We start from the raw sequence: 72,089 nt of genomic DNA on the forward strand, positions 1-72,089 counted from the left end.
GAGGACAGACAAACAAAATGTCTAGATCACAAACTAAAACGCATAGAGGAGAAAACTGAATGTCAAGAGAGCACAGCGGTACAACAAACGGCAGCAGAGTGAGACCTCTGTGATGGAAACGTCTGTCTGAATCTGTGCCGAGAAAAAGCTTATTCTCCGCTCTCCATCTGTCAAGACGGCGGCGCAGAGCAGTGATTTATTATGTAGGTCAGCCAGTTTCAGAGTCAGCCAGAAGATTACTAAAAAAATCTCATTGGTACGAATGTAAAAGCATAAACTGCTGAACCACTGAAGCTGGAAGGGGATGACTTCTTGGCATTATTATTTGCAGTATTTTTGGAGCCTGCAGGGGGAAAAGTAATAAGTGCGTAAACAAATAAATAATGAATTACATAGCTAGTTCATAAGGACTATTCACTGACACTGAAAACTGCCTCCAGTGTGTCCTGCAGAATATCCACAGTAAGGAGTTATAGTTAATTTTTTTATAAATTAAATTAAACCCAGCACTACAAATTCTTTTAGCTGTGTCTAATAGGCCAACGTTAGCTAATGTTGCTAGCTCGAGAGAGTCAGTGCGAAACCATCACCGGCATGCTAACTTGCTCACAAGTCACCATTGTTTAGCGTTTTCGCCATCTTGGTTTAGCGCATTAGTATGCTAACATATGCTAATTAGCGCTAAACACAAAGTACAGATGTGGCTGATGGGAATGTCCTCATAGCTTTCAGGTATACGGTCATGCACATGTTGGCGAGATGATGTCACTGGATAAAAAAAGTCAATCACCAAACTAATTTCTATACATCCTGAGGGGACCATGACATTCTGACATTTTGTTCTTGATTGGAGAGCAGAAAGTCTGAAACTCTGAAAATGTACAGACTGTGTTTAAGAGCTCACTAATAATAATAATGTAGCGTACAAAGGACAGTGCATTGGCGAAGGCCGTTTACCAGAACACCACTTGATGTTTTGCTAAATGTGTGGACATGTCAACGACAATTCAGAGATCTGTCGTCAGCAAGTCTCCAGAGTTACAGGCGGGCTACATGCTTCTCTATCACCCTTACAAAACTATATCAATAAATAAAAAACACCTCTGCTATCAGCTGTCTCTGTATCTTCAGTTCCTCGTTCAGCTCGTCCTGCCTCTCTTCGAAGGAGACACGGCAGCAGCGTTGGCTGTTTCTGATTCTGACGCCCCAGTAGTTTATCTCCTCCAGGAAGTTGCGGGGACACAGCTCGTCTTTAATGCACAACACTCCAGTTCTGATGGGGAGGACAGAGAGACAGGAGACAGGAGACAGGAGAACGAGGGTCCAGAATTATTCCAAGGAGTCACATGACGAAGGCGGAAAATCCCTTCCTCGTTCCTCTTACAATGCATTTTATTTGAACCTGTAGAAGTTGAAGATGTTGTGGAAGATTTTAGGGTCCCGGTCGAAGAAGAACTCTTTGCTCTGGACGATGTAGTCGTCGCACAGGTCCAACTTCCTGCTGTGGTCTGTGTACGTGGCCAACTGGCCGATCCGTGTCTTCGGATACCTGGCCGCTAACCTGTAGGGCAAGTAGTACACCTGGAGGAGAGGAAAGCAGGAGAGAATCGCGTGAGCTATAGAATAGGTTAAAACATATATGTATAATGGCAAAGAGGAGAATTAGAACTGTTGGACTCACTAGAAGGCTTTAAAAATAGTTGTTGAGGGTAAAAAAAAAACACAAATTGAACATAAAAGTTGCAGATTATAACCGTGTACACTTTCCCAGAGACCACGGTCTTGTCTTCACATTGCTTGTTTTGCCATTTCATTAACAATAGCATAGAACTGAGAAAAGTTGCAGATCTTCACCTTTGAGAGGCTGGAACCAGAAACTGGTTTGATATTTTTTTTGCTTGATACCTTTCAAAGGAAACGGGAGCGATACAAAGATAAAGTGCAGCTGTAACACACATTGCCAGCAGGAGGCACAAGAGTTGAAATTACAGGAGCTATGTCTTTCTTTGCCTGCAGGAGGCGACATCAACATCCGCTGGTTTATATCTGCAGATTCTGTTACTTTACTTTCCTATGCAGGTGGTGCTGGTCAGCAGGTGTAGAACTGACCTGACAGTGACTGAACAGCTCCCCCTGGTGGACAATGTGCAGCCCGCTCAATGCGAATGAGTGACTTTGCGCGTGAGTTACAATAAGAGATCAGTCCGGTTTTCAACATATCCAGCCGAGCAGCATGTTCGTGGTAGAAGTTGAGTAAAGTTACCGTTCCTCCAACGTTGATGTTGAGAGTGAAGTGTTTTTTCGGAGAGAGCAGCAGGCAGGCGGGAGACACCGGGAGTCGATCCTCCTCGTGTTCATACTCGGCATAAAGATCATAGATGTCTCTGCCCAGATCCTTCACAAACAACAAAACAACTCTGGTGGTGGATTCAGCATTTTAAGCTCGCCTACAAGCTGAATTAGACAAAATGAAAAAGAGATCAAAATAAGCAGAATACAACTGAAAGACTGGGCTAAAGATTAGAACATCCATGCGAATAGTTAAGTATGACTCATGAGATAAATCATAATTAAAGAATGAGAAATCGATATAAAAAAGAAAAAAATGATCAACAAAGAAAGATTTTTTAAATAAATAGAAATCCCAGTTCTGTGATCAAAGATGGTATGTTACCTGCAGGCATTTCTTTTTGTCTTTTATAGTTTCTGATTTCTCTCTGCGTCACACTAAATCAATTTTTAATAATTGTTTTATTAATCATCTAAAACCATTAATGAAGCTCCCCGCTTCTCAAATATCTGAATTTGCTGCTTTACTCTGACTTTTCTTGGGCTGTGGAACATTAATCAATAATGAAAATATATATAAGTAGCAGCACTATCTGTCCATTCATACATCAACAATAACCTAGCCTTGCATTTTGAACACTTTGCTCTGCATTTAACTCGACAGAGGGACGTGATTTTCACTCATTTGAAAACAAAATCCTGTAAAGTGAAGAAAATGAGAGCTTTGAGGAAGCACAGAAAGAACAATAAAAAGAAAACATACGGTCATGTGTTCATGACTTTTGGGGACAATACATCGACTTATATTCATTTCCTGGAGACTTACCCATAACAGCTAGCAGCCTAATCCTAACCCTGAGCTACAGCTAACTATAAACCAAGTCTTCACATTTAAATGTAATCATTTATGTTATGAGGATGTGCATTTTGTCCCCGTAAGGAAGGCGAGTCCCCACAATGCGACTATGTAATCAGATTGGCGTCCCCTTAATTGTATAAATAAAGGACATGTCTGACCTGCATGGAGTTCCATGGCTCAACAAAGGTGTTGGTGAAGTCCAGATAGTCGTCCGCTTCTTTCACAGATTGAGTCCGGCTGCCGTGCTTGTAGCCGGAGAACAAACTCCTGCTTCGGGTTCTGAGGTGGGTCAACATGGTTTCCTCCTGAATCTAAAATCAAATTTAAACTGCTGGGAGAGACATGCTTGCAACTCTCAACACCATCTCATACGTACACAGCTGGTACCTTGCACAGGGGCACAAGACCATTATCACACACACAAGACCACAGCAGCAAATAAACGAGTAGGCATGCATGCAAGGATGGGAAACATTTTCACACTAATTCGGAGAGAAATCATGTCAACATACATACAGCTGACACACACGTACACAGTAATAAGGTAGGAAATGACTCTTGTCCTCTAATGCAGCTGACTGAGATGATGTGGGAGCTTATCCTCTTATTCATCTCTTGATCTCCTGCTCTCCTCCCACTTACTCAAACATCTCAGAACTTTACAAATCTGGTTATCGCGGGGCTTGGCGGTGTAGTGGAAGTCAAATACAATGTATTGCAGAGAAGTGACAACATAAGAGTTTACTACATAATACTAGTGAGAATGTGGAGCTTGGAGCTAAGCACTAAGGATGCTCACAAAATGTACGATACATTTGTCATAATATTCCAGTTAAGAATGACAATAAAGGAAATTCATTAATTTTTTAATTGATAAAGTATTCTGAAAGCTGTTAATTCTGGTGAATATTACCGCCAAGATGTAAAGTACCTCATGTGCAGTGGTTGTTATTAAACCGTAGTTAAGAACTAGCTCGTGTGATGAGACCCATTTTAATTAAATCTCCACTGAATGAACACAACAGCTGGTGCAGCTGGCTCCTTTTTTTTCTCACTGGTTACTTTTTGCAGCTGTTCCAACACTTCAAATCATTGAAACATTGAGATATTTCTTACAGCTCAGTTTATAATAAATGATTTAGGTTTTTTTGTACGGAAGCCCTGAAAGGAAAATTAGAAAGTTGCATTTTTTCCCCCGTTCATGACTGAACAGGTAAAAGGTTTTGCCAGAGTAATCTGTTACTCTTTATTTCCATCTGTGAAAACAGGTAAAATAGTTTTGTTGCAATACTCATTTGGGCCACAAGACGCTCAAGTGCATCACTGACTCGTGTTCTAAATGAGACTAAACGCATTCAGGTTCTAATTTCTCTATGCGCTCTAAACACAAGGTAGGCCTACATTTTTATTTGAGTCTCTAAACTGCATTAGTTATGCAAAATCTGCAGGACAAGAATCGGTGTCTGTTCGTAATCCAAGTTGTATTAACCAATCACGTTCGAGCAGGCTGTGGTTGAACGCAGGTTAATAGACCGCGTGGAGCAGAAAAGAGACTAAATGCATGATGGGAACCTTAGAGGCGTATACGACATCTCTGCCTTCATCCAAGTGAGTGTTTGTTTTTTTGTGCCACTAATGACTCAAGCAGTCTCGCAGGTGGAGATTAATCTACTGCAGTTAAACTGGGATAATGAACTCATGGAGCCGGAAAACAAAAAAAATCAAAACTGTTCCAGTCTGGACCGACGCCATAAACACACTCCTCCGGTTCGTCCCCCGGCTGAGTGACGAGTCAAGAATGGTGATTTGGATGCACAGAGGAGCTTTCAGCTGTATTATTACACACGTTTGATACCCAACAGTGGCTTTTGTTGCACGTTTTTCTGGCTCTACCCGCTACTTGGGACAGATTCTTGAGGAGAGCGGTGCAGCTTGAATTTCTCCACTGATTTGACTCTTCCTCATTCACACTTCTTTATAACTCAACGTGTGGTCTCTTATCAAGTCATGTTTCAGATATTCAAGAGTTGTTGGCAGTAGCACTAAGGAGAATTCTCCGTTAAACTTCTCAGATAGTTTAGCTTCTACAATCGTTCAAACTTTAACAAAGTCTTTAAAATGTACACACAGGTTGAGAAGAACTTAAGTTACTTCTCGTCTCTAATCATCTCGGCACCCTTCAGAATTAGAGTTCTGCTGTTGAGACCTGACCCGTAGGTTTTGTACCACTGAACGAAAGCGCTACCGACACAAGTATATCAGTATTAAAGACAGAATCATTCATCAGCACTTTTTGCATAAGAAATACTTTAGATATGAACTTTTTGACAATACTTTGTCACTTAAGTAGGATTTTTAGATCCATTTATTGAGTTAAGGATCCGAGCACATCTTGCACCCATGGGGCATTGTAATGTTGAACACCCTTTGTCATAAATATCACTATTCTGTCAAATTCAGATTTCCCTTCATTGGACCCAACCTACAACTAACCCAGTATGGGGACGCACCTGTCCGTAGTTTCCACACATGCATGATATTAAAGACAGGATACCGTGTTCTGAACAACGTTGTAGATCAAGTTTTAATTCAAGTGATTTTCAAAATCAGTTTCTTCACAGATACAGAGCGTTGACGTTTTAGTATCCCCCCTCACTGTACAAGGCTAGAAAAAGTTCACAGCAACAGCACACAAACATACAAAATAGTTATTTACCAAATTCAGTTGTGTCGTTTTATTCCCAGCCTTTACTCTCGTTAAATACATCTGACCCCGGTACGATGCCCGACTATAGCAAAAAATTTATTTCAAGTCAAATGTATACAATCTTATTTACACAAGGAACATTTGACAAAGTGCATTGGAGAGTCCTGATTGACGGTCATGTCTTTGAGGGATGTCGGGTAAATATATACAAAGTTTACAAATGCTTTAACCATGGCGATCCTTACGCAGCTTCTATAACAATAAGAATTATGAACACTGGCTGAAAAGCTTGTAAGAATGCACTCCATGAGGTAATGTTGGAAAGAAAAAGAAAAACTAAACAAAAAAATTAAATAAAACTTGTCTCTATGATATTACTGACCGTATATAAATAATCACATCTGAGCCTGTTGAGCAGAGGACTCAAGACAGTTTGGATTAAGTTTCCTCAAAATGACCCCTGACCCCTCTACACAGTCACACGTCCCGTCCGATACAGACTGTTCAGATCCAGTTTGAAATACAGTCCAGCAGAGTCGATCCGTTTGCAGAGAAACGCATCGCGTCTTGAACGCAGAGAGCTCAGTCAGACGTGATTAAAGTGTGGGAATTCACCGCGTTACTCTCAACTGTAGTGAAAAGATGCCGTCGGACTCCTTTGAGAGGGCGGGGCAAAAACGAACATAAACCTCAAAGTTATGGACACGTAATTCATTGTAGTATTCACATAATAAATAACATTTACTCCAGTCATCCTCTCCACAGACGATGACATAATTCACTTCAGAAGGCATGTGGTCGGACTGTAAGGGCTGCTGCAGCTACGGACAAACGTCGGCATGAGAACGAGGTGGCGCCATGCAACGCTACATGTTTCCGTGAAAAAAAAATAAAAATAAAAATAGCCCCAAGTCGATCATGATAAATCGTCCTCTGTGCTCACTATCGAAATCTGGACACAGAGAGGGAGGGGGAGGAGACAAAGAATAGGTTTATTCAGATGGTTTTTGGCTGTTTGTGTGACATCAGCTAAGAGTGGAAGCAGCGAGCATGACTGTCCAAAGAGAAAACCACCAACACCTCTAAACGTTCAGCAACATGATTCATCTCGATCGTTCCCTTTGCAGACAAAGAGAACTCTCTGCTGCAGCTGTGAGGGGACTGCAGTAGGTAGGCGAGAGGCCATCCTGTGTGTCTGTCTGGGTTTAGATTAATCTCTCTAATCTGTGTACAGAGAGATGTGCTCTCAATGCACTCAGGATTACCGAGGGCCACACGCTCACAATGAGAGCGTAGAGGTCAGTGACATCGAGTCTCCGTCATCTGTGCCGGGACGACATTATATAAGCTGCCCAGTTTCTTAAACTACCGTAAATGTCAAACTTAAATCTGTCCTTTATGCAAAATACTTCCCTAACTTACGAAGTGCATTTAGGAGCGTTGCATTAAGCCTCTTAAATTGTGTCCTTGCTCAAGTGTTTAGACTAAGGCTGTCACAGTAGCTACTGTCATAATACAACACATGTGCTAGTAAACACTAACGGTGTTAATGTTGCCAATAACTAAAGGCTGTCCATTTGGAGTTTCCCTTTCCTAAAACATATGTCTTTGTATCGCCTGGTCTTCAAATGCCATAAATTCAGCCATTGACTTATGCTCTAAGAATTATTTCGCTTTTAAGAGACTGGTATGGGTTCCTTAAAAAGTTAGAAGGAAAAGAGTTCTTAAGGACTTTCTAGCAACGCATATTGGACGACTCTAGTAGCTACGGACGAATACTTAGGATGTTTAAAGGATTCCCCTCTGATCGCTTAAGGAAATCCTTCCAGGGATTGTATGCTATGCTCATTAGCCTGAGTGGTTTAATGCAACTGGACACATATTATTTTGTTATCAAAACAAAGAGCTCCTGTTATCATTCAGGAAGGCGTGTCATGATTTTAGGGCAAAGGGCTCTAAAGGTGCTGTAACTGATGGGAGTACATCGAGCCTCCGAGAGGTTTCGGACCCTTCTCTACCCATGATGCACTTTGCTCAGAGGTCGCTTACTCACCGCCGGGTAGGTGTGACCCACGTTGGCGCCGTGCCGGGTGATGTCGATGTCGAGGTCTTCTTCTGTGGTCTTCAGGTAGACGGGGTTGTCAAAGTTCATGCTCTTTTGGTTCCTCAGCTGCCAGTTTCTCCACATCAGGTAGGCGCCCCCCGCCGCCATCGCCAGCAGCACTGAGCCGAGGGACAAAGAAACTACGTCAGATAATCCATAATATTCAGTGTCGGGGCTGACAGGCTTGTGGCTCCCACATGTGTATTAAGGTGTGTGGTTGTATGTAGCCTAGTAAATTGCTTGGCAGAGGGGGTGGGGTGTAGTTATAGTACCAGAAGTGCATTTCAAGCTTTGACGCCAGTATTTGACTACAACCCTTACATGGTACATGTGTCACAATAGTCTTGCGAGTGTGTGTATGCATGTGCATATTTGTGCAAGTGTGTGGGATGTGTACGCACAGACTGGCAGTATGGCCCAGGCAGCAGCAGACCCTCTGGCTGTGGAGTCCACCTGGATCGACGTGCTCACGTTTGCCTCTGAGACAAAACAAACCACAGGGCAACACTTTAAACCCAACACACACACTTTCAGGACATAATGTTCAGTTGGACACGTTGAAAAGGAAGGTTTAGTCAGACTGACATATTCTGTGTCAGATGGTTAGTGTGGGCGTGATCAAAAGGCCTGAAGGGAAGGCTGTCTCTATAAGAGACACCGGGGAAACAGGGCCACAATGATCGTGAGCCTTCATGAGGCCACATATCTAAATGCCCTCTTTTTGGAGTCACCATGAACAGTTAAGATATAATTATTTTGAAAAGAATAAAAAAAATTTGAGTAAACTTGTAAAAACCAAGGAAAACTTGTGTAAAAACAAAACATGATCCAGTCGGAGAGTTTTGGTGTCGGCGGCGAGTGAGCGACATGACTGGCAAACAGCTCGGCTGAAAGACTTCAGGACAAAGAGACAAAACACAGGGTTTGTTAACATGTTCTTCCTGCCAGTCGGTCTGCTCTGCTGCCAAATAGCTTGGTGATGTAACCAACATGCCAACTACAAAATGGTAATGCGTGAAAAAAGAAGACTCAGAGCAAAAATGTGTTAAGTCTCTCTCCATACCAACTTCAGCCCATTGGTTCCTGCTGCAAACAAATCTCTACAGCACAGCTCACAGGAAATTACAAAGTCCTTGAAAGAAATCAAACTATACATGTTTAACATTACCAAGCATTACTCGAACAGGGAAACACATTTCATGTGTTGGGGTGGATTTTCAGCAGCGGATTAACACACATTTGGTGCTCTGAGTATTTCCAGCAGCAGGTCGGTGTGCGTGGGATCGAGCCAAATTAAGCTGCATATTGTGTGTATTGTATTAAGGAACATGTCGCCCAATAAAACAGGCTTATTGAAGAGTTATTAAAATGGCGCTCTATGGCACAGAGGAAGAATACATATCAGGCTTTATTACAAACACAATACTGGTTAGTAGGTTCAGTTAATTACTGGTATTTGTTGACAATAAGCAGAAGAGAATAGAAGTCTGCTGATAATCTATTTTGAAGTTAACATGTTTAAGCACCTCTTTAGGTATTTAGTTGTAGAGCCTGCTAATCCAGGGCTGTAACTTGAGTTTCCATGGAAGAATTAAAAAATAAATAGAAAACTATGCAAGTCTGCAAGATCTTTTTGACCCCTGGTGTGGGCATTCATTCTTTGTTCTGTTGCATTACTGCACACAATCAGATTTGAATCCACCTGTAGCCATAGTGGAACTTTCTTTTGGTAGTTTGTTTGTACTTCCTAGTGTCTGCCACTAGGTGCTGCTCGGCTCATGAGCAGTTCTTGCAGTCAAACCTTCGCTAACGGAGTTCAATGCTAAACTGGATTAATATCCAGAATATCTTCCTCACCAGTAACAATGGATCAGAACATAACATGCTCAACACACTGTGCAGATGCACCCTAAGAGCTCTACAGTGTTGCATGTGCAGCAGGGGGAAGAGAGCAGAACACTTTTACCACCTTGAACACAAAAACGGTCAAACTAACTGAATTAAAGTCACGAGAAGCGCTGTAATCTGAAACAAACAAGAACTCAGTCAACCGTGTGTTGCTGATTAGGGCCCCGTTTCTTGTGAAAGTCAATCACCAACTGCATTTTTCATAGGATTAGGAGAGAGGTAGTGAGCAAACACTTCATTCTAGCACAAGTTCACATTTTAAAACTTGCGAGTCTGAAATATTTGCAGGACTGAGCACTCAGGCTAACATCAGCTGTATGTAGATTTAGCCAAACATACATAGGTTGTGTCTAAACTTAACCGAACACCATGAAACAATCCATCATTAACGTGACAATGGGAGCCGCCTCCCTGATTAGATTCTGGTCTCACAACAGGGACAAACATAACTGACCTGAAACGTTTTGATTCACCAGCTGAGAGACAGAGCTGTACTCTCATCATGGCACACAGCCTGTGTTAATTTGATCTTTGAATAGATTACACAGGAATTGTGATAAAACTCAGAGAAAAACATGACACATTTTTGCAGCGAAAAAGAAAAATCTGAGACAGAAAAAAGGGAAAACGTAGCCCGAGCAGAAATACGAGTAAGAAGGTCGCACTCTGTTATTGGAAACCAGAAGAGCACACTAGCAAGGACACAGCCACAGGTTGTCAACGGTTAAATCAAAGCTAGACGCAAGGCTGAATACAGTTTGTGCTGGAACTCAGTTTACTGCTCACTATAGACTCGAGTTATGGCTCACAACTGTCAGACTTGACTTTGAATAATAGACCAGAGGACAGTTTGAATAGAACGACCCCTTCAATACCAAGTTACAAGTTCAGAATAAGACTTGAATTATTTATCTGAAAAGCACCAAGGCCCACAACACTTCTGAATGTGAGTCATAACCCAACACACAAAGCACAGGCAGAAGCAGTCATTCTGGATATGCTAGACTCAGAATATTAAAAATCTCAGCAGCACTGTGGAAAGAACTTAAATTTCGGCATTATGGCTGATTCGAGAGCAGACGTGGCAAATGCACTGCAACTAAGGCTGCAGCCAAAAACAATTCAAAATGACAGACGTCCAGTTTAACAAATAAAATGGGAAACACCACCCGATTCCACAGTAAGGAAGGAGAAGCGCAACGTGATTCATTTTTGAACACAGCATTCTTTAAAGCCAGTTAGCAGTTAGCTTTGGCAGCAGAGCAGGCGACAGCTGACGGTTTTACCTGGGGGTGGCTGTACCAGAGCTTTCCCATCATCCTTTGAAAGAATGGTGTCAGAGAGCCAAGAGTCACGCTTTTGACAACAAAACAGGCTACAGAAGTTGCTCTATTTTGAAACTGTGCGCGCACACACACACACACACAAAGTAGGCCTTTGAAAATAGACCAGATCTCAGGAGACTAAACTCGTAAATAAACGCGGGATCCATTTTTTGTTCAGCGAGAAAGCAGCAATCACCAAGATAAGACAAGCGCCACATTCCTCACACCACGGACGATATGCACAAACAGAAGCAGCTTTACAGACTGATATGGAGGCAATCCTCAGACACAAACAAAAGCTGGAAAGTGAGCAGCCGACATGCAGAAGGAATCTAACGGGTCTAAAGCCACATCGCACAGTAAACCGCATTGATCACAGCGTCTTTATCAGCAGCTCTACAATCAGGACAGCCAGCTGCAGCAACAATAAAATCCTTGCAGGCGAATCAATGCAGCCTTGATTAGCAGAGTGTTGCTTTGGTTACTGTAAATCCACAGGGCCGTTAGGTCTGCCGTGTAGGAGGTGGAAATGAATGCAGTCATTTTACTGCCAAACTTACAACAGTAAGCACAGTCGAACTCTGACGAAAACGGTTTGCAAAGCCTTTATCGACAGGAAACAGTGCTCAATCAAGTGATCAGTAAGGTGATCAACAAAAGTTTTTTTGTTGATCACCTTCGAGACTGCTGGAAGTTTAATAAGAGATTGGAAAGGACTTTTATTTGATTAGCATGTTTGATTCAGAATAGAGCTTTGATAAAATATTGAAAGAGTGTAAAACCCTTAATCTAAAACGACGGTTCGACTAATGCTGAATAATATCTTAGGAAACAAAGTGTGGAACTAAGTGGAGTCCCAACATCCTCTATTTGATCCTGAGTTTGTTCAGCCTGAAGGAAAGCTCTCTCCAGTTACCTCTAAAGGCTGTTTTTTCAATCCCTCAATGGTAGTTTCAGGATCAACTCCTGAACTGAAGAGCATTGCTTTTTACTTTCTTTCACCAACTGGATTAGAGCCGGCCAAAGCTGCGACCGCACAATGCTCCACAGTTCCTATTCGCTTCAGCTGCAAAATGGGATAAATATGTCAGCTGGCGGTTTAGCAAAGAGCTGCGAGGATTTTGGCTCCGGCCCAACTAGGGAGCAAAGTGGAGGAGCATTCAGCCAGTGACAGGAATCCCTCTTTAACTCCTCCCACACCAGTCTCACATTCAAACAGTATCAGAGATACAGACAGGCGTGTAGACACAGCTGTAGAAACACTCAAAAACTTGCAGAAGTGCCCACGCTCAAGACACTCTCGCTTGGGGAAAAAAAAGAAAAAAATAGTTTGCATGAATCAACATGCTCACAAAGACACCCTAGAGCTGAATGCATGCACTCTCGCACACAGCTCGATTTTATACAGCATGAGAGAGTCTTTATTCCTGCAGAGAAGAGAAACACAGGATGGGTGGTACATTCCGTTATCACAGCAGCGGTAAAAAGCCTGGAGGCAGCTCAGGATTCCCAAACAGCCCATGCGGAGGCGAAGCCAGGCTGCAGGGACCTTCACTACACCAAGACCATTACATCTGTGTAGAGCAGGCAGGCTGCGAAACCTGCTACAGAGCTGGCAAATTGTTATTTGTGCAGAGAGTTCGTCCGTCCCTACCGTACCATATTAATAATTTATTTATAGAGCGCTTTTCACAGACATAAAATCACAAAGTGCTTAACAGAGCAGAAATGTAAAAGCATAAAAAACACAATGTGACCATAGGGTGACTATATTCTGGTGTCATACCTCTATTCCCCTTCTGTTTAAAAAAATTTAAAAAACAAAAACTAGAAATTAGGTCTGGTGTTGTGGTAAAACACATACAATAATGAACTATGGGTGTCTGTATGCCTCAACACAAGTGCTTGTTGAACGGCGTCTGAAACGCCCCTGCACCCGATCATTTCTGAAGCAGACAGACAACCCACTTCACGCTGAGGTGAGAACGCAAGCATGGCGTCAACTTTTCTCTCCAGATCTCTTTTCATGTCACACAACATGTCACTAAGTCTACACTCGACAACTCCATGAAACGTCTTCGAGGAGAGACGGTCTTATATGTGGAATCATCCCCACACTCGTCACCTGTGAGGGAGGCCGTTCAGAAACGAACACAGACTCGCTGTACAAACGGGGTCACTTCAAGCATACAGACACCTTCATTCTGGTTGTAGGCTGAAGTAAACTAAATATGTTGTAAATAGTCCCTGAAATGCCAAGGTAATATGTTGTTGATTCATAAACAAACTAGTAATCCCAGCTAGGGTTTGAAGGAAACTTCCAGTATATTGTCCTATAATTGTGGCCAGTCAGATTATGGGTCATGATACATTCGCATCCCATCTATGTTGTGATAGCTTTCCAAATTAACTTAGTCTCCAAGTCAAAAGTAAACATTTACTTTTGAGCCATGCAAGTAAAGAGACACCTGGGAATTCTACTTATTTAACCAATATACAGCATGGATCTGAGAAACATTTGAGGTAGATATAACTGGAGAAAGATAGCGGTGGACAGGCTGCACAAACTGTCAAGAAACTCTGGAAACAGAGTCTCAGTTCTCACTGGGAAGAAAGTAAAGAAGAGAAGTCTTAAAGGAAACTCTACATGCCAACTAGGCAAACTCATTCAGGCGGGCAGGAGGGACGCAGTCCTTCGTCTATGCCAGTGTCTCGCTCTGCAGTTTGAGTCCAATTAGGAGAGTATGTGCACTGAATTCAGCAAACAGGTTCCCATCAGACGCTGCTTCAGTATGAAGAGGCTAATCTTTGGGCGTGCAGCAAGGAGCCAGCCGTTTAAAGACTGAAAACAACTGGAGCAGAGTAGACAACGTTTCCCAGCAAAGAAAAAGACTGCTGGAGGGCGGGGCTACAGTTTGAGTTTCATTTTTAAAAAAGCAAAAAAAAAAAAAGCTGATTTGATCATATTGAACGCAACATTGAAAGTCATATGAAAACAAGTACTGAAAAGAACTTGAATGCTCAGGTCAAAAGTGACAAACATTTAGTATTAAGCCCAGTCACAAAATCTCGTGGAACAGTGGAGAACGTTCTAGCAGCAGAAGAATTGGTTTTTCGAATGACTTGTTCAGCAGTCACATCCCACTCATGAGTCCAGAGAAGTGTCACGCAAAGACACTTCCAAACAAGAGCTGAGGAGACAGCGCTGCAGCAGAGATGTGGACGCACAGACTTCCCCAAGAAGAAGAAGAAAAAAAAAAAACTGGATCACAACCATCAGCTCAACAGTAGCTAATGCAGACAGACAGCTGGGTTTGTGGCTGGCATGGATACAGAGAGAAGACTTTCAGAGAAACACTCCAGAGAAACATGCTTGAGTGGATGGAAAACAGAGGGAAAAGGGGAGGAGTGAGAAGAAGTCTCCTTTGTTGCATCAAAGCCAGTTTAACCCGAAGAATTAGACTCAAGTAATTCTGTTTCTTACAAATGATCGGTGTTTTGGGGGGGATGAGATCTACAAAAGGCTAAAGGGAGATGCTCCCTTTAGCCTTTTGTTTTTAAATCAATTCTTTAAGAAGCAGCACATTTGAGAGGAGCAGCACAGCAAAGGGAAGACGAAGCAGAGAGGAATGTACAGGAATTGAAATAATGCACATTAGAACGTTGAGCAGCTACGGGTTTATAGTGCGTTTGGTGGTTTAACCTCTCCCAAACATAATCAGCAAAGTCTTCCCATGATGCCATTCACACGGTCCTAAAGGCATCAAAAGGCAAACTAAAAGATCGGTCAGATCGATTATTGGTTAACGGTTTCTATTTAAAACACTCTTCCTTTTCTTGAAACATTTCCTAATGTAACGTTGCAAGTTGTAGCTTGCAACGCTGTGGTCCTGGTTCAGGTGTAAACGTGACATCAATAGGCATATAAAACGTCTTTCACCGGCGAGGTGCCGTGACTCACCAGGTCTGCAGCGATGGCCGTCAGCAGCCAGCTCCTGTCCCTCCGGACACACACAGGTGTATCTGGGCGAGTGTTTGTTGATTTGCGGTGCAGGCAGACACATGTAGCTACAGCCTCCGTTCTCACCTCTCTCTGCGCACCAGTTAGTGCCTGCACACAAGGGTCAACAGCTCCGATGACAGAAATATATGACAAAATCTGTCATTCAACGCATACGATTAAGCCAGTGCTGGAGTTGGCCGATATCTCACACGTATGCATGATAGCGTCGTCACTAAGCTCTTCTGCTACGTTTGTCACATCACAAAGTCTTTTGCTCAGTTATTACGGAACTGTAAATGTTCAAACTTTCCCATTTTTCGGAGTAAATATCAGACTTTTCAAACGCTGATGACCATGTGATAGCAAGTACGCACACAAGACTGTTTCGTCACAAAGCAAAAACCCACTGGTTCCTTCCATAAACCAGTGGCTAGTAGTCAATAATGGCTGCGTGATGCCGACTATTATGATAACAGTTGGTGCTGAATGTACTTTTGTCATGTGGAATTACAGTAATTTATGATTTACTTTCCCTTCATTAAATCACAGCAGAAAAATGAATTTGCTCTGGTGTCTGATTCTGCAGGACTCTAATGATAAGATTTTACAGCTCAATAATCATTCATGTCCATCCTCTCAGCAGGTTCTTACCAGACAGCTGGATCAGCTCGTGGTACACTATGATGTCCTGGGGGTCATTCAGGTTGCTGGCCAGCGTCACCACGTCAGCGCCCGTGAACTTGTTTGCGCCGTAGATGGCTTTATTCTCGCCATCTGTCCAGAAGACTCTATCCTGGAGAGACAGGAAGCGAAAGCACATTGTCATCAAGTTGACGAGCGAGAGTTCCGCCCCGGAAACTTCTAGCCATATGCCGTTAGCAACAAGTTGCTGTGGTAAGGACAGCAAGCTGATTTGGCGGGCAAGTCGGTTTTCCAGGAGATTGAGAAGAAGTTGAGCGGTAGTCTTTTTAAAAATTCCCTTTCAAAATATGACGTTTACATGTTTATACCCCAAAACAAAAAAGACAGGTTAGAAGTTGGACCACATTTATATTAGGTGGAAATAGAAAGCAAAACATGGTTTTAATAAAACTATAGCCAGGCGTTAACCAGCAGACATCATTGTTAGTGGGGCTGTCCTTAACATTCGGCCATTAGAGTTTTCAGATACACGGTGTGATCCACCAAGGGCAGCTGATTTCAAGACGTTTTTAAACATGCTTTATAGCTGAATAAAATCATTAAAGGTTTGCTGTTTGGCGTAAAGTGGTCATAAAACAGTCCCGAGTTGCTTTAAGTCTCTCATCTTGACATTAAGATAAAATCAAACATTTGTTTGATAAAATAAGTTTTAGTCTTGTAAATAGTGAAGCTGCAACATCCCTATTTTTTGCAGTTTCAGACTTTTCAAAGTCATCTAGAACAGAGGTTCCCAAACTTTTGAGAATATGTCCCACTACGTACCAAACCAATGTCCCCAAGTACCAGCTTGTACTGTCGATACCAACAATGTAACAACCTCTCCTTTGCCGTTCCTCTGGCCCTGTGACGGTAAATCAGATTGATGTAGCAATGTAGTTAGCGCCGTCAGTTTTCTAGAAGTGGCGCCGCACCACTCGTCTACAGCGCCAACAGGTTTATGTGTCACTCTGAACCGTCGGGCCAGCGTCGTCACCCGCCTCTCCACTGCTCTATGGACCTTGTAACTATTTCAAAATGCAACATTCTGCTTTTATTAACGAATCTCACTGAGATTAGATACCGCCAACGTTACTAGCTCATGCCATGTCAGAGGTCATGTCCAACCAAATTTTATTTCTGACGTATTTTAATGATTAACGAATTTTCACATAATTGTAGTGTTATTTGTTTAAATAACTTGTCCATGAAATTAAACAATTTATGAGTTTTAATTTCAGGAAATGGGCCAGTTGGAGAGAGAATGTTTGGGAATCACTGCTCTAGTGTACGGCAGGCAGTAAATTGAGCTGTGATTCTGCATTAAAATCTCACGACACTTCATTGTTTGCACAGCCCTGACTCAGGATTGTCAAGACGGCCCTTTGTGCATAGCATGATGGTCCGGCGTGTGAGAGGGAACAGCGCAGCAGTACCTCAAACACAGTGAGAGCGAAGGGATGCGCCAGGTATTCTGGAGACTGGAGTACTTTCTTCCTGTTGTCTCCGTTCAGGTCGACGCTACAGAGCATGTGGAGCTTCGAGTCGACCCAGTACAACCTGCCTTTGATCAGATCTGGGAGGAAGACGAAGCGTAAAAAGAAATGGGAGAGGAGAGCGTCAGAGAAGGCAAGATGTGAAAGATGGAGATTGACGAAATAACAGAAGGGTGGATTGTAAATGGGAAACAGGGGAGTGGAAAAAACGACAGGGCAGAAAAAGAGTGACAGAATAATTACACATGGTAGGAAAGAAAGGAGCGATATAAGGGATGAAGCCCAGATGAACATTGAATATAAGTGTTGACAAGAAATGAGAGCAGGGAGTGGAAGAATAGAGGGATGAAGGAACACAGAAAGAAGATGCGGCATGGCGGGTAGAGATAAGGAAGAAAGAAAAGAGGGAGAGAAAATCTAAATCAATACAACATTTCATTAGAGAGGACAAATCGATGGCTTTTCTACAGCGACAACGCACGGAGAGGAAGAAAAAGAGACTCAACAAAAGGAGCATTGTGACATTGGATGTATGGATACAATGTAAATACTGAAGTTGAAGTCCAACAGTTTCTTAATTTGAATCACCGCAAGTATAAGCACTGCAATAAACTAAAGCAGCAGTTGAAACAAGGTGGTGAACTAAATTGAAGGGGAAGATACAATTTAAACACCAAGGAGTGCACATTTAGGATGCAGTGTAACTGCTGAGAACAAGTGTATAAACTAGCTGAATAAGCAGCTCCAAGAGGACGACGCGACATAATGAATTTAACTATAGCTGCTGTTTAACAGCCCATTATGTTGAATATTATTGTTCTTCTGATGGAACAGCAGGGAAGAAAAAATATGTGCCGTGATGGTAGAAGCATACGTCTGGATGAGTCATTGGTTCCTACCCAGGGTGATGCCATTAGGCCACTGGATGTCCGTCGCCACCAGAACCTGTCTGCCCACTCCGTTCATACCAGACTTTTCAATCTTGGCTGGCTCGCCCCAGTCAGACCAGTACAGAAACCTACAGCACCAACACAAACGGAGCTGTAAATTTACAGATGACCGTTAAACGGTTTTCACCCGACGGCAAAACACAAACTTTGTCACCCACCCAGACAGCGGATCCACAGCGATCGATGCCGGTTCTTTGAGGCCACTGTTGAACAGAACTTTCTGCTTGGTGCCGTTGAAGTTTGCTACAGAAATGGTTTTGGTGCCGAGATCAGACCAGTACAAGTTTTTGTAGATCCAGTCCACGGCGATTCCCACGGGAGTCTGGACGTTGTCGATCACTTTGTTGTGGGTGCCGACGTCCCCTCGTTTGTCCAGCACAGTGCTGTGAGCAAGACGTTCAGTTTAATCATCACGTGGCACTAAGTCACGGGATCACCAAAGTGTTTAAGATTCATCCTGAGGGGGCATGCATGCGTGTACCACATTTAATAGGAAGCAGTCTAAAATATGTTGCGCTATGGACCAACTAACTAAACTGCTATTTGCAGAGCCACACCACGTGTCTGTAATCTACCTATACACGGCCCTCTGGCCCAGGTCGGCCCAGAAGAGCATCTGCTGATTGAAGTCTGCATCCAGAGCCACCGTGTTCCTCTGCTGCTCCACAATCTGAGTGTACTCCTTCCTCTCCAGACCCAGACGGCGGATGTCACGGCGGTTGGTGAAGATCAGGCAGGGCTCCTTACCTGAGGAGGGAGAACGAGGTTAAATAAGAGAGAACGTCAACCCGTCTTCACAATGCAACTCAGGTTGCACCGTTTCACTGGCTGACGCTGGACACAGTCACAACTTTTAGACCCGATGAATCTTTGATTGAAAAGGTCTTTAGTGGAATCAAAGGTTTTAAATCATGTTAGTGTGTGAGCTCATTCTTTTCTAGCCTTTCATGTTATCCAGAATCAGTTTGAACAGATTTGTTGGCCACATATAACCAGGATATCATTTTAGAAACAATAAATACACATTAGTGTCATTTCTGATGGAGATCATGCAGATGTTTGATAGAAGAGTAACTATTATAAATAAGAGTTCATAGGATTAGATGACAAGTAATTTGGAAAACAAAGAACCATCAGACTGAAAGACAGTGATGTCTTTGTCAACAGGCAACACAATTGTCCTGTTACTGCAGAAATGACCAAACAGCATGTGATCACACGAGAGGCTGACATCTACATCAGTAGGACAACTCCAGAGCCTTCTTTGAGGACATGAGTTTTTGTTATTTTCTTAAATCAATTAAAGACACTCTTACTTGATATTTTAGGTTCATTTCTACTTTTATCATGTACTTGCCCACATTTTCAAAGCTGCTTTTAAGATTTAAACTATTAATCCTCAGTTTAAATACAGACTTCTTTGTGTATGAAGCCGGTGGTTCTCAATCAGGTGGGCAAAACTATACATCTAAAATAAGAATATTTCTACCAAACAAACGTATGATTTGCAATTTTCTCCATTAGGTTTTAATACGATTCTAATAATTTTGCTTATGCAGGTCTCCTTATTTTAATAACCAGGAAACAGTTTCAGGCAGCAACGGTGTATTCTGAGCCATTGACTCACCGACGGCCTTGCAGACTCCGGTGGTCGGATCCATCTGGTAGCCGTTATGGCATTCACACTTGTAACCGCCCTTCAGGTTGATGCAGATCTGACTACAGATTCCGGGGTTCAAACACTCATTGATGTCTGCAAACAGAGAGAAACGAGAAGATGGAGGGATGAGGAAGAGAACACAAGAGGGAATACAGCTGGTATCTGAAGTGTTTAATAATCAAGTCTGCTGAATGCTTAAATTTGGGAAATCAGACATTTGCACACTGCCTGCTGCAACCCAAACACTATTTAAAACATCCCCATGATTCCTATTGCATGAGATTGTGAACTGGGGTAGACAAAGTGACAATCCTACCCAACTATAAATGTTGGTTTTCCCAGAACGCTCTTTAGCAGCAAGCTGCTCTCAGAATTAAAAGTAAATTTACACATTTGGGGAGTTTATACCTGGGAGCAGATTAAGCGCTTGTGCAACCAGTGGGATTCATTCCTGATGAGATTACACACATTCCCAATATCCAAAGCAGTGCTTGAGGCCAAGATTTGCTCAATAAAAAGTGTGAGTTAAGTGCCTCCATAACAGAAGATTTCTATTTTTGAAAAAAACCAAACAGAAAAATCACATTACAAGCTGAGGCCAGAATAGCACTACCAGCCAGAAGTGAACAACACCAGTCTACAGTATGTGTGGCATGTCACTGAGCAACAATGAGCTGTGGTATTCTTTTCCCTGGAAAAGAAAAATATGAGTCAAGAAAATGTTTTACACATCTGACTAGGGCTGTAGAAACTGTGCGTTGTCTTTTACCTTTTAAGTTTCCATTTAGTTTTCAAATAAGCTTTGAAAGTCTGTCATCAATACTTTGAGGATTTATTTCATTAATAAAATAAATGTTAACTGAAGATATCCTAGTTTGGGTAAAGTGATTCATCAGACTAAGTGATTTGGTCCTTAATTCAACTTCAATGAAGATAACGTGTCTGTGCGTGCCGCAAGCGGGCGAGCAAACAGTTGTTGGACCAGAGTCAAAATGTTTTTTAAACTGCAAAAAAATATGGATTGAAGCACAATATATTTTCAGATAAAACTATGTCCATTTTGGAAATCATTACATCCACCTTCCCCCCCCCCCATACACTGTCTGTTGGACTTCACAACTAGGGTTGGGTACCGAAACTCTGTGCCAATATGGAACCGGTTCCTATACGTCCAGTATCTACCGGACCGAAACGTAACGCAGATTTCGGTGCTTGAGCCGATTGAAATACTTTTTTTACACTACTCTGATAACTGTCCTGGCAGCAGGACTCGGTCCTCCGCTCCTCACTCATAGTATTACTACAACTGGGTACTTAGCGCTGCCGCTCATAAGCACAACACAGGCACGCGAAAGCTTCTTCTTCTCCTCCTTTGAGGCGATAGTGACGACGAATTGCCGCATTACCGCCACCAACTGGTAAAATAAAATAAGTCAATAGACGTGTCGTATTTTGCCAGAGAAGGAAAATATGCTCATATTGCTGCAAAATAATTGCTGAAGTTTGTAGTTTTAGTGTGTGTACAGAGTGTGTGTTTTGTATTTTATATTTATTTAAGTATACTGTAAACTGTTAACAGTTAAAATATTGTTCAATTTGAAGAAAAGTATCGGTTCAGGCACCGGTATCGGAAAAAACCCAAACGATACCCAACCCTATTCACAACGCTCTGCAGCTATTGGAAATGTAGGGATCACATGAGTCAGAAACAATTCTATGCAGCCACCACAGGAATATAAACCAAATCTCCCAACACGTCTGAAAATTAGATATAGAGGTGAAGTAACAGTGTATCGCATGTCGTGGACAAAGCAAACTTACACAATTTGAGAACCAACTTGGGATGCGAAAAAGGCAGGAACACAAGCCTGTCACGTCCTTGTCGGGGACACGTCACAACACATAACGTTACCATTATAAGGTGTGTGGTCAACTGCGTCCCAGACCAGCTCGACAAGTGGTTTGAGTGAACGAATAATGCGTCTTTGTGGTCGTTCACAGCTGTCCACTTGTGATCCGATCACCCAAGATGCATTTTAAAACAAAGTATAAACAGTTGATGTGTCTGGTGCCCAATTGGATCCAAGTGGGCCCTCCATCAGCTCTGAACAAATGCTGCTTCATAAACACCAGAGAAGGCTTTGATGATTTTTTTTTAATGCAAACAAATCTCTGTAGGGTGCTTTCCATAATGTCAGACGCAATAATCCAAGCCTGTCAAAAACTAGCTCTTAGTGGACGTGCATTGACTGGTGAGAGTTTCCTTGAGCGCTTACACTACTAATACCCTTCTAATTCCCTTCAGACATGAATGCAATGTAAAGGTTACCTACCGCCACAGGTCTTGTAGTCTATGAGCTGAAGTCCAGGTGTGCAGTCACACTCAAAGCTAATCACCATGTCCTTGCAGATGTGAGAGCAGCCGCCGTTGTTCAGGAGACACTCGTTTAGATCTGAAGCACATGAAGGAAACGGGGCTTTGTTGTAGCTTTAAGAAGACAGTTATGACAACAAGAGACAACTATCTGAAAGAGTCATCCTGTCAGTCAATTAACAGCTCTAACGCTACAACTGATTTTTGGTATTATTCAGGCATCGACAGTTGAGACAAGAACAGAGCGATGATACAACGAACAGACGGTGGATTCAAACCGATAGTACAAGGACGTTGCAGTATGGTCCAATATGCATACTTTGACCATTAAATACTAAAATAAGTTGACATTTTGTGATGCTATTTTGTGTGCCTGATTGAGTCTGTAAGGTCAAGGTCTGTACCATTTTACTCTGTCCCCTTTAACAGAAACTGGGGGGGTGGGGGGGGAGGCAGCGCACAAATAGATGGGAAATTCAGCTCATCACTAACTGTACAACATTACACTTTTTAAATTTTAGTTATTTGATCTATTGAAATTGTTAATTTACATAAAATGCCAATCTTTCTCTCCGATTGAGTGGCAGTACGATTTAGACTCCGGCGTTCAGTATTCTCACTGTGGAAAGCATCACCACTTTTGGCCGAGTTCTTTGATCCATGAAGGAGAATTATTTAGAAGTACCAGTCGTTCTCACACTGAAGTGCAGGAGGCATTTTTATTTTAAAAATCCACATACTATCAGCACAAAGCAATGTGCAATAGAGAGGAATGTCATGTAGGTTTACCCCATTTGCCCTCATTCAGGTATGGACACTTTCCTGCCCACAGAAAAGGACATCTGAACTAATTAGAAAGGAATTGGTCTCGGTATCAGTGGCCCGTCTTCTTTCTTGGCTTTGGTGTAAAGCACCAAAGTACAGAATCAGCGTTCTGGGATTTCAACCTCAGATATTTCTAGTTCAAACTGTGTCATGTTGCTGACATTTAGAGCTGCCAGCTTTTTTAAACAAGTGACATTTGCAGCTTACAGTAGACAAACACTGCGGGTTGATCACAGCTCAAACTACAAGACCGTTCACGATTACAGACCCAGATTTTTGTATATTTATATTCTATTTGCATCAAACATGTCGACCAGTCAATATTTGTTCTGCTAGTTAGTTGGGAGGGTTGTGAAAATATTCCAATAACCATCTGCAACAGTTCGTCTTAAAACAAAGCTTTCCTGTGGAAGCACACCACTCTGCATCTCTTCAGTTAGTAGTCGCTCACGTAGGCTCGACTTAACAAAACCTAAAACCTCAGTGACAACAAGTCCCCAGGAAGCTTCACACAGTTTGCCTAAACGCATGTAGAAGGCAAATCTCAAACATCTTTGAGTTGTGTGATTCTGAGGCTGCAATGTTGGTAAAAAAGCTGAATATCAATCAAACATCCAGAACATTGACAAAACAGCTGAAAAATACATTTGCCGCCTCCTTTGTATGCTTCTGCCAACCATTTAAGTTGCAGGTTACATCAACGTCGATCGAAAAATGTCATTAGCATATAAATACTTCAGTTATTGCCAAGACCTTTTAACCACTGAAGTCTGATCAGTTCATATGGATGTTTGTGCCAGATTTGCTTTTTCTACTCACTGCATTCCTTGATGGGTTCGTCGCTCCAGTCAGGACAGTCTCGGGCCTTGTTGCACACTTTGCTCATTTCGATACACTCCCCACTGCGACACTTGAACTTCTCTGGTCCGTTGCACTGGGTCACTGTGGAGAGACTCAACAAGCTTTATTACAATGCAACATTGTAATCCTTAAACACAAAACTATCCTTCCTAATCTCAAGTAAAGGGCTTCTAATGCGTCACTGGAAATCAGGACAGAACTAATTTTACAGCTGCTCTGCTGTCTGTGTAGGACCAAGAAAGCGGTTTGCATCCAGTCTTTAGTCTAATCGACCAACAGATCCACTGAGTGCAGTATTGATTGCACGAAAGAAAATCATTTCTTTTGAGTGAGATGAGAAGATCAATGCATTTTCAAAAATGTCCATTCCTTTAGGGTTCACATATTCATTAAAGCACCAAACTTTTCAACCTTCTGTGAACTTTAGCACGTGAGACAGCAGATGCTTCAATGTGTGAAAAGATATATTGTAAGTTAGATATACCTCATCATGTTTTGAGCATTGCCAACAAACATGCAAGCGTCTGAGTGAGAATCTGCAACAAACTTGTAACTCTTTAAAGTCAGTTTCCAAAACAAAGATTTATGCTCCCGGAGCAAGAATGAACAAACTCGGACACAAAATAACCAGGCGGGTTTTTGGTACATCTTTCTGAAAGAGCACAGAATAGACAAAAACAGAAGAAAAAAAAAAAAACACAGCAATGGATTCTTGGAAAGAGCCTTCCCGACATCAAACAGTGAACTGACACTCTGCTTTTGTACCCGAGCACAAGCTGAGGTGGATTGTGATGTTTTTTTTTTTCTTTGGTCTACACATCTTTACTCTTGCAGCATCTACAGTACACGAAACACACACACTGAGCTTCTGAACCTCAGGACAGCCTGAGGTAGAATGTATAAAAAGAAACTCTTCCAAAGAGAAGAAACAATGTTTCTGAAATTTCTGCATTTCTGCATTGTCTTGGTTCGCTGACTCCTTTACCAACTCTGTTTGGCAGAGTGGATGCAGGCTGTGTGAGACAAGTTCACTAAATCCTTCTGACTAATTTCTTAACACGCCGATGGACTGGATTCTTAGAGGTAAGACTCTTCTGAGCCATCTAGTCTATTTGTGACCTTGTTGTCTTGGGTAGAACTAGACAGGCAAGCTACTCCATACCACCAGTATTGTACTGGTACTAGTATTTTAAACCGATGATTAATGAGCACCTGACAATGCCCTGATAATTAAAACAGAAACTGCATTTGCAAAGCTACACACAGCACTTACTGTTCTTGCAGTTGACTTCGTCTGATCCATCGGCGCAGTCTCTGAAGCCGTTGCACTGTCTGTTGCCCAGGATACAGTTCCCATCTTCACATTTGAACTGATCCGTTCCACAAGTGCGTACAGCTGCAAAGGACAAACACCAGAGTTACACATGAAAGTAGTGCATTATTCATTTGTTCATTCAAATCATGCATCAAACAACTATTGTAATATCGTCATTTATCAATAAAAGAAAGCCAAACATTGTGAGGATGTGTGCTTTTCTTACATCTACGTTTTGGTAGACGTAAGAAAAGCTGTTGGTCGGACATCAAACTCTTAGAAACTCTGGGTTCTATGACATTGACAGCTGTCCCGTCTTCCCAGCATGGAATAATTTAGAGATAACTGGACAGAAATATAATTGAAGATGGCTTGAGAGTGATCCATTATGTGCTGCACTTCCATTCCATCCATTTGACATTACTCGATATCAGCTTTTTCATAACGGCTGAATTTCTTCAGTTTTAATTGAAACCCTTCAAATGAACCCCCAATACTGATCTTTCGCTTGACAATATAAGCAATTCTAAACATTTCAGCTGATTTACACAGATTACGTACACTGTACAAATCTGGAAACTTGCTTGTGACCGATACAGAATTAAATCCCCTTTTTCTACGTTAATTAAAAGCATCTTTGATTTCAGGCCCACGTCACATCCAAACACATGAATCCCCGACTCACTTATCTGGCAAGCTTAAGTATATCCCTGAAAGGAAGCTCAACACATACAAACAGACAAACTCAACTCAATCACGCTGCCGTGGTAACACAAATTAAAGTGGTTAAGACCTGAAATGCGGCATTTTTAGTGCGACAGCAGGTCTGTACATACGACAGTTGGCTTCGTCGCTGCCGTCCTTGCAGTCGGGGTCTCCATCACACCTCCACTTCTTGTGAATACACTCTCCTGAGCGGCACTGCATCTCACTGGACGAACACTTGGCCGGCGGCGTCGGGTGACGGCCGCAACGAGCCGGAGACTCGTCCGACTGGTCCTGCAGGGGACAGACGCAAGAACGTGATCAGATTTAACCTGAAACACCAAGTTATTTGGAATTGTAAAGATAATATAATCATGTTAATGAGTTTGTCGGCATGCTCCAATGTGTTTTAGTCTTTTGTCTTAAGACCAGAGAACGATTCTGTGCACCGGTCTGATCTTTGGCTTAATATCAAGCTTTACAATATTAGATTGTGACGAGTTTCCAGGATTTGCACAGTTATCAGATACCGAAGGAAAGAGCCAACGCCATTAACAGAGAAGTCAAACAATGCGGTCGACCCATGTTTGATTGCCAGGTAATCTGGAGGATGTGCAGGGCCGAAATGAGAGCTTTTAGGACTCAGATATCACACTCTTACCAATTTAATTGGAATCAAAACTCTGCCATCAGATCAAATGGGATTAAGAGGAGCAGCAGGAGGAGTTACTCACACTTTCATCATCGCATAAAGTCACTGACTCATGTGGGAGCAGAGTTGTGCGTGAGAATGCGTTTGTGTCTGAACGGTTAACACTGACGCAGGACTGTGACCGTCACATTACAACACAGCGGTCGAAATATTTGTGTGCGCAAGCATTTGCGTCAGTTTTTTTCCCTCATTGTCCTGCGAGGCCGTCAGTGATAACCACACAGCCAATTAACAGGCACCGGGCAAACTGCAGACTCAGTGGAACTTGTTGTGCCGCGTGTGAAAACGTGATGGGAGTGTCAAAGTCAATGAATGCGCGTGTGTGTAAGGCAGGTCAATAAACAGGGTGTTGTAAAAATTCCACTTGCAGAACTGGTATGTGTGCCCAGGGATAGCATACAGGACAGTTTGTTATGGTGAGGCGAAATCTACTCTAAAAATAAGTGCTGCCACATTATTATTATTATTTTATCACAAAATAATGTAGCAACAGTCCAGAAAGCGATGAAATATGAAAACATATTTCTAATGCAAGTTCAAAAAGGACATGTTTGGAAATGCATTATACTCAACTGTATGATTTTGTATTTTAAAACGTATATACCATTATCTTTGACAATCATTGTATTCTTTAAGTACAACTTGGGCTTTTACTCTGCATATTGCTTTCCATTTACATAGATTGAAACCGCTGAAATAAAACTCAAACTAGAATTAACGCCTCGCGGTTACATGCCAACCAGTCGAGTTTACGCCCTTTTTCAGAGAGCGCTGCTAAGAAGAGGACAATAGCCAGAGCAATAGGCTTTGTCACACATAAATAAAAACAATGAGTTTGCTTTGGTAAGACGAAGGGCACTAGAGACTACTGTCAAGCCGTTTCCCCTGATCCATGCACCTTGCCAGTGGGGGAACATTGTGCCAGATGCAGCTGCTCTTCTGCCACACTAGTCACCCCAGGTTAAAGGTCCGAGTGAGGACAGTTGGAGCCAAACCTTAATTTAACCTTCAGCAACACTAATCCCCATGACAACATATTGCTCTTGCAGAAGTCTTGAGTCCAGGCTTGAGACTAGGAGATGGACCCCGAGGCCCTGAAAAAGACTTGCTCGACGAAATTAGGCTGGCTGAGGACACATCCACTCCCACATCTTCTTGTCATGCCACTCTAGTGCATCAGTGATAATTATCAACCATTCAATCAGGCTTCTCAGTCCAAATCTGCCGCCATTAATAACTGCATGACTGAAATAAAGGGCATCGCTACAATTCACAATGACTATTATCCAGGACAGGTAAATGAAATTCCTTCTTCCGTCCTCGATAATGAAAGAATGTCTTAATAACTTTGGAAAAATGGATTTACAAGTCGTGGACCAGAGTGTGTGTATGTTTGTCATTTTGTGGTACCTCCTCTTACCTGGCAGTCAACATCGTCATCACACACCCAGCTGGCCGGGATGCACGATGAGTTTCCACACTGGAACTCACTGGGACCGCAGGAGGATGGCGCGCACTCCACCTCGTCGGAGCCGTCGCCACAGTCGTCCTCGCCGTTACACACAAAGTTACGGGAGATGCAGCGCCCGCTGGCGCACGTGAACTCGTTCGGGGCACAGGTGATGTTGCCTGGAGGCAGTGGGGGGGGGGGGGGAGCACCGTGTGAGAGTTAAGAGCTCAGTCCAAAATATATGTACACACACCATTTTTTTACAGCAAGCTCAAGGTCAGTCTGATGTCTGATTGTTTAACAATTTACCAGGACTCATTACATTTTTAAAGCAGTTTTACCGTTTTGTCACTTTCCAAATTGTATTCAAGTCATCTCTAAAGATGAGCTTTTTGCTGCTGCAGTAATAGGACATAAGAGTTGTATGGCTGGGTGGCCAAAGGTATATGGACACTGTAATAAGTGGGTTCCATGCAACTTCATTGAAAAATACTTTCAGCAAACAACGTCTTACTGAAGCTCTGATATGATGTCATGGGATGCCATTATTCAAATAAGTCAGTTTGTCTAATTTCTGCCTGACTTGATTTGCTCAGTCAAGCAAAAGTGCTTTTAGTAGCCGTGTAGGCCTCACAAAGCAAGGCTGCAGAGTACTGAAGCAAGTAAAAATCACATTATGTCGCGGTTGGAACAGTAAATAGTTCCAAACAGCCCGAACAAAAACAAACATCTTTGTCAGAAGCTTCATGTCACGCGTTTGCATGGACTAGCAGCAGCACACAAGCTTGCGATTACCATGCATAGTTCGAAGGTTGCGTAATGCTACGCGTACTCTGGTTGGATGGTGACGCAGTGGAAGAGCACTCACCACTTGGCATCGGCAGATGCCAGGACAACACTACATGTCTGAATAGTGCCAGCTGTAAATATTGGTAGAGAAGGAATAATGGCCGGGGGCAGTTTATTATAGTTTGAGCTCAATAGTTCCAATGAAGAGAAATCAAATGCTACAGAATACAATGATATTTAGATAGTGTGCTTCCTATGTGTGTTTGACCCATTTCTGTTTCGACATAATAAATCCCCTGTGCACAAAACCAGGTCGATAAACGGTTTTCCCAGTTTGGTGTGTGAGAACCCGACTGCTCTGCACATCCAAAACCTTTTGTATGACCGGGAACACCAACTACGAGCTAGGCCTTTTCACTCAACTGTGATGTGCCACGTTTGCACTTCGCTGCCAAAAAACACGCACTACACTAAAAGATCCTGGTACAGAGATTTGATGTCAACAACGAGACCGCAATTAAATGTCTCCTCATACTATGCAGCTGATTACACCGATTAGCATCTTCAGCGAGAGAAGATATTAATCAGCATCTCTTACTGCTGTAGTATTAAAATCTACATAGAGATGATTCACAAACACCATATACAGCACTGGCTTCAGTCCTGATACAACTCCTTGTACTAACTCAACATTGGCATATTACAGATGGAACGTCCTATTCATTGACGCAATAACATCTTCCATCTACAGCAGTAATGGCAACCCAATGTTGTCATTAATCATTACCAATTATCTGCCAAGTAAAATTGTCCTTTTTGTTTTTAATTCTATGTGTATAAACTATTTTTTCTTCTTTTGAAGTTCATATTTCTCCTCTGGAGGGAGGTGATGGGAAAATGTTGCCGGACCGCCTTACTAAGAAATTGGATGGACGTCGACAATTTACCAGCATGCTACAGGCTGCTGTCATCCAATTATTGTAGTTTACAGTTCGTCCAGGCAGAGCTCTGCGCAAAAGGCTGTCAGTGTGTTTATGCTGCACAGTGTTTAGGATAAACAGCTAGAGGACGAGAAGTAATTGATTCACACGTCCATAAACTGTTTCAGTGCTTTAGTATTTTGATCACCTCTGGAAGAAAAGTCATTGCACTGCTCCAAGCTTGTGTTTCTTTGCAAAAGGTTGTCTGTTCCTTCGACAATACGAATCAGACAGAAGGGTAAACAGCACGGCTGCCGCTTTAAAGAGGCTATAATTGGACTCCAGAATGATTTAATCTGAATGTCATTAAGTGAACAACTTCTTTCTGCATTCTAAAACAGAGGCCTCGCCCTATAAACAAAGGCATCACAGCAACAGTTACATTTCAAAGTTTTGTCCAAATGCAGCAACTATAATTATGTAGCATTTTTTTGCAGCTCTCATCCCATTATCTATGGTGCCAATAGGCCGGTCAATTGTTTGAAGGGATGTTCAGGCAATCTGCTTTAACTAAAGGTCACTAAAGTGTCATGTGACCGCATCGTAGGTCATCGCATGCCTTTGCCTTCTAGTCCCATGTTAATGTGTGCTTGTCCACCTACCACAGTTGACCTCGTCCTCGCCGTTGTCACAGTCCTTCTCTCCGTCACATTTCCAGAAGACGGGGATACACTGAGTGGAGCCCGCGCCGCAGCTAAACTCGTTCACACGACACGTCCTCATGTCTGCACGGACAAAAACACAAAACAACGCATGTATACCAAAAGGAAAGCATTTAAGAGAAGCAATGTTATGCAGATCTAAAAAACAAAACAAAAAAAAACTGGCTACTAGGGTCGGACATTTTCAGAGTGTATTTTGTTTATTCATGACTAAAAACTCTAAGAGCTTGTGGACTATAGCCAGCTCTCCGCTCAAACACATCTCTCAGCTGACACTACACTGCTTGTTGGGCTGGCTGTACAAAAAGCTTCTTCATACTTCTCTAAGCAGAGTTTAAAGTACAAACTTAATAACGTCAGATAGAAAATGACTGCTAGATTCTAACAGATATCGATAGATTCTAGGCCAAAGTGAACCGACTGCAGCTGTATCAAATTCAGTTTAAATAAGAATCATACCCGAGAGGTTAAATGTGTGCAGAGCTGTTAAAATAAATAAAATGAAGCAACATGTTCAAGCAGCATCATATATATATGGCGTCGTCGCACAGCTGCAGTGGCTCTACTTGTTGCCTATCGAGTGCATTTCCTCCCATGATAGCAGTGCCAAAAATAAGACAGAACAAGGACACAGCATGTGAGACTTTTGGAAAAAGTTGGAAATAACAAGTAGCCTTTGGCAGATTAATGGTGATGTTCAGCTACGAGTTACCCGTCACACAGAAAGAGATGGAGAACATAAAGTCCTCACTTCTGTTAACTCAATATTCAGACAACCAGAACTGCAAGCTGTTACATATCCAGTTTGCTGGAGCATCAACAGATGAGGTTGAGAAAATCATATTTATACAACGATGTCTCTCTCCAGTAAATGGTATTAAAGATAGTATGTTTGTTAATGAAAAAGGTAAAAAGGATTTTCTGTCCAGATAAGGGACATAATATCCATGTTTAATATAAGTCACCTGGAGGTCTTCCTGCATCATTAGCAAACATTTTATCTGAGCATACATATTCATCCCACAGTGCTTGTTTCCATAAAGTTTCAGCTTCCAGACCCGGGTTGCCTCTTATCCCAGCAATCGTACACAGTGGAGGGAGATAACGAGCAGCGAGCCACAGAACATCGGACGGCACCGTGATAAGAGCGGCTCAATTGAGCGCCACATGAAGGGGAATACAAAAGCAGAATTATTGACTACGAGGATGTAGTCGTTGATAACAGCCAGGTAACAATAGGCTGCCATATTTCTGAATCCAGTTTGGTTCAGTACTTACAATCAAGTCACTGTAGGACACTAGATACTGCATCACACCCATCTCGTCTAACTGGACCAGTTTACTGATCTATTCTAGATACATGCTACTTGATGAAATCAAGGTCACACTTATCGGATGTTTCATTTTTTTCTTCATCAAACTATAAAAGCAAGAAATTGAAATAGTAAGTTTCTGTAGTCAGAAAAGGACTTTCTGATTTATGTATTGAATATATGATCAAAGTATAAGCAAAAAAAATAAAATGAGACTTCACATTTGTTAATACTAAATACCATGGTTGGTATTTTGGTAGCTTTTCTTCTCACAAAAGAGATGTAAACAGTGTGAGACTGTAAACAAACAGATGGTCAGCTAAAACCCAGGTTTAAACTAGAGTTCATGGCGGCCTGAAATCCTGCTTGTATTTCTATGGAGGACTAAGTGAACAGAAGCTGAGGCTCACTTCTGTTCATTCAACACCGACGCAAGACAACTGACGTGAACACGACCACGCCACAAACTGCCTGGAGACACACTTTAGATTCCATTCCCAGCTGCCAAGTCATGTGCAACAGCTGATCAAACACTACGGTGATATAACAGCTATAGTAGCTGGGTTGACCTGCACGTACACTACTGCAGCTATGGCTGGAACTTAACAACCTCTTAAAATACACACCCACAGTAGACTACAAACTGGAATGCTGGTGATGACCTTTAGTTAACCCACACACACACACTTCCAAGTGCATGTGGAAACACAGGTTGTATTATTTAATCTAAACAAGCACAGACTTATGTCAGAAAGTCAACACCTCTAAAGAGGGAAAGGTCAAATGGCAGGCCACTTCATTATCGTAGAATAACGTACATGCATGACATTAACCCAGAAACAAAAGTGAAAATGGTAAACTCGGGGAAAGTTGGAGGAAAAGATTATCAGGAGAAGCCATAATAAGCTGATAAAGGCTAGTATTGTTTGTCCGTTTGAACTGGGATGAATTTGATTTAAACTTTAGATTACAACTTTTTAAAAGCATTTTGAGAACTATTTAGGTTCTACATCTCATGGCCATTTAACGGCAATATGAACTGGAAAAGCCTCGTTTGTAGTGAATAAACATTGCTCTGAGGTATTGGGAGATCACAAGGTCACTTATTGCATTTGTGCTGCTGGCGAAGGCACGCACATGTTGAACGAATAAATTAGCCCCGACTCAAAGAAAACGCGTTCTCTTTTCTGCCAGGGGGTAGAAAAGTTATTTTTGCTTTGTTTTCAAGTTTGTGCACCTGTTGGTGACACTGCAGCACAAACCAAAGAGGACTGCTCTGTGAAAAACAGCTGGAGTACAACCATGTCACACGCACATATCTGCACCCCCAGGAAATTTCAGTTCACAAACACTGAGATGAAGTGTGGATAACTCAGGTTCTACTTTATATTTCATGTCTGGCTCAAGAATTGGTTGCATTATCTTTGCATTTGTTCTCATTCTCTCCCAACTGAAAAGGCATCTTAGATTTCACGCTAGCTGAGACAACACTAAAGAGGAGGAGTTAGGACACTGCAGACCAGTGACCATCCTACACAAACAAGCAGTTTTTAAATAGCCAAGATACCGTCAGTCTCCACCGCAATCTATTCATTCACTTCACCCAGATTTTAAAAAAAAAATGGCTCTGGTGCCAAAAGTGAGTTGAGATTGACCCAAAGCACAAATAGGCAATGGTCACCAGTTGATCTCCTTGTACGCACTCAGTCACTTGTTAAATTAAATGCCTGATGCCCCACAAAGTAACACTACTGAAATAGTCTTTAAAGAAAGCTGCTGGCAGCTTGTCTTTTCTACTGCTAAGATGTATGGAATAAAAAATAAAAAAAACACACATCTCATCAACCCATCTTCTTTTTTCTCCACTGGTACCGGTTTCATCATGAGCTTTATTTACTTACAGTACCTTTAGTATGCTTAAAAAATGTTTTAAGCATCGAGGAAGACATCATGAGGCATGAATATCAAACAAACATGCGTTTTATGAAGCGCTTTCATTTTCCCTGATGTTTGTCTTTGTACCCGAGGAGACGCCATAGTCTATTTCTTCACAACACAGGCGAGAGATTCTCATTAAAACAGACTTCAGTGAACACTTTCTATCATCTCTCATCAGATTCCTACAATCACCCCAGCAAGTACCTCACATCACAGCGAGAACATTTAAAGCTCAGCAGCTCTCCTTAGGTCCGTTCAAACCACTTGCAGTATACATATACTGTGTGGGCAGCTCACAGGAGACCCAACATGACCACTTTTAAGTGGCTCTCTGAATTTTGGATGTAAAATCTTAATCTGCAAGTAACTAATAACTACAGCGGTCAGATAAATGTCTGAGTTTAAAAGCTGCATTTAGTGTGAAATGTACAATATTTTCCTATGAAATGTAGTGGAACTACACTATAAAATGATGGTATAAATACCTAAAATCTAGGTGTGTGATGCAGCAATAGCATTGAAGTTACATGCTTTTACACACGTGTGTGTGTATATATCTATATATACATACAGCGGGCCAGCCATGCGAGCTTGCCTCACTGGTTAGCTCAGTCACCACTGTTACTGATTGCACCATTAGCTGTGAGCCGTCACCATGTTGAGCCGCGTGGCGGGAAAAGATGTGCAGACAATATTTTATTCGCCACCATTAAAATCAGCAAAAAGAGGCCATATATTCAACCTGCTGCTGATGACATTTGCATATTTGCAGGAAGCCATTGCTTTCAGTTCACACCTACTGTATGAGGTATGAAAAATTATTGCAAAATACAATTTTGAGGGGGAAAAAAAAGAAATTTGTTTTAGCATTATAGTTTAAGGCCGGATTTAATAAAGGATAAGGACTTTAACCAAGATTAAGTATATTTGCAAAAGTCTCAAGCAAGCCTCCCACAAGTGGATTGACAGTGTACTGAAATGAATAAAACTCAAAGACTGCCAGAAAAATAAATGCAAAACTCAAGTTCCCAAGTTCATCTTGGAAAGCAGTAATGTACATTTAGTGATGGGAAAAATATTCAAGCATGATATATAAATTAAGACTTTGTGGCAAACAGGTTTCCATCATAAACTCTGAACAAAATCTGTAATGAAACACGAGGCTTTCACAAGAGGAAACGTCTACTCACGGCAGATTTCTACGCTCTCGTCGGACCCATCCTCGCAGTCTGGCTCCCCATCACAGTGCCACCGTTTCGGGACACATTGGCCGTTGCGACACACAAAGTCCGCCTCCGCACATGTCTTTCTCACTGGATTGGGAGAGAAACGAGATAGATTCATTAAAATGGCGAAGAGGAGACAGACATGTTCTTCAATAAAACATTGTCACATCAAAGAAACAAACTCATGAATAATAGGAAGAGAAGGGGGAAAAGACCAAAGCTATACTCTCCACACCTCATGAATAGCACTACACCCAGCCAGAGCCTCCATCAGGTGAAAAGGTCACGAGTTTAGAATCTGATTAAGGAGAGCCCAAGCACCACATTTGCAATCAAAATGCATTCAAAACTGTCCTCTGGAGATTTGATTGCTGTATGAATTTTCCATCAAAAAGGAGGAAGATCATTGAAAACACATGCAACATATAAAGTGACAAAAAGAAACTCAGTCTTGACTATAAGGTAGATTATGTTTGGATTTTTTTTTCTGTTTTCATATCTTGTTCAACATAACTCTACTGAAGCAGCTTAAGCGAACGTTAAAGTTAGCTTCACAATGCGTCAAAGTAAATTGGAGAGTTTGACAACTCTGTTTTACTGTTGGCCATCAGGCTCAACTATTGAACTTCCTGTTGTACATCAACGGCCGACAGTTTTTTGTTCAGCCAACTCGCAAAATGAACTACAAGTAAATAGGTCTGCAACAGCATATATGGAGCTGCAAACATAATGGCAAACAACCAAACCCTCTACCTCCTGCAGCTTAAAGACAAACGTGGACAACTTGAAATCTCACAACACAAGTGAATCCCCTCTACACTGGGTTTTGGTGTCTCCTCTCCTTCCCTCAGTCTCTGACCAGAATACAAACATAAGAAACGACCAACTCCCAATTTGCGCCACCAGCAAGTCGCAGCGGGCCTCATTAACAACCTTTTGTGAATTCATTTTGGATGCTTATCTTTCACACGTCTCAGTTGAAAGTCAAAGCATCTCTGCTCTCCCACTGAGCGAATAGCAGACAAGACCCAAACGCAGCAGTATGTCTGTGGCTGTGAGAGTGAAACTGATTATGGGCAGAGACGGCCACAATCTGTTTTAATCCATCACTACGGTCATTGGAAAAGTAATTTGATTGGCTTTTGGCGCAAACTCACCACCCTCCACGTTTACGTCTTGATAAATTTAGTAAGATAAGATGTTCATTTCAACATCACTAATTACGCTAACTTTGCACACGCTTGTTGGGCTTCATTAACATCAGGAACTGCTGTGGAAACTTTACATTAATTTCCTGACGGAAATCCTGTATCAGAGGGGGGGGGGGGGGTCTTCTGCTTATCAGGATCTTCCCTCCTTCAGCCCTGCAGTACGATAAGCTGTTTTTTCTCCCCCTCCACTCCTTGCTTTCTTCCTTTATCCTCACTCACTTCACTTGTTCTTCCTCCTTCCCAGTCTCATATGACCCAGATAGATTAGGGACAAAAGAAAATAGAGAAAGATCTGAAATCTATTGGACACACAACTCTGTCATATCTATATTTAGCTCTGCTCCATCTGCTACCTTCCCACCACCAGGTCATTCTGTCCCAAAGGATGCTGGGAAGTCTCCTGATGGGGCCAAGCTAACATGGTGGGTTCTCAGACTGAATATCAGCCGACATCTGTATGGACTTTTTAATGTTTCTAAACGATGACTTAAATAAATGTACAGTTTGGTATTGAAAGTATGGCCGAGTGCAACAGCTTGTCAAACTATGCAAGGGCATTAGCCACCAAACATCAAGAATGCACCCTGAAGTCCCAGCATTAGTGGCCAGATCTCTACATGCATTTGGTGGAGAAATCTACCGTGTACAATTACACCAGTGAGAAATAACGAGCAGACAAGTCACTAGATGCTTCCAACTACATTATCTGTGGTCATAAACAGAACGTTAAATACCATGACAGACTCTTGAGTTTGAAGTTAGTTTAAAAACGGGAGATACAGGCCTTTGTTGCTGCTGGTGGTAAGAAGAGGCTTAAAGACTTAGACCCTATGCTGCGCCAATAACTCGAGGGAGAAGAGAAAAAAAATAAAAAAAAATAAAAAAAATAAATAAAAAAGACTCCTTGCATCAGTCTTACCGATGGAAAAACTTAATCTGGCACCCTGTGAGTCAGACACTATTTCCAACTTAATTTCCATCGTTCCCTTTGGCAACCACGCTCAATGGGAACCAAGATGGATTGTCATCAATTCGCCCACATGAACTGTGTTAATACGATACATTTCCAGCCCACATACAGCAGCAATGGAAAGGGCAACTGATCCACAAAAAGACCCGCACAAACTGAAACATGCCAACATTCATGAATTGTCACAACTTTAAGAGGCAAATAAGTAAAAAGAGGCATGAACGATAATTAAAAAGGATGCGTTCAATTTTTATGATTGTCAAAAACTCCCAAGAAATGAACAAAACTAAAAATGTGTAAGTCCTCCTGTCGGAACATAGCAGGCGGTGCATGTGTGAGCGGAGCGTGTTTAGCATCTCACCGCAGGAGTTCTCGTCACTGCCATCGGTGCAGTCCTCGTCTCCGTCACACTGCCAGACGGACGGGATGCAGCGACCGTTCCCACACTGAAACTGGCTGGCCTCGCATTCTGTCCTCGTCCCTGCAGAGGAAGACGCACACAGAGGGGGTATGAGGAAAACTCAAGTGATTATAGTGCAAAATGTATTCAGAATTTACCATTTGTTTCAAGTAATTTGCTTTTTGTTTAGTCCTGGAAAGATTCCCTGCAGTGCTGTAGCTAAAAACAAACTGCTTTTAAAAGTACACTTCTGTTAACAACCACCTTGACAATCAAGAATTGTGGTGAAACAACCACCATCCAGCTCCACTTTCATCATACTGGCTGAAACATCTCTTTATAAACAATGCACAGCAGAGAGCCAGCATCCTCCTATTGTGTTACAGCACTTAGAAACACACTGCTGATGTCTGAACACTCCCCTGTGTTTGCAACTGAAGACGATGTGACATCCATATTTAATGGAGAGCTAAAGATCAGTGTCCTGAAAATGTCTACTGGCCAACATCTGTTCAACTGTCTGAACAATATTCAAGGAGGGAGAAAGAAAACAGCTATCGTCGATCTCAGTCACAGCACCAATTGATCGTCTGGTAAATACAAAAGAGTGAAATTACAGTAGAAACTAAATAGTGACAAGATTTAATTCTCCTTCAACAAGAAAGAAGGTAGTTTTTGTAGTGCAGCATGCAGCCTTAACATATCACCGTCTGACCTCGACAGTCGTGTTAGTCTGTCCAGGTGGGTAAATGAAGCACACTGATAATAACATCCCAGGAGAGTTTGCAGATGCAGCTGAATCACTGAAGAGGTCACATGTTGCCTGTCAAAACGTTTTGGCTGCAAGGAGACACAAAAATGATTTGGGGGCCAAAGGGAGTAAAGGTACTAAACAGAGATTGTTAGTCAGGATGGAAAAAGCTTTTAAAATGCATTTAGTCTCTGAAACGCCGTTATGAAGGAAACAGTTTTAAGTGGGTCAGCAGTTCCTTTAGGGAGAGAAACATTCCCTCTTGATTAGATTTGAACCTGAGGCGCCTCGGGCCTTTAACTGAGCCAGCAACACAACTGAAGTCCTGCATTAATTAAATGGTGCCCAAGTTATACAATCTATGGTTCTGCTGACTGTAGCTGGTGCCACTTTGGAACCTCTAGTCATAGAATGTGGTTTCAGCTTCACAAACACCACTGTACAGAGACCATGTTTGGGTTTAGGACTGTTGGCTGGTACAAGTCCACTTACTTCACAGCACAGGAGGTAGATAGAGAGCCAACAGCCTGCAGACTTCCATTCAACCAAGACTACACCAGCTGTAGACCAGTCATGTTACAGAGGAGTGTGCCGACCTTTCATCCACATTGACCATTTCAAGCGCCACAATCAAAGCATTATGCATCACAGCATACCTACCAGCATTTTAAAATCCAGACTAAATGAGACACCAAACTTGTCGATTACCTCCACAGGTGAGGAAATCCTTCCTCAGTAAGAGTTCATCCTGCTCACCATGTGACTAGTAAATAAACTCAATAGCAAAGAGTGCTGCAGCTAAATATGGCTGACCGGCTGCAACAGATGCTGGTTCTCATTATTCCAACATGTCAGGAGATAAAATATGAAGAGTTGACTATAAATTCCTGGAGCGCAGAGAGCCATCTTTCAAGTTAAAAAGCCAAAAATAAATAGTTTTGAGAGATAAGAATTAAAGGCTCAAGTTTGAGTCATTGTGTACACAGACATATTTGCAATACACAACATGAGGGTTTGGGTAAAATTGCAACAATATAAGAGCCTGGGTTCTGCAAAACAATGAAACAGAGCAGTCAGCAATTATCAGAGACCAAAACGTTGGGGCAGAGGGAACTACAGGGCCTAACTAGTTAAAACAGAATGGAGGATTGTGTGGAAGATTTTACTACTTCTTTTTCTCATTTCATACCGACATGTAATATCCTCGCATTAACCACTGGATCATTGGAATTATCCTCATTTTAATACATTTCAGTTAGTCATTGCCAAGCGCATCTCCCTTCGTTGTGGCCAGCAAGTCGGTCCTAACATCCATACAGCACAACTGTGTTAGTGTTAGAAGATCTGCTACAGATACGATTACCCATAAGCCAAAAAATAGAGTTATCCAACTACTCCTTCTAAAATCTATTTACATTATGTTTTGTAAAAGACAGAATTATCTGACCAAGACCTTTCCATGTAAAGAGGAAACCGACAAATGAGTCAAAGCACACAGAGAAACTTCCTTTATTTTTAAAACTAAAAAGACAACACTAATTAAATAAAGTGCTTCGAGAGGCTCTCTGCCATTCGTGCAGTGGGTTGAGCTCAGAGGTGCTCTGGGATTTCACTGAAATGTTTGAAAAGCATTGCCAAATAAAAATGTTACAGTAATTGAACTGAAGTACAGTTTTGCAAGCTTTTGATCAGAGTATCCCACTGTTAATGTAAGCTGGGCCTCCACATGACGCAAATAAGCCAGAAACAAACTACAAACTGAGGGAAAGGACCACCGACATCAGTTATGCTGCAAAAAGCACAAACGTGCACATATTAGACAAGCCAGGCGCAAACAAACTAGTCATCGTCACGAGTTGTTACAGAAGGGAAATATTTCACTTAAACCATAAAAGTCCTGACTCATCTCATCAGCTTGACCGGCTGACGCACAGATAATGATCATATAAAGAGCCTCAAGCGCCCAGTGACTGCTTAGACCTGCGCTGATCAAAAACAAATCACCGTGTGAACTACAGAAGTATCGTAAAGGGTAAAGCAGGCTCTTTCAGATGGAACAAGGTACATTTTTTAGCCGTTAAATTTGCTGAGTCGATATTCACCCTGGTTTTTATAGTTTACAACGACAGCAATTTGAGCTGGGCTAAACCTTTTCGGCATTTAACTAAAGCCAGTTCTCAAAAATGTCTAAACCAAGCAGCCATTTAGGAAAGAGGTTTCCTAAATAACATACACTCTAAGCTTTGCTACTTGAACGTTGATAGTTTGAGTGTCAGTACACAATAAATCTGACAATGAATGAAAGCTTTCAATACTTGGATTTTTAAAATTAACAATTAGTTTGATCAAAAATGTCAAAACATGGAAACATTTTGACTTGCATTTGTGGAAGTTTAAACAGTCATCATTACAAGACAGCAGAGTTTAGTGAGCAGACATTCAGGGATTCTGAAATACACTAAAGGGGATGCATTACACACTCAAATCTTGTTGAATTAGCACCTGTTCTGGTTCACTGATATTACAATTACTACTTAATAATAAACAAGGTGCAACATGCAAAGCCACTGTAACAGAGAACCCAATTCTGCAAAGAACTGTATAGGTTACCCTGTTTCTTTAAGGGTGTATTCTCTGGGGTTACCATCTTAGCGTCTCAAAAGAAACTCATTGACTTGCTGTCTGGAAAACTGCACACCCTGCACTTTGAGCCAGTCAGCAAAATAACAGACTTCAATAGTAACTTGAAGTAGGCTATATAAACCTGTACAATAGTATTCTCCTTCTCCCTGCAGTGTCACTCAATTGTTGGCTGAACTTTCAAACTGATCCCACACAAGGACTGAGGAAGCTTTCAGCCCTTTGTCTTGCAAAAGAATGCTGAACGGCATTGCTGCTATGCCTTCAATTTCTCTTTTTTGTTGTGGGTTTGCATACATTATTGCAAGATTAGGTCATGATGTGCTGGCTCTAGTTGTGTTCTAACACTATTTCTCCTGTGGCTGCAGACTACCATTTGCAAAGTTGAAACTTCAAAAATGTGATTTAAAAACATATTTAGAGAACAGGTATAGTGCATGGGTGGCTGTTTGGGTCCATTTTTCAGGTTATGCACTTTGTCAGATCGCAACAATATCAGAATCACTATATGTATGCTGGCATTTGTTGAAATATTAAAAAAAAAATGTTCCCGCAATGTTATGACTTCTTAAAACTAAAACATTCTCATTATGACTCAAAATTAAATAATCTTCTTGCCGACAGTGACCCTAGAACACTCACTGGTGCATGAAAGTAAATGTTGATAAAAAAGGTTTACATTAACCTCAAAGGCCAATTATCTTGAGACAGGAAGGTATGACTTTAAAATCAGATTATTTCAAAAGATACCATTTCCGCTGCTAATACTCTGTTTCAACAGGCGTGGAGCTGCAATGAACAGTATCTCCCAAAATAGTAGATCAATGCGCGCTATAGAAATGCTGTCACACTGGAGGTCATGGTAATGCAATTTTCCCCAGTAACAGAAATGGTTGCCGTATCCTCCTCCTCCTCCCTCCGCCCCCCCCCCCCCTGTGTGTGTCCACCACTCCGCCCACTTCAAAAACCAAGCTGCACACCCCCCCCCCCCCTTTTGGCTTAGGATTTGAGTCTCTCATCGTATCACAGTAACTGTGGAGGAAAATACATCTATTTTAATCAGGCCAGCGTTGCTGCTGCTATCGCTATCTAATTTGTGTTACGTCTTGTTCAAATAGGCTCACACAATCTTAGTCTGTGTGCATGTGGTTTGGAGCGGAGACGAGGTGGTGGGTGTATGCTACGAGGAGAGTGTTTACATTACAAGCACTACAATTTTGATTCTGTGTCATCTGACTTTTTCTACAGTAGGAATTGAAAAGCCTGAAATCTCTGCAAGACACAAGTAGCCCAACACAGCTCTCTGCCTCTGAGCAGTTTCATAATGTAGCCTGCCTGCAAACTACTGCTGAAATTATTATTAACTGCAGCAATAGAACTGTGCCAATGTTTTGTACAGAGCCCATGTATTGGGGGCCAGAAAGGAACCTCCACAATGTGAGCAATCAGGCCTGAGCAAGGGCCATCATACTACATATCACAGTCCTGCAATTCTATCTCCAAGAACTCAGACATTTAGTTTAACGGCTCATAAAATCTGCTACACTACTACCAAACTCAATAGACTGGACAATATTTGTGGCATAAGCTAGGGTGAAACACACATTATAGGCAAGTGCAAGCTAACTAAAAATCATGATTTAACGACATATAGACCCAGAAAGATCTTTTATATATATATATATCTTTTTTTACTAAGCGATAAACAGTCCTGGAGCAGGGTTAGTTAGCAAAACGACATGACTGCTACTTAAACTTTACTCTCCTTATATTAAGGATGTGAAGTGGTTCTGAAACAGTCAATTAATCAAGTTTAAAAAAAAAACAAAAAAAAAAAAACAACTGTTTAATCAAGCGAAAACAAGAACATTTTTTGCTTCCAGGTTGGACTTCTGAAGGGCTGCGCCAACAACTAGTCAGTATAGTTTATTAGTCATCAGAAGTCACTGCTGCAAACTGCTCTTCAAGCACAGCCAGCTGGCAATACTTATATTAACCTTGGTCACTTAATTAGGCCCTCATTGAGATCACCTGCGGCCAGTAATTGGCCGCGCGGCAACTCCTCGCCCTCCATGCCCCCAACTGACGCTACACTACCGGGACTGCGGTGCTCCAACCTACCCCTGTTTCATAGCGCTATGTCAAGCCACTGTAACACCCCCCCCCCCCCCCCCCCTCTTTCCTTTTCCCTGCCATCCCTCTGTCGGCTTCCACTTCAGGAATAAATTGGCAGCCTCGCTGGGGGTGGTGAAGGCAGTAGACAATCCCACAGTGTAAGTGAATGAGAAATCAGGACATGCTACAGAAGCTAAGACTGCACAAGAAGCATGAGTTTATTCGTAAGGGCTGCGTGTCTGTTTCAGGGTGAAATGAATTAGCCACAGGGCTAATTGAGCATAGATGAGTGGCGACAAGCACGAACGTCAGATATACAGCAGGCGACAGAAACCACACGGGCCTCTCCATCCCCCCTTTTCCCTTTCATTTCCAGAGAGAGCAAAAAACTCGAGCATAATACATTACTAATTTAAAAAGACTAATACATTCATTTGAAATACATTGTAAGCTCACAAAGCAGAACAAGTCTCATTTTAGCCCCCAAAAGAAGTTATTTGGGAGTTTCTTTGCTAAGGAAGAGGCGCAAGGTTGCCTAGCCCAAGGTGTAGCCAAGCACGGTCATTCCGTCAAGGAGCAGCCAAGACAGGTGTACAAGCTGGGCAATGTTAGCCAACCTCACAGGAGACATGGTGCGTGTTTCCCAGCGCCTTGAGTCTCAAACGCGCAAATACGCACGCATAAGCGCACAAATAGAGATGCATAAGGGGACAAATACACAAACATACGAGGACTCGAGACTTACCGTGGACGTCAATGCAGTGCTGGAGACATATTAGCATCGGCAGCAGAAGGATCCCCGGTGCGAACGTAACCATTTCTCGCAGCGTAACGTGCGGGTTGCTAGCTGAGCGCTCGCGGGCTGCCTGCCTGCCTTTCTTTCTTTCTTGCTGGCTCGCGCTGGCCTGCTTTCGTCTTTGAGTCGGTCAGTTCACGCGCAAACCACACATGCAGAAGAGAACCGCCGCTCCTGCAGACACAACCCGACCGATCAGCAACACGCAGTGAGACTGAAACAGAGATACGGCTGCCGCGCAGACCACGCGCCTTTTGATCTCGCTCTACAACCACGCGCCGTGGGGGCCGTCCGAGCTCCCGGTCACTCCTCTCAAGCTGAAACCCATTCCCTTAAATTGACGTTGACGAGCGGACCCGGTAACCGGTTTGTTAGTGGTGCAACACAGAGCCCGTCACAGCTGAGGACGGTTTTATTTTTCCTCCTTCAGTAGGCTACGTCTTGGAACATTGTTAACCCTTCACTGTCCGCATGAAATAATAAAATAATAAAGTAGACTACTCACATACAGATAGGGGAACATCTTAAAGGAAGTGTATGTAAACAATGACATCGTTTAGCAATCAAATCTATTCTGACATTGAAATAGATAGATTCAATTTTGTTAATTTATCAATTACTCAGGAACAGATGCAATACACAGGGCGTGATTAAACTGCTTCTACCCAAAGGGACTTCTTTTATTTCCTGATTTGCATACTAATAACATTGCATCACCTTCAGCCACAAAGGTGCACTTACTTGTGGTGGAAATCTGTAAACGTCCACACAGCAGCGATATACTGTACTGTAATTGCACACGAAAGCTCCACCGGGACAGCATTAGTTTCCCATAAACATTTCCTTCTCATTTGATGACTTTAGTTCCTTTCTAAACTAAAATATCCACAAACATGAACAGAAGTAACCACAATTAAGTGAGCCCTATGTTTTGCTAAACAGTGGCCACTGTGACCAGAAGTGTTGATTGAAGGACAAGGTCATATGAAATCCACATTCCCCAAGATTCTCTGACGTTCCTGTCAAACAGGACTTGTGGGCGTACACTCACTCACACTTGGCACACTTTGTGTGAGGAGGCTCAGGCTGTTGCCGGGCGGTAAAGCTAAAGACCTTGGATGTACAGCATCTTCATATAAGGATGAGAACAATTGGTCCAGGCCGTCAGAGACACTGTGTCTTCAAGGCTTATAGGTGTAAGAAATTTGAGCAAAAAACTGTAGTTAGTAGATATAATAAAAGTGTTTAATAATTCATAATTAATAATTCATAATTAGTCATAATCATAAGGGTTTTGGGAATGCATAATTAAGATAAACATAAAGTGATGTAGGAATAGTAGCTAAAAGACATGAAGCTGCTGCCAAGTTGCAGAAGTTTAACTTTCACACTGAAGGATTATTATAGAAGGGATTAAAACGTAACTGACGGTCATTGAATGTGTTAGTAAACTCAGGGACAGAAAGGCAGACAGGCGAATACACTCCTGGAAGTTAGCCAATAGGAATCGGGATAAACGGAAGAGGAGGTGTTTCGAACAGATGTGGGTGGTTTAATTTCAAGTCTTTTTCTCGCTCCCGAAAATGCTCGCAGAGGACAGACGTGTTTTATACCTGAGGAGCTGAGTAGAGTTTTTTGCAAATGGGGTTTTATTGTTTTAATATTTCATAGGAGTATGTACTCCAATGTTTAACTGTAATCGTACTTGCATCAGTGGAATTAAATCCTTTTAACTGTAAATCAGTTTCGGTAACGTTTTTAGCGCCGTGTGACTGAAAAGCTATCAGTCCACGTGTGCTGGCCTGCTCCACTTTCATTGTGAGGAGATTTTTCCCTCCACATAGGTATAAAGTTGAAACAAGTGGAAGATGAATTTAACTGTTTTGGTGGAGACAGTATCAATGTGTGCTCTCCATACTGAAGACTTCTGTGACAGTCAGATTTATGTTGTTGAAATAAACATATGATACAGTAAGGACAACTGAGGCTGATTGAGTTTTACTCTATTATTCATCAAAAGCGAAGACTGAAAATTGAAGAAGATCAAGTTATCATTTTGGCAACTATAGAATTAAAGTGTCTATAACAGTTCAAAAGCGTGTGTTTAGTTTTGATTTTATTTTATTTTTCAAAGAGTGAAAATCCCGTAACCAAACTCAGCTCTAACATGTTCTTCCCTCTGTTTGTCTGATGCCATTTCTCCACATTTTGATCACCAGGCCTTTTGGATTTTCCAGAGGGCTGCGTGCTGCCAGGTTTCATAGGCTCGCATCAGTTCTTATCAGAGGATTGAGCCTCATCTTCAGTGATGGCTGATGCCTGCTGATACACCCCAAGGCTCATTCTGTCCCAGATTTTTACATCCCCCCCCCAAAAACACACACACACACAAACTGCTGTAAAATTCTCTATGAGGAAGAGTCTCCGTCTCCCTGTGACTGTCAGTATCTCTTTCTTGCAGTCACCTCAACACACACACACACACACACACCGATGGCAGATCTAACGGTTTGAAATCCAGTCTCTTATAAAATACAACTGTGGAAAATCATTATTTGCAAGCTCACTGTCAGGGACCTGAACAGTGAGGACGACTCCAGAAATCTAAACCCAACCGCTCTTCTTATTTCACTTGATAATCAGCTCTGTAACTGCTGGGAAGAACAAGCGCATTGCAGAAACAAGAGTGTTTTTAATTTCCCATGGAAAACAATGGTCACAATATATCTGCAGGGGAGATGCGGTTGTTGATCAGTAAAACATACCAGAATTGTGTTAGTTTGAAGGCCTGCCATAACCAAAAACACTACAAACATTTTTTGAAACATTTTGGATATTGTAATGTTTCACCCTCGGTTAAACGCTGTTAGCTCTGTCAGCACTGTTTTCAGCACCGATAGCTGCCAGCTCAGCCGTCGCCACATTGATAGCTGTGTGAAGGCGATAGATTTCTTCTGAATTTATCACCTTTAGAAAATGCTTTCAAATAAAAAGAAAAAAAAACGGAGCATGCCACTGTGATAACCAGTCGGTGGATTGGTTGCTTTAGAGAAGCTAATGAGTTTGTGCGCTGTCAAAAACCTCTAAATAAACATGGCAGCTAGATGTCACACCATAGTATCAACCTGCACTCAACCCAAGGTGAACATGTACAGTACCAGATGGCTCCATTTAAGCCACTTTTCCTCCCACATGCATGTTTGAACTGTAATTGTAGTGTCAGTGTCGTGTGGGAACACAGCAAGAATAATTTGGTTTTCTATGTAAGACATCCCAGTTATTTGCTAGATGACAATGTTCCTTTAATAGGACTACAGTCACCAAGGTGATTCTGTCTTTGCAAAGGACCAGTGCAACATACATTAGCTTCAAGGCTTTACACGTAATTACTTGGAAACAGTTGATTTTCTAATGCCTGTCCCTGCAGAGTGGCTCACAGCTGGACAACGGAGAAGAATGTCGAGTAAGCGTCCAGCAGTGCAATGAAACAGCAGCTGTATGGTTGGTTATATTAAAAAGAAACAAGCTAAAACAGAGAGTCATCGCTTACAAAAGGGGGGGAAAAACGAAGGAACTCAGCTTCAGATGGATTATAAAACAAGGCCCGGCAGGGTTTTAGCTTTTCATTTTCATCTCATCATGTTAAAATCCAGCAGTGAAGCAACACTTTTAAGGCAGAGAAGTGCACACAGCCCACAGATATCAACACGTCCTCAGACCAAACAGCTTTATCCTCGTCTCACCAGGAGGCAGCGGGGGCTCTAACCACTGGCTGCAAGCAGATACACCCTCAGATCAGGGCCATGTTTCTGAAGACGTTTGTGGGAGCTTCTTTATCTCCCTGTGGGGGAGGGCTGGTAGTCCACTTTTTATTTTCTCTAGCCCTGCGAGACGGCAGAAGGAAGAGGAGGTAATGCTGAGACTTAATACCACACTAGACTGATTCATCGTGTGCAAAATGAGCCGCAACCTTGTAAAAAACGAGTAGGCCTACAATGATTGGTACCACAACATTGAAATATATAAAGTAATGTCTTTCACTTAAATGATAAGTAGATAACAAAAAAGAGTATACTGTATAGAGCACAGTGATGGTGGAATAAAACAGAAACACATGGGAAATGTCAAAAAAAAGAATGCACAGTTGCTTATATATCCATGAAGTTTAATTCATGGATGGGTGGACCATATTTAGATTGCATTGATTTCACGAGTGATCAGTTTGGAAACGTGCTGTGGTCTCTGTGTGGCCTCGTAAGTGCTGTTCAGCACCACAGACAGCGACACTCAAAGCTGGTTACGCTCATCTGGAAATTTAGCATCTTCTCGGGTTGTTGCTACCTCCTAATGAAGCAAGCAGCAAGGAACTGAAGTTGTGTGCATGTATACAGCTGCCCTTACAAAGTATGTACTGTTGCATGCAGTATGCATTCAATTTCGACAAACTACTTCGTCACAACGTGGCACCTTGAACTTTGACCCTCTTGCTTATATATCCGCTGTGCAGAGGATTGTGGATCAGATGCAAGGCATGCTGGCTTGTATACTGCAAACTGCGACCGGATGTGGTCGGACATCCTGGTGTATTTGGCATACTGCATTTCCATTCTAAAGCACAGTATGCACGTGTTAGAAAAATTCACTCGAGACTGGTGTAAAAATCATTCATCAATGGACATTTATTCTTTGCAAAGAAGGAGACAGGGTTGATTCACATACAGAATGTACATCAAGACCGCTCGAAGATCTGTCTCCGAGTCTCTGATATTTATACTCAGTAAACAACATGCAGTGGGCTGGCACAAGGTAACACACACACATTTCGCGTTTCACACAGGCGTCTACGTATCTGGATACTTTAACTATTTGTTCTAGTACAAAGGTTACTTTGTCGTAGATCATGGTCGCAAATCAGCCCTGCGTAAGTATTGACGCTTTCTGCACGTTTGTTATCATTCTTATTCAGGACAAACAGCTGAAGTGTTCTTTCGGCAATCAACTGTTTCTTAATAGATTCAACATTTGCTGAAGACCTAGTGTCAGTGAAAGTTCTCACAAGGACACAGGCCTTAAACACTACAGAGGAGATGAGCTTCTGTTAAATCACATTCTTTAATCATTGAAACGCATACTAATTAGTCATTTAGATTTTTCCCAACAGTACGATTCTTTATTATCATGCTTTATTGTCAGTATCGTTTAACACTATGTTTTGGTTTTGTAAGAGGAAATGAGAAGGAAAAAGCAATTTGTTCGCATCCTGTTTGTCTTCACCCTAAAATTTCACATGTACAGTTGAACAAGTATTCAGAGTATTATTTGACCCCGGCTCATCGACGGACCAATAACCACCTGCCACGGATCGAGACCTGAAGTGCAAGGCCATATCGTGAGCCTGCTTCCCATAACCACTTTGCAACAGCAGTGTATCGACTTCAAAGACCGTTACCAGTCCCACTGGGAGGACATCTGAGGCCAGCTGAGGACCCCAAAATTCACGAGGGCAATACTCAATGTAAAAAGTAGTCACATTCGCTACACTGTCTTCTTTCCTACACAGGTTTGGTTTTGCAAGAAATATATGAAAATAAGCAACGCACTTTACTGGTTTGGTTTCATCCCCTTAAGTGAGGATTGTAAATCGAATATCTTTGGGCTTGGAGAATCTTTTTGAAGTGCTGACATATAACGGAGTAAATAAACAATTGATTAATAAAATAATTATTAAATAGAATACTTTTTAAAAACTAATAAATAAATAATAATCTATCATTCAACAAGTTATTAGTGGTCTTACTCAAGATCAGTCCGCAGTCTATGTACATTATGAAGCTCAAACCTGTGACACTCAGGAAGCTGCAACCTTTTTAGATACACAAATTTAAAAAAGACCAAACAGAAGGCTCCGAGTAATCCTTTATACACTCTCAACATATATTTCTGTAGAAAACAATATATTTACATTTTTTTTACAGTACTTACAGATAAATATATAGTGATGTACAACATTAAAGTCAGTGCTGTGCAAACTGTATTTGCAGAATGTCAACGTTTTAGCAGTTGAGAATGAATTTCTTCATGATCAATCTGACAATTTGCACCCTTACAGTCTGGTTTCATTTCTTGTTAATAGGTGAGATGTTTTCTACCCTCCAAGGACTTTGCAAGAGAAAAGCACAACATATCGAAGCGTTACAAGCCCCTGAAATCGCAATTACAGTTTTTGGACTTGGTGCATGTGTAAATAAATACGTGTTGCCCATTGATCACACAGAGACAACTGAAGTCTGGACGACAGACTTGTTTTACATTTGTGAAACATAATGACGTTGCCATCCTCTCATAACAGTCCCATACCGGTCCAGCTGTTGGCAGTAGCACCCACAAGTCAGTTTTAGGTCTGCTCACAATAAAATAAAAAAAAAGTTCTTTATGACACGTTGGATTGAGCCTGAACATTATTCTTGTCTGAATGAATGATCCAGCTAACGTAAGCATCCTCTGCATTATACTCTGATAGTCAGAGATGACCTTCCTCTAGAACAATCTACTCCTTTCTTGACGGTCATTCCAGATTGTAACTACAAGTGTGCACAGTGCGCACAATGTAACGTCACTTTTAAAATCTCATTAATTTACTCATCCGGGTTCCGGTAAAAACATTCAATATCAACAGTATCATTACTTGTAATCATTACTTATTTCAACCTCTCTTTTCAATTGCTATCTTTTTTTTGGTTGAGTAATATATTACTATGTTCTATTATTCTACTTTTGTGTCACATCAACTCGCTTTTGGGAGTTGATATACGTCACGCGATCAGGGACTTGTGTGGGCACACCGGGACAGACCCAAAGGAACCACAGGTAAACCCACATCCCACATGAAGCTGGGGGATTTTCTTTTTGCCACATGGTGTCGCAGCGCCCCATTGAGGACAAATTACATCACACTGGCTCATGTATTGTGCTTCAGCGCTACCATTACACGCTTCCCCGATGACACTGAATGGGCTTGCATAAAGCAGCAGGAATGCTTCAGAAACAGAGCAGTTACAGTAACTGATGTTTTCAGTGCACAGAAGAGGATTAGGATGGCTTGCTGTGTGTAAATAATGTTCCATTAACTGTAAGGTTACTGTGGTTGCTGTTAAACATGAAGCGTGATGGCATATTCTGGTGCAACAGCAGGTCTTCTCCCCTGAACACTGTGAGGGATGATGTGTTCTGATTTACTGTGACAGTTATTTCATCCGTGCGAGTGACTTTATCTCCACGCGCCGTTGCTCGACGGAGATGGATTTCACTTGCAGAGAAGGCCCCGACTCGCCGCTACTCTTCGGTTTGACTGCGTTGATCAGAAGCTCAGCGTCTTTGTGTAGGGCTTCTGCAGGCAGAGCGAGCCGTGGTGAGGAAGCGGGTGGCTGTAGTAGTGTTCGATCACAGCAGACAGAGTGGGGAAGGTGACGTCGTTGTCCAGAAACATACGGTCCACCTGGCAAAAACACCAACAGCGAACCAAAGGACTTCAATATTGCAAATGATACGCAGTCGTTCTGCCTAATCTCTGCACATAAATTATTAGAATTGTATGAATACAGCGGCGAGCTTCTCACCTCTTCAAACAGTCGGTAGTTCCGGGCTTTGCCTATACTGACATCCCACACCACCAACACCTGGCAAACACACCAGAAAGATTATATTAGTCGTCAGGATCAGGTGATGTTTTGACTCAAATGTCCTATTAGTAACACAGACTTTAGTTATTAAGATATCAGAACATAAGATTTCCCGTTTCTGTTAACCTGTAATGACTTTCATATAAACTGTATGACTACAACAAACATTTGATTATCGCATAATACTCATTTTGTCTTACACCTGCATTCCCCTGCATTAGTAGACTACTCTAAATAAATAAATAAATATAAATATATCCCACATAGGGTACTTGGTTGAAAAGTCCTAGCTTGTGACTTATCATATTATTTTCATTTGAATACAATAAGACAAGTTAACTTATATTGTATTTGTTATTATAACATTACCCTTGATGTTTTGGTTCCTGAGTTTCGGATGCAGTACAGTCCGTCCTGTGGAGGGATGGGGCTCTCTCCGAACAACCTGCGGGTACAAACATCATCTCAGGTTATTAATAGAGACACTTACTGTCAACATCATCGCTATGAACGGTGGTGAACTAATACCGCAAATGACTAACGACTGAACAATGTAGAGACTAATGTTACGGCAGATCTGCTTCATAAATAAAGACCTATGATAAAATAATAATAATAAAATGAAACGAAGCACTAGATGGCAGGAATGCTCTGCAAAGCAGCAGGGCTGTGGCCTGCTGAAGGGACATTTCAGGTTCAACTTCTGCATTACAAGGAAACGTGTATCCGTCTTACTTTTCTATGAAGCTGGTTTCGGTCGTATCAATGAACACGGAGTCTGGCAGCTGCACCTGCAGATAGAAACACCAGGTTAAACACACTGCGTTTATTGGAGCGCTGATGTTAGTGATCGTGTTGTAATCAGTACGCCTGGTCAGTTATGTTGTTTGTGCGCCCTCACGTCAACAAAATAAAGTGTCTTGTGGTGTGAGCAGCACTTCAACTCTCTTCAAGTCTTGTAGTCTGCAGGAGGCTTAACGCATCTATATGCGCAGCGGTTGTGCGGCCTGCAGCTCAATATCAGTTGTGACATCACTTACGTTCTCGTAGTCGTCGTCAGACTCCTCTCCGCTGCAGTGTTTGTCCGAGTCTCGCTTCCTCTTGAACTCTGCGGGCACCTCGTCTCCCGACGAACGGAAGCTCTGGCCGTCTGGAGATGCTCTTCTGGGGGGGAAAATGCACCTTAGTGTGGTAGCTTCAACCTGATTGACCTTTTGTTTTTCTACATGATTGCTCTCTAAAGAATTCTGTGTCGAGTGTTTTGTGCGTTTGAGTCCAACTTACTGCAGCGGGGTTCCCGGCGGCTTGGACTTGGCTGAAGGCAGCGGGGGTTTGACTGTGGGCGAAGGAGGTTTGGGCGGCACTGGCTTGTTGTGAAGTCCAGGTTTAAGTAGAGGAGAGAGCGGAGGGTGGCCAGGCAGCGGTGGGTGACTGCAGGACGTCTTGCTGAGGGACGGGGAGTCTGACGTCACAGGCCTGAGGGAGGACCCTCCGATGTTATACTGAGGAGGTAGGCTCGGCTTGCTGCGGGGGTTGCCCACTGATTTGATACCTCCAGCAATAGGGGAGCAGTGGGCGGGACTATTTAAGACCATCCTGGTCTCTAATTGGTCACAGATGAGCAGAGTGGCGGGGGACTGGACCGACACGGCCGGCATAGGCCTCCAGTCTCTCTCGTCGTTCCCAGGCCCCCCAACAGACGTCACCCTGCACTGGGGGGCTCTCTTTACGTTGGGGGGAGGAGGAGTCGGGGGGGTGGGCGACAAGGACTTGTGCAGGTGGGGGGCGAAGGGGAGTGGAGGAGGCGGGCCTTTGTGAGAGTCCTTCAGTAAGGAGGGAGGGGGGAAACAGGGCGGGGGCTTTCTGGGGAGCGGGCTGGTTGGGATTCTGTGGAGCAGCGGGATGGGAGGAGGTGGGGCTTTGTGGAAACCTGGACTGGAGTCTTGACGGAGATTAAATGAAACCGGCACCGGGGGAGGGGGGTAGGAGGGGGGCGGCCCCGTAGGTCGACCTAAAAATGTTTAAAAAAAAAGAAAAAAAAAAAAAAAAAGAAGAGAAAGGAATCAGGCTGGTTTCTTAGTTTTGGATTTCTTTCCATATACCTTTATCGAACAGTACATCCTGATAGGTATAGTTTTTTTTCCACGTAGCATTTTTTCTTTACTAATTATTTTGTATTGACATAAACCCCATTAACTTCCTGGATGCGTTTAAAAGAAACACACACACAGGAAATTACAAACTCCACTATTAATGTACTTCTAGTAGTATTTCCCACTATTGTCCTCGCTTCCTTCAACACAGTTGTTTGTCACTTTCACCTCAGCTTGTATAAAATTTTCAAGAACTCCACGTTCGTATGATAAGTAACAAAAACACTGTGGGGTCTCGGTGTCCGGATGTGACCTTTGACCTCATTACTATCAGTTCTGATGTCACCGATGTAACAGTCGAAGTTCAGTGTGCCGTTTCCTCCATCGTAACGGACTGTATACGTACGAGTCAGCTAGAGGGGGGTGTGTGTGGGTGTGCGTCTCACCTGTCGATGTTGACGAACAGTCGCTGTCTGGCTCCAGATAGTCGTCCTCATCGTCGTCATCATCATCTCCATATTCTACACACAGAAAGACCAGATACCACAGTGTAATGACACACGAGTACAACGTGTGAGTCACTGCATGTACGGCAGTCATTTACATGGTCTCACCATCTGCCGCGTTATCGACGTGGTGTTTGATATCCATGGGCTCCTCAATCGTGCCATAGAAATTATCGGCGTCTGAATCGGAGTCACTATGACAACAAAGAAAAGGTTCTCGTGAAAACGTGATATTCAGAAAAAGGTTTGAACAGCCAGTTCAAGTTGATTTGATTGGCTGTAGGTTCATGACATTGAATAAATAAATGCCAACACTCGCCCATCTGCTCCTTCAAACTAGCCGTCATTGCTAAAAGCTAGTTTTCGAGGTAGCTTCAAACATTACGATGATCATCTAGTTCTTTTTGTAACTTAAATGTTTCTTTTGTTATTCATTATGTCATTTACATTATGCCAGTTTGCAAGCTCGCCAAAAGCTCACATGTCATCCAAAAACATTTATGCTTCTTTTTTGTTTTCAGTCATGTTGAACTACTTTATGAGATGCAGTCATGAATGCTGCAGGCTATTATAAAATGCAAAGAAGTTGGCATCATATCTCATAAAAATATGTTTTCTTCAACCACAAAAACAAATCAGGCTCCCTGAGCAGCACAGGCACTCAATATAATGAAAAGCTATTAAATGTCCCTGATATCGATATGTGTTATGAATTAAAAACGTTCTGTATATCACAGTGTGACACTTAGAGTATACAGTGTGCATTACCTCGGAATGTGGGACTCTTTTCTCTCGTTATAGTGATCTATCTCCCGCCGCAGGAATCGCATCCATTTCTGTAAAAGCAATAACAATACAGAGTGTAAAGATTTTTAGCAGATGAGAGGACAGGTACACTCGGTGAGCCAATAATTGTCTATCCGACACTTAAATAGCTCAAGGCATAAAAGCTACTCTGGCAGTTTAAAAGTATTCTCACAAGGTGTCAATACATATATTTGGAAATGTGCAGAGTACGCGCGTGGTTGCTCTCACCCTCCTCTCGTCCTCGCTGGCCGCAGAGAAAAGCCACGTCCTGTGTTTCTTACTGAAGTGGACGATCTTGAAGGGAAACACATTGCTGGACGTCGTCTCCTCTGCTGCCCTCATCACTCTGTGGAAGAGGATGAATGCGTTACGCACGGACACATTTGTAAAGCGCTTCAGGATAGAAGCCCTGCGTGCAAATGCTTTACATTTAAATGCAAACACACCCACAAGCTCACGCCTGGAACTCAAGCCAAGTTCATTGAATATGAGTTCAATGTAAGCATGTACATTCACATAAAACAAACAAAAAAAAAGGATATTTTGGGTATTGATGAAGTGCAGACTTGTATACAGCGGTAACCACTTACACAGGTGGTTAACAAACTGGGAGTCTGGAAGTATGCTGAAAAACATGACTGAATGTGGACTCATCAGATGCACTGACCTGTTGTAGCCGTTGAGCGAGAACGCCCCCTGCGGTGCAGGAGAGGTACTGCTCTTAAAGTAGTACACGCAGCCCTTGTGGATGATGATGTACCTCAGCGGCCCTGTAAAGCAGGCAATAGGTATTGAGATAATCTGGGGTTAAAACACAGTCTCGGACATGCTCATTCTGTCCACCCACACTTGATCGTGTTGTTGTGAACTCACATTTCATGAGGCTGAACTGGCTGCCTCCCTTCTTGTGGAGGTATCCCGAAGTGGAAACTCCCCCGGGCATGGTGAGGAGGTTCTGAGCCCCGATGGCCGGCATCGGCAGCGGCCAGCACATCTCTGGAGACGACATGGTTCTGCCAGAGAGGAAAAGAGAGGAGCGTTCGTTATTATTGTTGAATCGCTGCGTGACAGATCTACCAGTTGGCTCAGGTGTCGCATAAAATCTTCAGGATAAAATAAGAAAAACAAGACATTTGAAGATCCAGAGAGGATTCAAACTCACAACCTCTCTGTTGTTGTCACAGCTCTGCCACTACTATGCTGTCACTCTATGTCTCACTCACCTAATCAGCCCATTCAGTGCACCTGCTAGTCACACCCACCTCATCAGCTCATCACGCTCACCTGCCCACTCTGCTGCACCTATTAGACCCCAGTCTCACACACACACTCACTGCCAGATCGTTCTCCGCTTCCATGCAAGACCTTCCAGCAAATACCCGTGGACTGATTCCCCGTTGCCGACCCTGCCTGTTTTGGGCTACCCCGCCTTGCCTCTGCCCCGGTAACTCACTCTGCCTTCTGTCCTCGACCACGAGATCCTGCCGCTGTTTCCCTGTGATTTTCTACCTGTTGTGTCCAGAGGAAAATAAAGCGTTGATTCAAACTATCCCTGGTGTTTGTCGTTCTGCTCCTGGGTCCTTACTGTACCCGTTACAGTTGTGGGTTTAAATCTGCTTCCAGCTAACCTACATTATTTATTCAAATAAGCGCAGTAGTTCATGAGAAAGAAGTAAAAACCTTAAAGCCTTACAATTGTTGTTTCCAATCAATTGTCAAGTGAGCAAACTTTTGAAATGTTGCAAAAAAATAAATGGAAGTTAGCCTTACCATCAACTGGTATTGGGGGAGTAAACAAGGCTGCGCACTTTCTGGAGAAGTTTGCGGTACATGCTCCGTTTTACGCATGGCTGTAATCCGCCAGTAAACCAGTAGAAGAAGAGGTTGCGAATTGAAAACAATTAGGTTTGTATTGCTCTGTCATGTCCGCTAGAATTGGCCATGTTTCATGAATACAATATAAATAAATAGCGGGGAACACGCAAACAGCGCAAACAGCTGATCGGTCACGTAGTCCAATGTTCGCTAACGATGGAACTTATTTGGCAAGTCGTTTCCATGATCCATTTATCTCATCCACTCTTTTTCGATAAAGTCGAAAACAAACTCAAATAGAAACGTGACATTGGTAAAGTGGTTTCAACACACCGATGATATGACGCTATAAATGGCAACATCCTTACAGGCCCCTTGTACACCGTCATGTTGGGCTGTCCCACATGGGAGATTGAAAGTGGGTGAAACCTCTGGTTGTAAAATCTAAATCCCCAGACCTTAGATCACATCCAAACACAAACTGCTGTGACGTTTAGGACCAAATTCTCACAATGCTACGACCGTGTCCAGATACTGTCTCTCACGACACAAAAAAAATCTGAACTGACTTTGTTTTCATTCTTATGTTTAGATAAAATGTGAGATGTCAGAAATCCAGCATGCATGATTCACCCATCAGGTGTGTGTTACTGTATGTTGAGTGCATTCATAAATGCTTATGGAAAGCAGGAGCTTTTCTATAATCCAATTTTAACAATGGCTGGTGCTATGAACAGTTACCTTATATATATATATATATATATATATATATATATATATATATATATACACACACTGGGAAAAAATGCATACGGTATTCACTACATTCTCTTAAAAGTGGGATCATCTTTAATTTTTCTCTCAATCTCAAACTATTTTTTTCTCATGAAAGTCATCTACTTACACCGTCCTGTTCAGGCGTGACCTGCTCAGGTGTTGCCTACCTCCTGTTGAGCCTCCTGCTGATGAGCGCTCTCCCTCAACAGGCTGGCTGTGGAGGCTTACACTGTGGACGCTAACGCCGGCAGTAGGTCCATGACAGAGACGAATCAGACTCCTTTTCTCTCTGTCCTCACTGCTGCGTCTCATCAAAAAAACAAACTGCGAGGGAACTGTCTCTCTGGTTTTCTGCCTCATCTGATCACGCTCTCTTTTTCATTTCACTCTGATGCTGTCTCCGTCCTTGCCTCTCTCTCTCTCTCTCGCTCTCGCTCTCTTTGTTGATTTCCATCTCTATCGCCCTCCCTTCCACATAAACACACTCAAACGGAGATAGTGTACTTACGTATACACACACACACACACACACACACAGTTCAGACAGGAAACACATGTGTTCAAAGCTTCTGTATTAGGTGTGTGTGTGTGTGTGTGACAGAGAGAGCAGTTGTCAAAATAAACATCTCAAGTAAAGTTAGTCGTCCTCTAATGTGTTTATGTGTTACTTCCAGTTTATCAACAGCATCTACCGGCCTCAGAGGGAGCGAGAGGGAGTGGTGTGTGTGTGTGTGTGTGTGTTAACCAAGGAATGAGGAACTCCACATTTACCCGGATTTCTTGCCAAATTCCACTCCCTTTCACTGAGATAAAAAGCTGCAGGGACGGTTGTTTGGCTGTACACTGAAACACATCTGTCTTCTCCACACCGCTTTCATGTGTGAAGTGAAGTTGACATGCAGCGACTGGCAGGCTGGCATGTGATACGATTGCACTTCAGTGATTCTTCATGTCAAAGTCAGTTTACGCGCGCAACCAATCAGCGAAGAGCCTGCTGTCGCAACAGGGATGAGGCACGATGACTCGTACAGATGGGGATAACAGCGAACACTTGTGGACGGTCCGTCCTCAAAAACATTCATGTTGTTGCGCTTGGCTGTACACACAAAAAGTCTTGACTATCCCCTTTCTCTTTCGAATTCGATCTCTCTTTAAACAGTCTGTTGCAGTTTGCACTTCCCCCAACTGTGAAGAAGCACAAAAGCCACATCAGCATTTGAAACAGCATTTATGAGCAAAACTAACTTTTTTCAATAGAATTGTGCAACCAGTGGCTTTGCTACCTTTGGCTCCACTTTTGTGAACTTTTACATGAAAGTTTGGGCTGTTGAACAAGCCACTTGGCAATGAATATGCAATAAAAAAAATCATCGAATAATTTATGTTCACCAAGTCTGGCCAGTAAACGAGCGATGTCACCGGTCTTACACCCTGCTCCAAAGATTCCAACCAAGCACTCTCATTTTGAGTTGTTGGCAAAATGTGCAATGTTGCATCATGCTTCGAGAATCAAAATAGAGGGAATAAGAAACATGGGAGTGTGTACAGAGAGAGGGAGTGAGAACAGAAAGACATAATGCATCACAGGGGTGGAGCTGCTGCTTGTTTTTGACCCTTGAGTGAACTGTGTGTGTGTGTGTGTGTGTGTGTGAGGACTTCAAGAAGATGTACAGAGGCTATCATATGGGTGTGTTACTGATAACCATTGAACGCAAGCCACAACACACACACATACACACAGATAATTTAAAGTTCAGTAAACTTCATTTCAGTCTGAGGGAGGTCAAAGTTCACCAGCTGCTTATCATCGATACAGAGATTTCCTGGAGTCCTAGTGAATCAACATGATGGCATTCTGACCGTGCACTTCCATGTTTTCTGTAGGAAGTGGCCTGAAAGTCTACGCCTCAGCAACTTTTCCATCAACAGAAGAGAGAGATGTGGTCAGGAGGGACATCTGACAACCTCAACTGCTGTCACTGCTTACATAACAACTGCCACTGTTGACAGTGCGCACGCTATCTGTTACTTTTCAACTGTAATGTCAGTGTCTTTCACTGTTTACAGTTCATCTGCTTCAGTGTGTACATACTTATCCTTCAAATTCAAATTCCAACTGCTTCTGGATCTTACGCTTCGATCCCTTTCAGTGCTTCAATGAATGATAGCCTATTGTTGTCAGAGTCACTATTTAAATAGATTTACAATTGTAAGAATATCAATATATGAGAAATAAACTAATAATATTACAATTACATAGCAATTATGATCTATATGTATTCTTTTACAAGAATCATAAATAATCATATTATTTTATAATATCTGATATTTTTAAACTATGACTCCGTTCTCTCCTGACTTTTTTATTTAAATATTTTGTATTTTATGTATTAGTTGTATTTTCTCAGCGTATCTTTGTCTTTGTTCTGAATAATAATATTAATTAACAATAAAAATGTAATTCTCTGGCAACATGTGCAAAAACTCTCCCCCCCCCCCCCGAAAAATACAAAACAAAAACATATTTGGAAAACAGTAAAGAGTGGAAAAGGAAAAGGGAACCCTGTGAATGAGATCCATGTACGTAGATTCACTCATGTTTGCCCAAATAAGCTCTTGTGTAAGATGAGGTCACTTCCTCCACTCAGAGGAAATGCTAAATGAAACAGTGACATGCAATCTTTCTCTGTCTCTGTTTACCCAAACAATTTCTTCTGACTGCAACATGAAGCCACCAACATGAGAAGCTGCTGCACGTAAAGCGTATACAGTCCGCAGGTCACATTTACTTCTCCTTACATTGTAATTGTCATGACAAGAGTACTCTTAATATGCTGAGAAACTCCATGTAGGAAACAACAACAGTAAGAAATGACTCATTCAACTTTGGTGCATTTACTGAGAATGATCAGGTGTCCGAGACATTAGACTTTGTTGAGTGTGTTTTACTCACACAAACACACTCTATAAAATCTATTCCAAGGCAAATAGTACCACTGGTACAGGCGATGCAATGTGAAAACCATTAATCTGTAAATATCGTAATTCATCTCGCATTATCTCGCGACCCATTGGGGGTCTGGACCCCCAGGTTGAAAACCACTGATCTAGAGTGTAAAAGTACAGCTTTGAACCCGCTCACCACACAGCATTTTCAATTTTTTTTTTTTTCTTTTTTTAAGTTCTCCATCGTGAACTGCAGTTTGTGAGCGAGAGATGCTAATCGGAGTGCAGCTGTTTGTCAGGAAGGGAAGCACATACCAGACCCATTCAAACACATTTCCTCCCTGGACACACAGATACAGACACAGACGTAAAACTACGTCTGTGTTCAACAGGGATTTAAAGCGGCATTCATTTTTGAGATTTGTAATTCTGTGATGTGGCTGCAGAGCACACGGCCAGATCGACGACTGATTGACTGCAATAACAAGCTAGATGACAGCTTGTGAGTAATGACGGGCAGGTGATGGGGTGGGACTCTGACCAACATGAGAGGATAATCTCCTGAGCTTTTCTGACGAGATCACGGAAGCTGCTAGACTAGAGAGAAACCTCAATTTCTGACATGTCCCCCCATCCCTAAGAGCCTTTCTGGGAGGCCACGGAGCCTGGAAGTCCCTACAGAGGCCACAAAACACTTTACAACCCAGTGATGTTGTGTGTTGAAAAAAGGCTTTTCTAAGAATGTCTCTTTTCTGAGTTTGCAGACCTCTTATCAGTGTCTGTTGTCTCTTACAAAGAAGAAGGAAGGCCACCTTGGAACAGTTGACTGACCAGAAAAACTGAAATAGAAACTTGCACAGCTGTGTGACGGAAAGCCCCTGATGAATCACATCGCAGGACAGTATGTGTTTTGAGACCAGAAAAATTATTTCTGTATCTGCTGCTTCTGAATTTACTCCAATTCAATAATTTCACGTGAACACAGTGCATGTTTACGTCTGGAGGCCTATGGTCAATGCACTACCTCTACGGAAAATCCCATTTCGCTCCACTGACAAAGACTTTGCATGTAACTGTAGATATTTTATCATTTCCATCTTCAACCATGAATCGAGTTTGACTGATTCTAGCATCTTTTTGGAAGGACAGCATGCAAAACTCGAAAAAAACACCACATTTTAAAAACTCAGAGAAAGATTGTAACTGTAAGTGTTCGGGAAACATCAGCACACACATGTCAAGGGGTTTCTATAGATTCAGAGTCACCAATCAGCTGATCCATCACCATTAAGTCTGCGCGATACGGCAGAAAGCTCTGAAGTGTTTAGGATCTTCCAACTGTGTGTATATGAATGTGTATCTACTTACTTATGGGCCAAACATCTATTGAAGTTTAACATCTGTGATGGTATGAGACACAGCTGCCAGGTGTGTGTGTGTGTATGTGTGTGTGGCTAACCAATTCCCTTTCAGTGCAAAGAGCAAAGTGCGTGCTTAAAGCTCAGTGCTGATCTTCAAGCACGCACCGCCTGAATCAACACGCGGAAAACACACAACCCCCGAGCAGATCTAAAGGTCTCAGGTAAACCGCTGTCCGAGCTGCAGCGCAGGCAATAAAAACTCCGGCCCAGGAAACTGAAACCGCCAGATAGAGCGTGCTTTTTCTTCCTGTTCCCCCTCGACAGCCAACCGCAGCGGTTCCTCCACTGCTGTTCAGCTTCACACGTTCACTGGCACTTTGAACACATGAATAGAAACTACGGAGTTTGGAGGTTTAGAGAAGTTTATCTGAACTCTGGAGTGTTTGCTATTGCGCTTTGGTTTATTCACCCAGATGGATGATTGACACCCTTGCGACTGAACACTAAAGGGAAATCATCAGAAAATCGGAATAATGACTTTTTAAAATACATTTTCATGGTATTGAAATATTGATTGTTGTTACAGGTAATGTCAGCGTGTGGTTATGAGTCAGATAATTCATCAAACAAGATATGGACGACGTAGGTCTCATAACATCAACAAACAGACACAGATTTTCTGTGTCTGTAAAGTTTTGCAAGAATCAAAAGAACTCCATACGTTTTGTTTTTTTCGGCCAAAATTGTGATTTTGGTGTTGGACTTTATTTGCAAATAGCTTGTTAGTTAGTTAGTTAGTTTGTACACTAACCGTTAATAAAGTGAAGTGACTCACAGTGTTCTAGTCCACAGGAACGGTCACACTTCTGGCTAGAGTAAGGATTCCTTTCAACACACACACACACACACACACACACACACACACACACACACACACACCTACACACACACACACACACACACACACACACACACACACACAAAAAGAAATCTGTCTGAAATAAAAACCACAAAGATAAGAAAAATACTCTGACAGTAGATTCGAGCGAGATCTGTAAACAGGCAGAGAACGAGCGAATCAGAGGCAGGAAGAGAGTGTTAAGATTCTGCTCTCACTGCATGCCCACCCTCCCTCCCCCCCGACACAGGGTCGAGAATGAGAACACATTTCCTGTAAATGAACCTTGCTGAGGAGTCACCGTGGCAATAACTGACAGCTGACGTGATTGGAGCCCCATCGTGGAATCTTATCTCCACTGGAAAATAAAATGTTTGTGTCCTTCAGTTGAAAAACCACCAGACAGACGTGGTTTGTGTCTGATGCCGGCCTCAGGCTTTGTTTAGATATTCCAGTTTTGACCAAAAACTTGAAAACTGAAGTCGTCACCTAACCTTTTGCTGCATATATGAACCAAACCCCTTTGCGACATTGCCACTTTGTACTTTACTCAAGCAGGACCCTGCGTTAGGGGGAGAATTAAATGTAGCACCTTCAAAGGTATTTTGGTGGTCACGCAGATGTCAATTGTCTGCCCAAATATGTGCCTCTATTGTGGGAAGCAAAGCTGTCAACTCCCCCACAGTGTGATATATGAGTATTTTCTCTCAATTAACCTGTTGCTCACATCTCAGACATGAATTCTCTTCAAGGAGACATATCATGCTCATTTTTAAGTTCATACTTGTGTTTTGGGTTTCAACTGCAACATGTTTACATGCTTTCATTTTCAAAAAAAACCCGTAAATGCTCCGTTTTAGCGCCTGCCTCTTTATGCCCTCCTGATTTATTCTGATCTATGACTAGAACAACTTTAAAATACGCGGAGCTTTATCTCAAATCTATCCTCAGGTTCTAACCTTCAGAGGATGTATAAAATAAAATAAAAAATAAAAACTGGTACATGGGTCTCTTAGAGATAACCCTTCCCTTTGGATTAAACTGGGCAGAACACAATTATGACCATTCATTAATATGCCCACAAACATCTGGTAGATCCAAAATGAGGATATGACCAACTGCACAGCCTACTTGTGTGTGAAATTATGTATTTTGCAATGTGGTGAAATTCGGCCTCCTGTAATTCAGAATAATGACCTAAAAGTACACAGGTTGAATTCTTTTAGTTTCTATACAGTGTTTCTGTTTGTCTGCACACTAACGGAGTACATAAAGTACAGTATGTATACCTGTTGCTGCTGCAGTGTAGGCATTGCTTGAAATGGACATCGCTCGGTACTGGTCAAATGAACAATGTGGGTCAACAGCACAAGAGAACAAGAGGATGAAATAGTAATGTGAAAAGATTGAAAGATAACTTCACTGAGGAGAATCTCAAACTAAAATGTACAGGCTTCACCTGTCTTGGTCAAGGAAATCCTTCAGTTGCTTCATTAACCTTTTGTAAAGCGGAAGAAACTTTACCAAATCAAACAATTACCAATACAGATGACGTAAACTTACAGCGGATTGGTTTTAGCAAAGCACACACCTACGTTGATAACAAAGAACCACGAGATGATTCCTGAAACCAGAAGCTATCCCAGATACAGAAAGAAACCAACCTAACAGGTCTTACAACTGGCAGGTAAGAACAACCTCCAGTCAACTTTTCTGGGAATACAATCGATACATAAAGTAACAACGAGTGCACATCAGAGACGAGACCAACAACAAAAGATGAAGTCAACAGCACAAAGTGTGAGAGTGAAGATTGAACTTACATGGAATCCCTCTGTTCTCGAATACACATCCTGACGCTCGGCTTGCTGCTACGCGCAAACGACTTCTTCTTCCTCATGGATGGAGCGGACATGGCGGCGGACATGGCGGCGGCAGCACGGCGCAATTTACCACCATACTTTTTAAACGACGGCGGACAGGCGCAGGGTCGGACAGAGGATGGAACGGATAGAGATGCAGATTCAAGATTAGACCGGCAAGATTTGGAAAAACTAGAGGGAATGCAGATACATGCAAGAAAAGATTGAAGTAAATATGAATAGAGTGATTGGAAATGGAAAAATGAAATGAAGTAGTGGACGGACGGGAAGATAGAACAACGAGTCGTTTTGGTCTGATGTCTGAAGGAAGTCTGCTGGAGGTCTGAACCCCTGATACTCTGCCACTGGTTTCCTGAAGAGGCCTCCTCCTTTAGCCCCGACTTCTCATTGGTCGACATGGCTGCAGCATGTTCCTTCCTGTTTCCTCAGAGCTAGTATGTGATTGGCTGCCGGATACAACCCGCACCACTACACACACACACACACACACACACACACACACACGCCTCGCACTGTCAGGCACAGCGGACCTGAGAAAGCGGCCGGGGGACTTTCCGTCCCTTAAGAGTGGAACAAGACAGTGGTCCTGCACACACGCAACCCCCCCACACACACACATTCACTTCTATCGACATGGTTACAAATGACCTGAACATGACCTGAAACGTACCTGCGTTAGGCTGCATGAGATCTGAAATGAGTACTGCAACTTTCGGTGAACACAGAAGTCTATTTTGAAAAGACACTATGCATGAAACTACAGTCGAAAACTGACACACCGCTGCTGACACGTGCAACACTGATGCAAGAGGGGTACGTAGAGCGGCATGAGCTTCGGGTCATTGACCAAGTGTCGGTATTTGTTAATATATTTGTATTTTGATATTGCCTTGTGTTTTTTGGTATATATTGTCTTCTTGCCTTTCTGTCTGATGTTAAGCACTTTGAATGACAGGTGCTATACAAACACAGTTGCCTTGCCTTATAAGCATCTAACAATCTTGTGTACACCCTCAACATTTTAAAAGCATATACAACTTATAAATATCAACATCTTAAAAACTGGGAATGGAGTCATTCGGCTGGAAGACCAGTGGTCTTACACTGAATCCCGAGCAGACTGCCAGTTGTGAAGAAGACAGCAGCGAGTCCAGTTCGTTTGATTGACCCTCTTTGACATTGTGCGCACTGTGATGGAATTTGTACAGTTTTCTTTCTCTTCAAACCATAATAGCGACTCAGTTTTTTTTTGCCGTTTGCACAATGTGAGTGTACCTGTGTTAAATGACAAAGAAGAACACAGCAGCGCAAAGTCTTAATTTGATTGCAAGACCTCAAAGGTTTCCAAGTCTAACTTTAGTGTGAGGTGTCTCACTAAAGTTAGACTTTGAAACCACATGAAGAGCAGGTTCTCTTGCTGCTGCTGCTGAGCTGAATCAACAGGTTTGACATTGAGGGCCAACAGAGGCTGCGTCAGATGGAATACACTTCTTTTTACAGCAACTTTTAACAGAACGGTTGTTCATGGCTTTCAGCAGGCGCCTTAAAGCAACAGAATGACGATCGTTGCGGGAGGGAAGGGAGAACATTTACTCATAGAGATAGAGTTTTATTTATGGAATCCATTGCCACTCCATTGCCACTCCATTGCCAAATTTGAGCATCTTTTTAGTGTGATTCAACCACAACTATTTGATAGAAACACAAAAATAGAAAAAAAGTCCTCATGTGTGTCATGTCAATCTTTTGAAGCCTCATTATGTTTGTTAAGAGGGTATTGAGGTGCGTTAGAAGCCTCATCCAATGTGGGGTATCTTGTGAGGATTTATGACGCATTCATGAGTCAACTAAACAAGTGTTAAGAAAGGCTATGTCACTCCTTGTCTGACTTTTCTTTATTTAGGGTCGCTCGGCCAACACGCTACTGTAGATGAATCAGGCTGTGTGTGGTTGCATTGCGTATCTCGATCATGTGGTCGTCTAGCACCCGGGAAAGATCACCATCAGCGACTACTCACACAGTTTCTCGCATTGTTTTGCACATGGCTGACAATCAACTTCGTCAAATGCAAGTCTAAAAAAAGCCACTGTGATGCATTTGCCTACGGCGGTTGACCGAGAGGGAGTTTGATCAGAAGCATCCTGTCTTAATCGTCCTGTTCTGGATTGCGTTAAGATTGTTGCTGGAGGGGGCTGATCGGTCAATCAGTTTCTTTTTCAAGGTAAATTAAACAATTCCATATTTGGAAAATAATTGCTGGCCCATATTTGGCCATTACAGCGCTTTCTTTTTTTTTTACGTCAAGTAAAACTAACAGTAACAGCGTCATTATTGGGGAGGTTAAGTAAAGCCTTGTTCAGCACTGACATGTCTACCCAGCTTTTCTGGTTGTCCAGCTTATCTCTCCGGATCCAACAATCGGTCCATTAAAACAAAAACAGAACATCTGTGGAGAGCGTGCTTCACACAGCAAGCGCTTCAGAAAACCTTGAAGTCATTAGCTACCCTTTAAAACTGAAAATAAAAAGCACACTTCTTAGAAAAAGTCTTGTTAAAATGTTGAACAGACCGATCAACAAAATAATTGCTCGCCCATATTTGGGCATTACAGCTTATTTTTAAACCGGAGTGGTGATCATTCAGACCAAAAGCGGAAACAAAGCCTCAACCAGCAGTTTTTGACTTTAAGACCTAATATCTTTTTTTGCAGCATATCGCTGCAAAAAAGAAGAAGCAAAAGCAAAAGTTTTGATGCAAAAGTACCTCCAGCTTTATTTGTCTTGAACTGATGAGTGTGTTACTGCAATGACTGGCAAGTTTGCTGGTTACCCACATATGCTTTGGCATCACATGTCACCTATGATCAAACGAATAAAGGTAAACACGTTCAGTTCAGATTCCAGCGTCTATATACAGTATGAGCCCACTAGGACGATTTGCAGGAACACACAGCAGAGACACATGGAGTGTTCAGTGTGATATATGATTTACCATATTAGTGAGGACTACTGGTTCCTGTTACAGTGAACCATCTGCCCAGTATGAAACCGCACGCTCTATGTTTGTCAGCGAGACAGCTGGCAGTGCAGTCACTGGTGTTCTCCTGCTGGTGTTCATTCTCCATTTTATCAATGCTTGTTGAGAATCTCAAACTTCTAACAAAAAAGTCTTGCATTTTTTCTTACCAACAGAAATGGAAAAATACAGGAAGTAATCATCAACGCATGAACCTCAAAGTTACAAACAGTTTAGCGGTGACAGAGCCCTGCTGATGGAACTGGACACAGTTTCTCTTTTGTTTTATTTCCTTCCTTTTAATCCCCCTTCTCTTTTCCACCTCATCTAATACTGTGTTTTTTTTACTCCCTCTCTACTTCCTCCTCTCCTTTCCTACCTGTATGTGTAGCACACACATTATCTTTTCAGATGGCCACGAGGTGAAATCAGGCCATCGTAGAGACATGCATTCTTATTGTGACCTGGCCATGGCATTGCTGTCCTCGAACAGAGAACCACCTGATTCAGCTGGAGGATACCAGAACCCTGCCTCAATCGTTCTTCTTGGCTTCTCCATGTTTACATCGAGGAAACATGTCGTAGAGCAGGGGTCTCAAACTCCCGGGCCGCGGGCCGAATGCGGCCCGCCACATCATTTTATGTGGCCCGCGAATCCGCCAGCAAATGAGACCCCTGTCGTACAGGGTGTCAAACTAGATGAAAAGAGGCAAAAGAAATTGGACACCGTGTTGTTTTTTGTGAGAACATTGTGAGGGGTTTCAGATGCAGGGTGGCGGATGTCTTCCACGATGATACACTACACAGGGTAAATAGCAGTTGGTATGTCCAGGTGGTTCACATCTGTTGGCCATTAATAATCAGGCTGCAATGTTACCTATCCAAGCTTTAACTTCACCAGAGAGATTCCGGAGGGCGACATTTGTTTAACAATGGTGACACTGTTGTACACACAGTCCAGACCAGAACAGCATTAACTGACCAGGAGTCAGTTGACGGCATCTAGCGTCGATGAACAGAGACAAGGCTGATGATTCCCGTCCCAATACAGTACACAACTACTTGTTATCATGTGACAGACGTTCCACAGTTTGACGTGGCTGAAAGCTCAGAAAAATAGTAAGTGGACTTGAGAGCTCAGACTATTTTGTTACGCACTATTCCCCAACGTAAAAAGTAACTTACACGCTCATATTCATTTGAATTGTATATTAAAAAGTAGCCTGCTGGGGGTTATGACTTAATCAACCCCTGTATATTGGCGCAGCAGAGTTTAATGAGTTAAATCCAACCCGAAATACATTTTACCACTTAACATTCACATGTCGATAAAAAAGGCCTATGCCACAAAACATATGGCTTCCATTTTTAAAAGAGACAGCAACAGGATGATCGCCACTGAAACACACAACCCTGCACTCTAACTGGCTTCACATGGCTCCATATAAACCAGATCTTTATAACCTTGTTACCACAAACTATTCAATAAAAATAAAAGCGTGAAAACAGATCAACACACAACTGTGACCCCAGTGCTTCCACCAGTATAGTTTAGCATGGCAGCAACACCAACTGCTTTGAGTGACACTTCAGTAGGACGCTGGAAAATCGTAATCAGAAATATGAATAAGGATATTTTGTGACATCAATATATAACACAGTATGATAAATGGGTTCAAAGCTGATCCCCATTCAGTAGTGATTATCATATTTTGTCAGGGTAGGCCTGTTGTATTTGGGTTTAGACTGTAGAAGCGTTTTTGACGGCAGTGACATGTACAAACAGATATGATTCCATTTTGTTAAATATGTCATTTTTTACACTTGAAGTCTATTTTTGTCGTATTTAGTGAAGCACAATCTGCAGATAGAGAGCTGTTTAAATCACACAAATATCCCGCTGCATTTGTTTTGAAGTTATTAACCGTACGGATCAAGGCTTTCCAGTCTGTCTGTGAGCTCGGATGTCAGCGTGGATTGGATGACAGAACGCGTACGTCACACTCACGTCTCGCCTCCCAGTTAGCCTGCCAAAGTGCTGTGCATGGATCTGTATTATGAGTGATTTTTGGTATTGGAACACTAGATGGTCTTATACAGTGGCGGCTGGTGGAAAATGTTCTAGGTAGGGCCATCCTATCAATTTCAGCAAACATCCCAGTATGATTTAATGCAAAAAAATTTAAGTATCAAACACGCATAATTACTTGGCAGTTAAATATTTAACATTTATTCCAACACGAAAACAATCAGTAAATAACACTTATATAATATAATATGACATGTTCATTTATTGAGATGCCCCTATGGACCTTGTTATAGGAGGTAAAGATCAGGAGAAGTAAACATGAAGTGTAATTATGAATACTGATGTTAAATTAAGCTATGATGAGTTTTCACTGTTAATTTAACATCTCTATTACATGTTGATGCCTCCATGACCAAGTTAAGCAGATGAGACTGAGGACAACTATGTAGAAGAAAAGATGTTCACTTTGCATAATATGTAGCTTGACAGAGTTCTCCATGTGTGTCCTGGTGTTCTCATGTTTCCTTACCTCCTCATCCCTCACTCCCTACCCTGGTGTTCTCATGTTTCCTTACCTCCTCATCCCTCACTCCCTACCCTGGTGTTCTCATGTTTCCTTACCTCCTCATCCCTCACTCCCGTAACTGTCCGTGCTGGATCCGTCCCCGTTGTTTTAAAAAGCTAAATAAATGATTAGCATGACGTCATCCAGCTAGCCAAACCTGTCTGGTGTACAGCTAGTACAGAAGCTTCGCATGTACTGCTTCCCTTTCCCGCGAGTCTGCTGTCTGATTGTGAGGTCATGCTGATCTGATATCAGCTCTTTGGCTGCAGAATCTCCTCAAAGTTCTCCTCTCAAACGGGTCTTGGAGGAGCAGTGCTCGCGCTGGCGCGGGCGCCTGTAGAGACTTCTCCTGACGAGAACGCGCAGCGAGGGGGGCCTGATCGTTCTGGCCCACAGCTGAATCTATTTGAGGGCGCTGATTGGCTAAATTGTATGTCACTCATTTATATCTTGAATCAGCAATTGGCTAAACTGCTTCATAGACCCGTCTCTTTTGGGCCAAAACGATCAGGCCGCCAAGCTGCGCGTTCTCAGAGTGTCGTGCAGACAGACAGAGAGCACGAGCAGAGAGCACACAGGCGGAGAGGACGAGCAGGAAATGCATATATTTTACGCAGATATCATATTTTACACACATTACTGGGTACATTCCACAGTTCAAAAACACAAATATTGACAATTTGTATAATTTTTTTTTTTTTTTTGTGTGGCTCATGGTGGGTCCAGGCCCCATGGCCCTCTATTGACCAGCCACCACTATATATTTTAAATCACCTGTTTTACATCCAAAACACAAGAGAATAAATAATGTGTTTAGCCAGCCATGAATTCAAGGCTAAGTGGTGGCATGTCATTTGCTAACAGCATCATTTTTGGGGAGATTAAATAAAGCACTGACATGTCTTCCGAACTTTATTGTGTATCTTTTCTCTCCGGATCCAAGAATTGGTTCATTAAAACAAAAACAGAACATACAACCTGAAGGACTTGCATATCTGTTGAGAGCATGCTTCACACAGAACACCTAAGCCACTAGCTACCCTTTAAAACAGAAAATAAAAAGCACACGTCTTGGATAAAGTCTTGTAAAAATGTTTAATTAAACTCACCCATGGAGTGCTGCGTCAGCTGTGTAGCTCTTCTGTCTGTGTCCGTCTGTGTCATCAGTGGTTTGAGCCCTGCTGAACTCCGCTTCAGGCTTCTGCCCGCTTCACTTCTTGGCGTGGCGCTTCAGAGCTACTGCATGAAGTGTCATGACACCCTCCCTTCAACCACAAGAGAAACTGACTGCAGCGCTCTTACAAACACAGACAGGCAGACATACAAACCATTGAGCACAAAAATAAGAAACATGGCTCAAGCAGCACGTTTTACCTCGTTACATTAACAACGCTGTGCCCCCATTTTCTTACTTAGGTGACTTGAATTCTCACCAGATATTTAAAAAAAAGCTGTGCGAACATTTTGTATATCCGTGGATCAAGTTTCACTGGCTGCAGCCAGAACATCATGACTAACTTCCCCTTTACAGAGTAGACGGACCACTCCTTCTAACATCTGGTCAGCAATTATATCACACACACACACACACACACACACACACACACACACACACACACACACACACACACACACACACACACACACACACACACACACACACACACACACACACACACACACACAATGGTTAACCTGTACT

The 72,089-nt window shown here is 42.4% G+C and overlaps 3 protein-coding genes across 3 annotated transcripts in view; all 3 read right to left on the reverse strand.

Moving 5' to 3' along the window:
- Window positions 1–3,444, reverse strand: part of kcnv2a (potassium channel, subfamily V, member 2a) — a gene marked incomplete at both ends in the record, with an annotated part of 6,092 nt that extends 2,648 nt beyond the window's left edge. The window contains 4 exons of the mRNA XM_079289062.1: window positions 1,102–1,273; window positions 1,403–1,581; window positions 2,264–2,395; window positions 3,307–3,444. Coding sequence (XP_079145188.1) covers window positions 1,102–1,273; window positions 1,403–1,581; window positions 2,264–2,395; window positions 3,307–3,444 — 621 coding nt within the window. The remainder of the gene's footprint in view (window positions 1–1,101; window positions 1,274–1,402; window positions 1,582–2,263; window positions 2,396–3,306) is intronic.
- A 2,286-nt stretch (window positions 3,445–5,730) lies between these two features.
- vldlr (very low density lipoprotein receptor) lies at window positions 5,731–44,309 on the reverse strand. The gene is made up of 19 exons (XM_079288786.1): window positions 43,962–44,309; window positions 37,672–37,791; window positions 35,094–35,216; window positions 30,593–30,715; window positions 28,192–28,400; window positions 26,191–26,353; window positions 25,313–25,435; window positions 23,998–24,120; window positions 22,313–22,432; window positions 19,947–20,072; window positions 18,895–19,066; window positions 18,478–18,702; window positions 18,269–18,387; window positions 17,310–17,449; window positions 15,847–15,988; window positions 15,154–15,303; window positions 8,361–8,438; window positions 7,909–8,078; window positions 5,731–6,807 (listed from the first exon to the last, which is right to left on the reverse strand). Exons 1-19 carry the CDS (start codon window positions 44,032–44,034, stop codon window positions 6,772–6,774), a joined length of 2,535 nt encoding a protein of 844 aa, XP_079144912.1. The 5' UTR covers window positions 44,035–44,309; the 3' UTR covers window positions 5,731–6,771.
- A 5,607-nt stretch (window positions 44,310–49,916) lies between these two features.
- sh3bp2 (SH3-domain binding protein 2) lies at window positions 49,917–64,944 on the reverse strand. The gene is made up of 13 exons (XM_079288978.1): window positions 64,718–64,944; window positions 55,971–56,110; window positions 55,765–55,867; window positions 55,326–55,443; window positions 55,059–55,126; window positions 54,399–54,484; window positions 54,231–54,305; window positions 52,976–53,702; window positions 52,732–52,855; window positions 52,427–52,482; window positions 52,061–52,136; window positions 51,629–51,688; window positions 49,917–51,507 (listed from the first exon to the last, which is right to left on the reverse strand). The coding sequence occupies exons 1-13, from the start codon at window positions 64,819–64,821 to the stop codon at window positions 51,370–51,372; spliced, it is 1,875 nt and encodes a 624-aa protein (XP_079145104.1). The 5' UTR covers window positions 64,822–64,944; the 3' UTR covers window positions 49,917–51,369.
- Between the last annotated feature and the right edge of the window lie 7,145 nt (window positions 64,945–72,089).

This window comes from Melanostigma gelatinosum, assembly GCF_949748355.1.
Source record: "Melanostigma gelatinosum genome assembly, chromosome: 18".
Lineage (NCBI taxonomy): Eukaryota > Metazoa > Chordata > Actinopteri > Perciformes > Zoarcidae > Melanostigma > Melanostigma gelatinosum.

Bases quoted from the DNA above. Each gene is read 5' to 3' on its own strand.
- vldlr (XM_079288786.1), bottom strand. From the start codon at position 44,034: ATGGTTACGTTCGCACCGGGGATCCTTCTGCTGCCGATGCTAATATGT. The intron at 35,217-37,671 runs GTGAGATGCTAA...CTCCCAATCCAG, and splicing joins CAGTGACGAGAACTCCTGCG to TGAGAAAGACATGTGCGGAG. The intron at 18,388-18,477 runs GTGGGTGACAAA...TTGGTGCTGTAG, and splicing joins GCTGTGGATCCGCTGTCTGG to GTTTCTGTACTGGTCTGACT.
- sh3bp2 (XM_079288978.1), bottom strand. From the start codon at position 64,821: ATGTCCGCCGCCATGTCCGCTCCATCCATGAGGAAGAAGAAGTCGTTT. The intron at 52,483-52,731 runs GTAAGTGATGTC...TTCTATCTGCAG, and splicing joins CTGACGACGACTACGAGAAC to GTGCAGCTGCCAGACTCCGT. The intron at 51,508-51,628 runs GTGAGAAGCTCG...TGTTTTTGCCAG, and splicing joins ACTACCGACTGTTTGAAGAG to GTGGACCGTATGTTTCTGGA.